Here is a 71,876-nt window from a genome sequence, read left to right on the forward strand (position 1 = left end):
GTGGCAATGACTGGTGTGCAATCAACGTTTAGTTAACTGCTTTCTTGAAATGAACTGAAGCCCAGTTCAACTTCAGCCCAGTTCAGCCCAGCCTGCTGTTGAGAGCAGGCTAGTTCAACTCTACAAGAGAAATTCATCAAAATCATACTGTGGAAAAGGCTCTTCAAGAGTCTCCAGTAGCCTAAGCCCCAAATTTTTCATGATAAAACCAAGGTCCAGAGAAGGGAAGTTACTCACCTGGAGTCACCCAGCAAGTAGGGGCAGAGGCATATCTAGAGCTGAGTCTCTACCACACCTTGGGGCTCTCATGTGCACACCTCCATGCCTTTCTACAATCCCTTCCAACATTCATACTCAAGGAATCAGGGTGGTTTGTCACAGCGAGGTTTTCTAGCCATCTCCTTGGCTCAGTTTAGCCAAACATCCCATGGCCAGCAGCCTGGTTCTCTTTTCTCCCTCCCACTCCAGCCACTCCGAATCTCCCAAGAAGGGGTCAGCTACCTCTGGAGTAGCCCAAGGAGTTGGCCAGCAGCTCTCGGCAGCAACACCGGCTGCAGGAACAGAGAGCTCAGCCCAGCCTCTGATGCAACTGGAACTGGAGGTTGGACCCCAGCTTGGATTTGGATCCCACAGTTTGATTTATTGCATCAGGTACTTGTTCTGCATGTTTTTCTGATGCTCGGGGTCACCCCAGGCTGACTGCAGTTTTCTCTTCCTTTTGTCGTGTGTGTACGTGTGTGTGTGTGTGTGTGTGAGAGAGAGACACAGAGAGAGAGAGAGAGACAGAGAGAGACAGAGAAAAAGAGAGAGGGAGGAGTATTTCTGAGCCAGATGCAGGATCAAAGTCCTTCCAGGCTGCTAAAGAATGCAAGACTACAGGATTTCACTAAGGCCTGTTCCTTCCATGCCAGTGCACATATGGCCATCTTCAGCCTCCACAGCCAGTCGCTGAGCTTCTACTGTGTGCCAGGGACTCAATCCATTTCAGCCTCACCACAGCTCCAGGCAGTAGCAGGGATTGTTCTTGTGTTAAGGATGAGGCTTGCAGAGGTTACACGATGTGCCTAAGGCTCCTGGTTAGCAATGGTGGCCCCTAGACCCAGAGTCTGGCCTTTGTTTCTGCCACACTAACCCTCTCACCCTCCCCTTTCTAGGAAGGGCCTCCTTTGTCCGGGCACCAGGCTTCAGTGATGACGAACATCTGGTCCCCACCTTCCTAGAGTTTCATTCACATTTGTCTGGTGCCATGTGCCTGCCAGCCTTGGGGATAGTTTTACTAAAACTGAGCAAACTCCAAGCTCTTTTCTTGGCCCACTTTTATGTTTTCTATTGATTCTCTGACTTCTTGAGCTTAGAGATCAGCTGTTCCAATGTCTCTCATTTAGCAGAGGAAGAAATCAAGGAGCTGGAGGTCAAGCAACATTGCAAGATCAGCTAGCTAGTCGATGACTGAGCTGGGACAGCAATCCTTGTCTCCTACCTCTCAGCTCAAGGCCTTTCTGTCCTCCTGGCTTGCCTTCCCATGACAGGCTTTCTTTCTCCATGGAAACTTATTGGACCATATCTAGTCCCTTCCCCTTTGGCTCTGGGGAGTGGTCCTCCTCATCTCAGGGTGTGTTTATATCTTTGCGATACTCTCTTGTCTCCATGGGTGGAAATTGCACACCAGATCAGTAACCAGGAAACGCAGGTTCTATTCCTGGTTTCCATGCTGCTGGCTTTCAGAGGCCTCGAGTCCTTGCCCGAGCCTTCCCTGGCATGGATGCAAGGACAGATCTGGCAGGGGACTTAGACTCACTCTGTCCAGCCCTCCCCATCTTACAGATGAGACGTTGAGGCCAGAAAGGGTAGACGTGACAAACCCAAGCATATACAGAGATTGGAGTCCCATCTAAGACTAGAAATTGCTGCCTCTGCTGCAGGTTGTGGCTGCAGTTTTGAGGAGACGTTTACTTCTTCTGGTGTGTCCCACGTGGAAGAATGAGAACCATGGGTCCTCGTGAATGGGGAGGCAGATGTTAGCTCATTTGAGGAAGCACAGCCCGATGCCTAGCGTTTTCTGAATTGTGAGAAGATCGTCTGAGAGGTAGTAAGCTCCCTGTGGCAGGAGATGGCCAAGTAGAGGCCATATAAGCCCCCCAAGGGAGTGTGGAGCAGGGATCAGATTGAAGGGGGCTCAATGACTTCAGTGCCTAACCCAAAGAGCCCATGAGCCCACCCCAGGATCCAAGACTCCCTGTCTTTCTATCTGGGAGACTGGGGGAGCAGGAAGGGGTGGGGCTTCCGTGATAGAAAAAGCCTTCTGCCTAAAGAGGTCTCATTGCTGGCTGTCAACCGAAGATTTTGTGGGATGTTTTCTGAAATGTAGGTCTGGGCCTTATAATTTAATTTTAGCCCCCGAGGGGGTGTCTACCTAGATGAAAGGCCACAGCACTTAGAGGACGTTCCAGAACCTCCTTCTGGGGAAACGAGCCCAGGAAATGGGTGGGGAGTGTCCCAGACACTCAGCTGGAACTGACGGGGCGGATGAAAGCACAGGAAATGGTCCATTGTTCAATTCTGGGCAGCAATCTGGACATGTCCAAGGCCCAGGGTCTATGGACCTCAGCATCCAGGGGTCCTTGGAGGGTGGGGTCCACGGAGGTCTCTTCCAGTAGGTGAAGCAGATCTGGATGCCTCCCGCGGCCCTGCGTCTCACTAGCTGTATCCCTGGGCAAATCACATGGCATCTGAGTGGGTTTTTGCACCCACATAATGTGCGGTGACTCCTCCCTCTCAGGTTGTAAGCACTGCCCAGGAGCAAGTAGATGGTGTTCCTAACACACAGCTGGGGGAAGAAGTGGTTTGAATCCTACACCTTGATTTACGGAGTGGAGTAGTCACTCTTCGAAGTTTCTTCCTCAGCTTGGGGCCAGCCCAGACCAAACGTGGTTTCCTCTGTGTGTGTGTGTGTGTGTGTACATGTGCCTGCATGTGCATGGGCAAGTGTGCGTGCATGTTAGTTACTTGCCTTTCACTGGCCCCAGGCTTCAGGTCCCCCTGAGGAGCCCAGGACTCCCTCTCAGACCTGCCCAACATGCCAAGATGTCCTGGGACCCAGCAAGACCAGGGCAGACAGACCCCGGTGAGTGTTAATGGGGTGTGTCTCTTGTAAGGGTGGGAGTGGGGTGGGGACATTGCCCTTGGAAAAATCATATAATGATGCAAGTCACAGAAAATAAAACAAAATTCAGTAAGCGAAAGAATTCTCTTCCTTTCAGTTTTGTCTCTGACAGATTTTCTTAAACCTTCGATACCTGGTGTTACCTTTACGTTAGAATCTGGTGTACGTTTGGATCTGATATGACACCGAATCAGCTATAAGTTACTTTATTTAACTCTCTCTAGGTCTTTCAGAGAGTACTTTCGCTTCCAGACCATCTGCCCCCAGAACGCTTTGAGAATCCCTGAGAGCCACTGCTCCAAAAGGATGATTATTCTTCGGAAGCAGGGAGACTTGGGATCTAGACGTGGTTCTCCACCAGCCCACCATTGACAACCCTCCGCACCTGGCTGGGCCTCAGTTTCCCACTTCCGTTTGGAGAACAGCAGTGCCTACCTCATCCTGCCTCGTGGGTTGGTACCAGGCTCGAGAGGGTGGAAGAGTTGTGAAATGCCAAGTCAACCCGTTCTAGCTGATTCTTACGTGAGTAAATTCCACCATGACTGGGTGCAGACTCTGCACAAGTGTCCTGCTAGGCTCTGGAACCCAGAGATAGCAGGACCTACCCTCTGCCCCCATGAGCTCACAGGCTATTCTTGTTTCTAGAAGTGGACTTCAAGTCTGTGTGCTTTCTTGTGCCCATGTGGCATAGAGTCTGCTTGCCTGTGAAGTTTTGGTGAGGGAATTCTTAACATGCTTGCCTCCCCTCCTCCCTTTCCCCCCCTCCACATGCTCGCTCTGCAGGAGAAGAAGGGGGGCCGGCTAACACCCCCTGTCCTGATAGCAGGTAGGGCCAATGAGGTTCAGAGGAGTGAGTGACTCACCAAAACTGCATAGCAAGATGGTGGCCGATGGGAGACCAGGGCTCCTGCCTGATTTTTTTCTTTTTCTTTAGCATCTTATCAAGATTTAATGTACATTTATTCTTTTTTTTTTAAATTAATTAATTAATTTATTTATGGCTGTGTTGGGTCTTCGTTTCTGTGCGAGGGCTTTCTCTAGTTGTGGCAAGCAGGGGCCACTCTTCATCGCGGTGCGTGGACCTCTCACTGTTGCGGCCTCTCTTGTTGCGGAGCACAGGCTCCAGACGCGCAGGCTCAGTAATTGTGGCTCACGAGCCCAGTTGCTTCGCGGCATGTGGGATCTTCCCAGACCAGGGCTCGAACCCGTGTCCCCTGCATTGGCAGGCAGATTCTCAACCACTGCGCCACCAGGGAAGCCCCTGTACATTTATTCTTAACACGTGGGACATATAGTATAAAGATTTCATGCTGAATAAATGATATTCATTAAGTCAAAAAAGAAAAAATGGAGAACTTTGCATTTTTTCAGCTACATTATTTGAAATACAAATATGCAGATTTTGTCACTGAGAAAAATCTCAACTCTGTTTCTTTATCGGGGGCTTCAACTGAGACTACGACTTTTTCACACCTCAATTAGAAAGAAAACACAACAATAACAAAAAGCAGAAAAACTAGACTAAAAGTTCCTTGGCTTCTGAGACAGTCAGGCCGGTTCCACATCGTGTCAAGAGAGGTGACATCTGGCAAGAGATTAAATGGCTGTGTTGCACTTTGTGCAGGTCACCAACTTGCTAATTCATGATACTGTAAAAGGGTGGCCGGGAGGGGACCAAATTGTGGGGACCCAGAGGGTGTGCGCAGCAGGAACGTCATACGTACAGATAGCAGAGTTCGTTTCTTTCCCAGCGATGAGTTGCAAAGCAGAGAGACCAGGGAAGCTCAGAGCTTGAGTGCCCAGGGCAGTCTCTGTGTCACTGGCATGGCTGGGCTGCCACTGGAATCCCATCACGTGCCAGGGATGAGGAGGAGTGAGGGAGGGCATCTTAGGGAGGGCCCTTCCCAGCCTCTGTGGACCAAGCCTGGAGGAGCCAGTGCTGGAGAGGACCTCTGTGTTATCCAAGGCCCATGCAGGTGGGAGCAGGACCAATGTGCCTGGACTGGCCTTCCTGCCCTTCATCACAGGAAGAGATGATCCTCATCCCTGGCTTCCCCCAAAGACTGTCTCCTTGAGTTCTTCCACAGAGGTCACGAACTAGTGACCTGAGGGTCTTGTGTGGGCTGCAGACAGGTTTTATTTGAATGAATTTTTTTTTCAATAATTGCAATCGCTCTCAGCATTGAAATACTGAGTGTTTTCACATCAAAAATCTGGACTTTCCTGAGAACTTGGGACATCTGACCACACTGGGCTGGGCTCCTGCACGGCCACCATCGCTGGGGCCAGTTGAGTCCCCACTGCCCTTTAGTATTATTGTTTCTTTCTTTCTTTTTTTGGCCACACGGTGCAGCATGTGGGATCTTAGTTCCCCAACCAGGGATCGAACCCACACCCCCTGCGTGGGAAGCCCAGAGTCTTAACCACTGGACCGCCAGGGAAGTCTCCCTCCCCCCCCTCCCCTCCCCCTCCCCCCACCCCCCACCCCCACCCCCCCAGAACAACTGTCCTTTAGCATATACGTCTTGGTCCCCACCCAGCCAGGCTCACTCACTTTCATCACCTCCCTGGCCCCGTGGCATGGGCACCTGTGACCCATCCCCAAGTCTGTCTGTATTTTATTGATGGGGAAGGCGGGAGACCTGGTTTAAAAGTCCTGGAAATCGTAACTCTGAGAGTACTCTCCCTCCCCCCTCCCCCCACCCCCCCCCCCCCTTTTCAAGCAGCTCCAGGCTTCACTGGCCAGAAACAGCTGGGCCAGCAGGAGAGGCATAGAGGTTGGCTTCCACCCCGCCCTCGCCATGGACTGTGCCCTCTCCCCACCCCCTACAGACATTGCAGTTTCCAGATGAAAGATTCCAGGCAGGCTGGGGCGTATTTCCCACTCAGTGTCTGGGGCATATTTTCTCCTTCAAATCACTGCAGGCTTGAGATCTCTAGCGACCCCAGGTCTTGAAGGCGGAGCTGCCTTTCCTGACAGCCGCCGCGGTGCTCAGACACCAGGCTTCCTCTGTGCCCTTTCCATATGCCCCACTCTAGCCTTTGGTCTGGGTATAGCCTGTCAACATTAAATAAGCGCTTCTTGTGGTCCGCTCATAACAATCCCTTACATCTTGGGAGCCAGGCTGTGGAGCTCTGCATATGTATAGATCTCATTTTCACACAACAGGCTGCTTAGCAGATGGGGACCCAGACCAGCCTCCAACATTTAGCTGTGAGTTAAGACGTGGGAAACTAGGTGGCTTTTAACCAGCCCGTATTGCTGTCAGTGCTCAACCTTAGGGAATTTTCACAGGGAAAAGAAAAAAAAAAAAAAAAGAAAACGACCCAAAAAACCACCACCAACAACAACACACACACATAAAACCAACAAAACCACAGTTTTCCTTGCTCCCCCAAACCAGATGGCAGATGGTATGGAACCATTAAAACACAGATTCAAACGTTTGTTTATTTAACTTTGAATGTAATATGGCTTTGTGGTCCCTTGCAAGGAAACACCAACCTTCCAACCAAAGAAATGACGGATTACAGTCAAACCTCAGGGCGGCAGTTGGAGAAGTTTCTGGGGAGGCTTTGAAAGGAGGGGCCAATTAATGGCCGGACCCCAAGCCTCGTGGCCCATTTGCCTCTCTGGGCGAAGGCCTAGGAGGTCTTCTTGAGTGCTGAGACACTTGGGTTTTGTGGTTGGTCTTTGGTCGAGATTCAGTGCAAAAGGCAGCCAGCCACATGAGGAATGTTTCTGCGTCATTTCTGAAACAGCTGTGGAAGATGTCGATCTGGGCCACCAATGCAAAAGATCATGAGAAAAAGGCCAGAGCACTTGAGCAAAGGCTCTCTCTCTTGGTGCTTTGTGGTTGTGATATCAGAGAAGGGGAGCTTTGTGATGCAATGTGGTTCCCTTTTCGCTTTGGCTTCCAAGAGACCCAGAGCTAAATTATATGCTCAGTTGAAATAACTACATTCGTTAAGATGCTTTTGGTTACAAGTGGCAGAAATCCAACCCAAACTACTTTAAATAAAAAGATAATTTATCAGGTCAAGTAAGTGCAGAGGGCTTCAGAGATGTCTGGATTCAAGGGGCTCACTCTTTCCAGGGCTCCCTTTCTAGATCTCAGATAAGCTTTCTCCAGAAGGCAGCCCCAAACTGCCTCAAACTTACATCTTTTGAGTTTAGCAACCCCAGAAGAAAGATAATCTTTTCCACCAGCTCTGGCAGCAAAGCCCTATTGGAGATTCTGAGCGGCCCTGCTTGGCTCATATGCTCATTTTTGAACCAGTCACAGTGGCCAGAGACTTGAGGTACTCTGATTGGCCAAACCCAGGCCAAGTGACCATCCTATAGGTGGGAAAAGCAGCCCCACCCTAAGCACATGGAATATATTCTATATAGGAGATGTTGGGAGGGGGAAGGGGAGCTATCCAAGCAGATGTCTACTTCAGCCTGGGATTCTGGCATAGCTTTCTGTCCCCTTCCCCTAATTCATTATATGTCGCTCTCTTTTTTAATGGTGTTACTAAATGTATGTTTTACATGGTTAGCAGTCCTAAAAATTATTGGAAGGAGAAGTAACTTATTCTGAATGAATGTAGGAATAAGTGAAAGATTGAGCATAGTCTGAACTCTAGACTTCTTGGCAAAACTGAACTGTCAAAGACTCAGAATGCCAGAGCCAGAGAGAGCTATGGAGCTCAAACTGTTCATACCACTTGGATTGCGGATGAGATCATGGAGACCCAGACAGGGGCTGCTTTGCCCAAAGCCTACTAGCAAACTATCTGCAGAGGCTGGAACCCGGAACCTGATTTCAGGCTCAGGGCTCTTCCTGTTTCCTGTCTGACTGTGGCCTCTCATCTTTCTAAGTCTCTCTCTGTCTCCCTGGGCCTGACCCCACTTTCACTCTCCAAGCCCTTGTTCTGGAGTTTTGCTATGAGTTGGCTGGCAAAAATTTCTTGCCAAGGCACTGATATATTAGAGTGAAACTGAATTTCCCCCAGACTATTTGGGACTTCCAGACCCCAAAGAATGCATCTTTAAGAATAATCTATCAGCTTGTTAATGGCTGAGTAGCAGAGCAGCTCAAATGCAGCAACTCAAAACAACACACACATTTATCATCTCACAGTTTCTATGGGTCAGGAGACCAGGCACATCTTAGCTGCGTCCTCTGCACCAGATCTCACAAGACTGCAGTCAAGGTCTTGGCTGGGTAGCATTCTCATTGGGAGGCTCAACTGGGGAAGGATCCACTTCCAAGCTTACTCAGGTTGTGGCTGAATTCATTTCCCTGTGGCTGTATGACCGAGGGGCCAGCTTTTTGCTGGCTGGGAGCTGGAGGCCATCCTAGAGCTGTCCATTCCCGGTTCCTTGCCATATGGGCTTACTAAACACGGCTACTAACTTCATCAAGCAGGCAAGGAGAATCTCTCATTGCAGTCTGTCAGTGTGGAGTTTTCTGTAAAGCAACATCATTGTGAAATTGACAGCCTATCACCCTTGCCTTACAATGTAACCAAATCATGGGGGTGATACCCCATCACCTTTACCCTGGTCTGCTGGTTTGGAGCAAGTCACAGGTTCTGCCAGGGGTGGGGGTTATTAGGGTGACATTAGGGACTTCCTCCACAATCTCTAACACCTTGGTGAATCACCCAGCATCTACCTATCTCTATGTAACAGGAAGCCCTTGTTCCATGCCAGGCAGCACACTGGTCTCTGTAAACAGCCACGTGCGGAAGATGAACCTATGAGCAGAAAATGGCCTTATAATAAGGTAAATGCCCAAGGCTGTGTGTTTGAAGGGTCTGGGAGTCTGGGAGTCACAGAGAATAGAGTATCTCCTTGGGCGGGGAGGGCAGGGCAGGAGGGTCAGAACGGGCTTTCCAAAGGAGTTGGCACTGGCACAGCCTTGATGGATGTATCGGAAATTGACAGGAAGATGAAAAGTGTGGCAGAGAAGGCCAAGACGTGGAAACAGAGGGCAAGGGGCATTTGAGGAGGTACGAGTAACCTGGTGTGACTGATGTGAACACACTGCGGTAATGGGGGCGAGGCCAAATCACTGAGGGACTTAGAAGCCAGCTTTAGAAGTGTGTCTTCCTTCTGTGGTCCCTGAGGGCCACCACGAGGCCATAAGAGGGCAGCTGGGGGTAGTGGCATGATGAGCTTGGGGCTGCAAGGAGTGATGGACCCCGAGGAACAGCCCGAGCAGGGAAGTGGCTCTGGGCAGGAGACACGCCTGGCTTGTCTGTGTTAAAAAGGAGCCCTCCGCTCTCCCCCACAAAAGCCCTGGGGGAGGCGGACCTTCTTCCAGCCGTTTCAGGCAGCCAGGCTGTCAGAATGATGAGTTCTGCAGCCTAGAAGCTGAACGAAAGAAGAAAGTCCCAACAAGCTCTGTTTCACTGCCCTTGACCTTGCAGTAGAGCTCTAAGTGCAAAATCTGTCATCTATTAATCTGTTAGAAGTTGACAAAAGGGACTTTGATCAGTGGTTGTTCCCCCCCCCCCCCCCACTTCTTAAGTTTCCTGATGACACATAATAGCCCATTTCAGCCGGAGGGCCGGAAGCACGGCCATCATTCTTTTGCTCACTTCAACCCCAGTGGCCTCCCAGCCCTGTGGCTTTCTCCCCGCCCCGATATTAATTGGCCTGTAAGTGGTTACATGTGTTCCTTTTTATGTGTCAGTTGGAGTCTGTTATTTGAACTTCACAGCTATTTGGGAACACAGGAGTGGTGCTCCGGGCCATGTCACACTGGCTCTCACCTCCGGGGGGTTTTGTCTTCTTCTATCCCCGAGGCCTTGATGCTTCCCACCCTCAACCCCATTCCCACCTCATCTCTCTCCTCTGAGTTACACCCTCTGACTTTGCAGCCCAGCTCTTGGAGCCACAAAGTTCACAGCCAGGAGAAGCCTTCAGAGGCCCACACCGTAGCATCTGGTTTTAAAGGAATTGAAGCCTGGGTGGGACGGGGGGGATGTTTTTTTAATAAAAATAACATCTGTTGAGGCTCCATTATGTACATGTTTCTTACATGTGTTCTCTCATTTCATCCTCAAAATAACTCTGGGAGTTAGGAATCATGGCCATTTTTTCAGATGGGGAAACTGAGGCTCTGGGAGACTAAGCAGAAAGAGCTCTAGGGCCAGCTTGCCTCAGACCGTGTCCTGCCCCTGACACTTACCAGCTGTGTGGTCTTGGGCCAGTGGTTTCTGTGTCTCAGATCAACATCATCAACGACGGGTCTAGCAACAGTACCTACTTCCAAGGGCTGTTGTGAGGATTAAATTGATTTTATGTTTTTAGGGGCTTAGAACAGTGCCTGGTGCACAGAAAGCGCCTGATAAATGTCAGCTGCTGCTGCTTTGTGAGGCAGTGTAGCACAGTGGTCTGGAGCTCTGATTCCAGAGTGAGACATCCTTGGTTTCGATCTCTCCTCTACCGGTTCACTGTGTGAACTTGGGTGAACTGCTCATTTTCTCAGTGACTGCACCCCAATCTACAAAGTGGGGATATTCCTGGTGGTTGGGGGGTGTGTCCCTAAATGAAATGGTTAGTTCCCCACATCATTACCTTGTAGTGAATTTCACCAAGTGACAAGCCCCATTCAACCCCACAGAGGTTTTCATCTGATCCTTAGTGACCCATTTTCAATATGTTTTTTGGACTTCAAGAAATTACAAGTAATATCAGAAAGATGAGAAGATATTGCATCCAAAAAGCCAAAATCAGAATGTAAAAAGAAACAGTGGAGGATCAGACTAAGAATTACACAGAGCTCTTGAAAATGAAAATTAACAGACCAAGAAAATGTTTTAAATAACACAACATTTGGAACACGAGGCGAACTCTCAGAAAGTAAAACAAAAGGGTAAATAGACTGAAAATAGGAAAGAAAGATAAGAAAATTGCAGGATCCATCTAGGATATTCAGCATCCAAATAATAAGAGTCCCAAAAAGAGAAAAAATGGAGAAAACACAGGGGAGGCAATATTCAAGGAAATAATACAAAACAACATTCCCAGAACTGAAATCACGAGTTTCCTTGTCTGAATCCACCACATGCTTGACACAGCAAATGATGAAAAGACCCACATCAAGGCAAATTGTTAGAAAACCAGGGATAAACGGAATATTGAAAACTTCCAGAAAGGAAAAAATGAAAAACATAAACAAGATATGTATAATGGATCAGGATACAGGATGACATTGGATTTCTCAACAACAGTCTTTGAAGGTGATTTACACCCTTGGATTCTATACCCAGCCAAACTATTAATCCAATGTGGGCTTCCCGGTAGCAGCACTGAAAACTAGAAGCAAAAAAGCAACGTCTTCAAAATTCTGAAAGTATTTGCAATGTAGAGTTCGTCCCCAGCCAAATAACACTCCAGCAGAGGCTCTAAAGACATTTCTAAAACTGGAAATTCCTCCCAGATTTGCCTCCCATTTTCCCTGTCTCATGATGCCACTGGAGGGAGTGTTCTGCTAAAATGAAGGTGGTCCACTAAGAAAGAGGCAGATGTGGGATCCACGAAGCAGGTGATCCAACAGTGGAGAAAGAGAAGGGATTCCTAGGATGATGCGGAGAGATGCCAGGATTGCTGCCATGGCCCGGGGATAGGGCTCCATCTCTCCCCGCCACCTTACTGACACTGGTGCTCTGTATCCCCTGACAGCTGACTGACCCTCGATCAAGCCCTGTCTGGCTTCCCGAGTCACCTCCCACTGCAGCTCCTGGGCCAGCCTCCTCCTGCTCCCCCCACAGAGCAATGGAGGTTTCTGGAGCCCTCTGTGCCCCACAGGAATTGAGGAAGACTCTGGTTCTGCCATCTGTGTTCTCAGTTTGAACGCCCCACCCCAGTTGCCTCATCTTTTAAACATGATAATAATAGCACCAGCGTCACGAGGTCATTGTGAGGGTGACATGAGTGAATGTTTGCTAAGCACTCAGAACGGTATCTGGCACATAGTCATGCAATATTGGTATTTGTTAAATAGAACACGTTACGTAGTGACATGAAGGTAAACTTGTACTGTAGCAGGTTAGAAAGACATAAGTTTAAACTTCAGCCGCAGCTGAGGTGGATTCTCCAGCTCCCCATTGCCCTGTATAGCTAGACATTCCCAAATGTATTATTCTAGAGGCATCTCAACTTGTGATGCCAATACAAGTGTGCCCACATCAGTTCCTGCTGAATGCGCTTTAGCAGCTCCTCATTGCTCTGAGGAAGAAGCTGGAGTCCTCTCCCCAGTCTGCCAGGCTTGCTCTGCTGTCCCCTCCAGTATCACCTTGACCCAACCCTCCCTTCCTGCCCGTCTTCCATGCCAGCAACCTCCTCCAGTCCGCCCCTCCGGAACTGTGTCCTCCTGCGTCTGGACCTTCAGGCACGCTGCTCCTTTTACCTGGGCTTCTCTTCCTGCCACCACCCCTCCTTCCTTTAGCTGGTTTCTACTCGCTCCTTGAATCTCAACTGGATCGTCATTTCTGCAAAGAAGCCTTCCCTGGACCCAAAGGTGACCTGTGACACATTCTCATGGCCCAGGATAGGTTTAATTCTTGCACTCAGCATGACATCTGCAATTCTTTGTGTCATTCGTTCCTTCACCACATACTTGTTGAGTGCCTATTATATGCCAGGCACTGTTCCTGGCCTTGATGATACAGCAATGAGCCAGATAGACGGACACCCGCACCACTGGCGGGGTGAGTGTGCTATCTAGTGATTACTGGATGTCTTCACCTTACGAAGCGTCAGCTCCATGGTTAACGCGTACCTGTCAAAAAACAGGCTTTAATAAATGTTTGCTGAGAAATAAACCACAGGAACAACGCTGCCTTCCCCAAGAGAGTGAAGACGGGGCTGAGGCCACCATCCCCCTCCTATTAAGCGTGTAAAGATCTCCTAGTAGCACTGGCAGGAAGGGAGTGGAGTTGCTGACAAGCAGTTTCTCGGGCAGTTTAGCAAGAGGATGAAAGAAGAAAAGAGAAGCCCCATCCTGGTGGAAGGTCAGCGTGGTTTCCTCAGCCATGCCCCTCCCCCAGCTTCCCCTCTTCATCCCCTGTTCATCTGGCCTTGCTGGTGGCCAGGCCAGCCTTCCAGATGAGCTGGGGCTGAAGGGGTAGCCGGTGGGGGGAGGCATTCGTGAGTGGGTAACCGTGACTAATCTGGAGAAACAGCGCTGGCCCAGCGGTTCACCCCAGGCTTGTTTGTGTCTAATTTCCCCGGGGGCAAATGGGCCCCTTATTTTCATTTTGAGGTTTAGGGTTTCCCCTAGAGCTGGTGGGGAGATGGGCCAGGATGTTTTGCATACATGCGGAAAGTCTTGGAGTTGGAAGTAAGAGATGAGGTCAAAGTGAAGGGGTGAAGGTGAGCCAGGTGGGGGGCACTCAGCTGAGCCTTCCTTGGAGGAGCTTTGGCATATTGCCCAATCTCTCAGTTGTGTCTTCCCAGGCCACTTTGCAGAAGCATTTAACAGTAACACCAAAGGAGACAGAAGGATTTAGGGGTTTTTTTTCCCCTAGGGGAAAGGTGGGGAGAGGAATAAGAATTAGGAAGCACAAGGCCCTAAACAGATGAGAATAGGCTCCATCTTTTGTACCCGAGCCAGGCATGGAGCTCGGCATAGACTGTGCATTTCACACATATTTCATATTTTCACACACAGTTCATTCCACACGTGAGCTGGAGGAACTGGGGATTTCAAAGCACATCTCCCTGGATTTGGGCCCAGCTCTCTTACCTCTGTCCCATAAATGATGGACTTCTTTTTTTTTTCAGGTGTCCACTCTGTGCTGGGCTCCAGAAGTACAGACACAAAGGAGATAATCCCTGTGCCTTTGTCCTTGAGAAAGCCACTTCACATCCCTGACCCTCATTTTGCCTAGGTGAACGTTTTCTCTGCCTGCCTCGGAGGGTCATGAGGCTTACACAGGATAGTGCTCTGCACATGACAAAGGGCTGCGGCACATGTGGTTAAATAGCAGAACCCTCTTAAACAATCGCCAACTAACCCCCTTGCCAGATTACTGGAGGCTCTCCATGCCCCTCAGCAAGCCCGGCGCCTGTGCCCAGGACACACCAAACCCTTGAAGCTAGCAGGTATTCTCCAATTTCCCCAGGCACATTGGTTCCAATAAGTTGAGTTGTATAGGCTTATCAAGAATTCTTTGTGTTTGTTCTCAACCTGTTCCTATCACTTTAATTAAATAGTTCAATTATTATTCCATAATGCAATGAAATATGAATGTGTAAAAACAGAGTTGTTTCTTCATAAGCTAAGTTGAATGCTTGGGAGAGAATCAATGCATATGATAGCTCAACAACTTCCTGGTGAATTAATTGTAAGTGATATAACTGTAAAGGTTAGAGGGGAAAAAAAACCTGTCATATTGAATCTTTGGCATTCAGTTTTATGTTCTCACTCCACCTTAAGGAAACGGAGGCTATACATTGTCCACAATACTTAGTGGGTGTGGTTTTTTTGGGAAAGATAACAAAGGGTTCAAATCAGGGAACCCAAGGGATTCCCCACTTTCTATGACCTGTTGGGCCAAGTGACCCTCATCAAGCCAGCTCTCATCAGGTTCAAGAGAGCTTGTTCTGTACCTTTAATGGCTCTCCATGAGCTGGAAGGGGGGGTGTCACGGCTGACTCAAGCTGTATCATTAGGGTGAGCCCCTCAGAGCTGGGAGAAGCTTCGTAGTCACTGGGCCCAGGCTCTTCCTGCGGTGGGCATGTCCACCACAGCCCCACTGCCAAGTGGCCGTCAGGGCTCTCTATGAATGCCACCAGGGACCCACCATCACTCAGATCAGAACCTGGCTCATTTTGAATTGTATTCTGGTAAGCATGCTTGATGCCCTTTTATCTCCACTTTGCACTCAGTGAAGAGCCCTCCTTTGCCTACAGGTGAAAAAGCTCCATTACTCACCCTCAGTTAAGAAGACAGCAGGTCCAGAAAGCAGCTAACACTCTAGTCTGAATTAGCTTCATTCATATAATCTCTAGGAATCAATTTTCCCAGCAGCAGCAGCAGGGTCGTCTTATCCCTTCTAATGATTCTTTATTCCTTCCTAGGGGCTTCCCACCTCTCCAGCCCCTTCTTCCGAAAGATCAACCCTTGACCCCATTTCTGCAGATTTCTGGCAAGAGTCTACCTGACCCCTGCTTCAAGTATATAGGGGGAAGTACTGTACTTTGGATCAAGACAGAGTCTAATCCTAAAACTTTCTACCTCTGAGAACTTAGACTATATACTTAACCTTTTCTGAAAGCTGTGGTTTTCTCATTTGTATAATGGGAAGTAAAATAGCTTATTGTGATGGTTCATTCATTTAACAATTTTTTCTAGTACCTGCATTATGCCAAGCACCATGCTGCTAGGTGCTGGGGATACAGGAGTGGGAAAACCAGAGACCTTCTGGAACAGCGAAGGGAAGGAAGCTTTGCTGGGTGACTGATGTGCTGAGACAGGGGTTGGCAAACTCTTGCTGTAAAGGGCCAGATAGTAAATATTTTAGGCTTTACTCTGCCATTTTAGCACAAAAGCCAAGCAGACACAAGCAACACATAAACAAATGGAGGTGGCTATGTTCCAACAAAACTTCGCAAAAACAGGCAGCGGGCCAGATTTGACCTGCAGTTTGCCTACTTCTGGGCTAACGTGTTAATACTTTTGGACTGGAGGCCGGTTCCAGATCACTCCAAGAAGGCGCCTTCCAAATTGTCTACTTTTGGATTCAGCCTTGAATGCAAGGAGTTCTTCTGGAGGGTCTCCAAAAGTCTTTCTCTCCCTCCACAAAAGTTTCTTGCCTTTTGCTTATGTGGAGCTGGATGTATTAGATCCCAAGCTGGCTTAATTAGCTTTTCCAACCTGCTTCCTTAATGGGGAAGTGTGAATTCAATAGCATTCAGTGGTCCCTTTTAACGAATTCAACAGGCACGACAAAGAGGCAACCGGTTCTGTGCTGCTGGGCTGGGAGGGCCCAGTCAGGTCTCCTCTCCAGACTTCAGTTTGTCTCTCTTAAATTGAGAGGGCTGGACTAGTGGTTTCCCAAACTTCAACACTCATTGAAGGATGCAGGGTGCTTGTTAAAAATGCAGATTCCTAGGCCACTACTTTGGCTCCATTGTCTCAAATTCTAGACATGGCTTGGGGACTCTGGACTATTAACACGTGTCCCAGACGACTCTGGAGGACGACACCCCAAGGAGCAGAGAACTTGGCCTCTTCTAACCCTGACATTCAGTGGCTGTCAACAGAGTTGAGGGAGCCTGTGTGCCTTCTCTGGGCTGGGCTGGGCTGTGGTGGTACAGAGAATGGTGGTGGTGAGGATCATTATCTCGTCTGCAAGGACGTGGCAGGATGTGGTTGACCTGAACTTCCTGTGAATGGGGGGAACCAGAGAACACGGGGACAGATTCGCACCCGGGCAGGAGGCTCAGCCCAGAGGCCTAGAGTGTGCTCAGTGGGTATCGGGAAACGAGAGCCTGACCCTACCTCCTCTCTCTGACCTTAGGCAGGTCATCTCACTTCTCAGAGCCTCAGTTTCATCATGCATAAAATGGGGATGCTGATGGGTCCTTGCAAGGACACCATGAGGAACAGTAACGCTTATACAACCTCTCCCTCAATTAATGGTAGAAAATTCTCTTTCAGTGGAATGAGTGTCCCCCTGAAAAGATCCAAGGCCAAGGTTAGGAGCCTGCTTCAGGGGCTGGGTTTTACTGATGACTCACTGCTTGACCATGGAGTGAGTGAGACCCTTGGCCTTACTGGGCCTCACTTTGCTTGACTGTAGAATGGGATACTAATGCACTTATGCTTCGCCACCGCCTTTCTCAGGACTCTTGAAGGCTGGAGGAGACTATAAGTTAGAAAGTAGCGGTCAGGGACTACGGCAAAAATGTCCAAGACCTTCCTTGTTAGGCAGGGACGCGTCTGACTTTCATAATGCCCTTGCCTTCCATTCGTTCTTTTTCAGACAGAGGAAGTAAAACAGCAGGATCTCTGAAAGACATCCTCATCAAATACAGCATTCTCTCTTTGACTTCTTTCCCTCTGAGTTTATCAGTTGATTAAGAAACTCACTGGATACCAACTGTGTACGAGGTGTAGGAAGGGGGATCTCTAACCATGAGAGAGTCATTATCTAGTTTGGAAGATAACGCATGTGACATAGCACTGCAATGAGGCTGCTGATGGTGATGGTGCTGGAAATGACGGGGAGAATGAAGGTGACGATGGCGCTGATCATCCTGAACCGTTGTACAGTCACAAAGCATGTTTATGACCACGATCTTATTTCGTATTCAAAACTATCCAAAAGAAACCCAATTTCAGGGATGAACAAACTGAAGTAATAACTGCTCTGAGATCAGATAAGAAGAAAATAGCTGAGTTGGATTCCAGCTTCTCTATTTTTGGCTCCACAAGTGCCATCGTCCCCGAGATATCACAACTTTTTTCCTTTCAATTGCAACAGAACATTGCAAAATGCGCATAATCATTAGACAGTAACTTGAGTAATTGCCACATGGGAAGTGAATGGGACCAGAGCTCAGAGAGCAGGCCGGTCAGGAAATGGGGCTGTAGTGATCAGAAGAGAGAGGCTTAGAGGAGAAAGGGGCAATTGAGTGCCGCCTAGGAAGCTGCACAGTATTTGGATATGCAAGTGGTGGACATGGGAGATGGGGTGGCATTCTTGGCAGGAGGAAACGTGTAAGTAAGAAAGGAAGTAAGAGAGTTCAAGGTGTATCAAGAAACGCCAGACCCTTGTCTGACCGGAAGGAGGGTATGTACAGTAGATCTGCTGGAGAAGAGGAGAACTTGGGGATGGTTTCTTCCAAAGGCCTGGAGCATTTCCCTTCATTTTGCCATAGGTGGGAGGGTCCACCCATCTTCTCTCTGACATCCTTGTTGCCTTCAACCCCAAGTCCCTTTATAATCAAATCAAGCAGTAATCAAATCAAAGGACTGTCTGCAGTCTCAGCCCGAAGACAGAGCCTGCCACTTCCGACTTTTTTCTTTTAAAAACGTCAGAGTGCTGCTGAAACAGGAACAGCATTGAGGCAACAGCAGCTCTGACTCACAAAGAGCACATCAAAGAAACAGCAGCGATAAGGGGCTGGCAGTAATTGTGTGTGTGAGCAGAGTTTTCCTGACACTCTTTGAGGCCTAGGGGCCCCTCTGGGCAGCCTCGTTGTGGAAAGAAGCATGTGGTTTTCAGAAACAGGGTGACTCACCACACAGGCAGAGTTTGGGGACAGAGATGTAGTCTTGGTCTGCTGGGACTTTCAGCCAGGAGCCCAGGCTTAGGGCTCTGGGTCGCTGCACATCTCAGGTTTCCAGTGAGCTAAGATTCATCTGTCCATCCAAACATTCAAGCATCCATGTATGCATCTATCCATCCATCCATCCATCCATCCATCCATTTAACAAATACTATGAGCACACACTTTGTGTAGGCCCTGTGCTAGGTTCAAGATGATATAGTGGTGACCAAGATAGACACAGTCCCTGCCTTCAAGAGGCTGACAGTCTAGTGAAGAAGAGAAGTATTGAAGAAATAATTACATGGGTAACTGAATCACTACTGTGATAGTGCTGTGAAAGAAAATATAGAGTACCCTGAGGGGGCACATAATAGGAGAGCTGACCTGTTCTGGGAAGCTGGTCAATGAAATCAGGGGCGGATGCTAGAAGATGGTGATACTAATAACTGTATGATCAGCCTTTTAGCAACATGTCTCCCACCATCCGGGATGGTAAGAGTGTAGAACTCACCCTTGTTCTTTCAAACCCTCTCTTTCTCCCCCCCTCCCCCTCCCTCTCCTTCTCTCTCTCTCTCTACACACACACACACACCCCATGATGAGTTAATGGAACAATCATGTATTCTTTTTTTTTTTTAATGTCTTTATTGGAGTATAATTACTTTACAGTACTGTGTTAGTTTCTGCTGTATAACAAAGTGAATCAGCTATATGCATACGTATATCCTCATATCCCCTCCCTCTTGCATCTCCCTCCCACCTTCCTTATCCCACCCCTCTAAGTGGTCACAAAGCACAGAGCTGATCTCCCTGTGCCATGCAGCTGCTTCCCACTAGCTATTTATTTTACATTTGGTAGTGTATATATGCCCATGCCACTCTCTCACTTCGTCCCAGCTTACCCTTCCCCCTCCCCATGTCCTCAAGTCCATTCTCTAAGTCTGTGTCTTTATTCCTGTCCTGCCCCTAGGTTCATCAGAACCATTTTTTTTTTAGATTCCATATATATATATATGTTAGCATACGGTATTTGTTTTTCTCTTTCTGACTTACTTCACTCTGTATGACAGACTCTAGGTCTATCCACCTCACTACCAATAACTCAATTTCCTTTCTTTTTATGGCCAAGTAATATTCCATTGTATATATGTGCCACATCTTCTTTATCCATTCATCTGTCAGTGGACACTTAGGTTGCTTCCATGTCCTGGCTATTGCAAATAGAGCTGCAATGAACATTGTGGTACATGACTCTTTTTGAATTATGGTTTTCTCAGGGTATATGCCCAGGAATGGGATTGCTGGGTTGTATGGTAGTTCTATTTTTAGTTTTTTAAGGAACCTCCATACTGTTCTCCATAGTGGCTGTACCAATTTACATTCCCATCAACAGTGCAAGAGGGTTCCCATTTCTCCACACCCTCTCCAGAATTTATCGTTTGTAGAACAATCATGTACTTTTGATTCTAATAGACTTGGGTTCAAATCCCATATTCTCAGCTTCCTATCTCTGTGGATTTGAATAAATTACTCTTTCAGATCCTCAGTGTCTTCCACTATAAGGTGGGGACAATAATGGCCTTCAAGAGCTAGTTTAGAATATATAGACTGAAATCATTTCTATCAACTTTCTAGCCTAGAGTAGACCCTCAGTAACCTTGGTCAGAGTTTAATCTGCTTTCACCTGTATGCAACTGTATGGAAATTTCACAGTAGGTTTTCTTCTCCAGAGATGGCCAGAGCACCAGTCCTTTTGTCTGAACTGGCTGGTGGAGTTCTAGAACATACCTATCTTTGATGAGAGTCTGAATTTGATGATCCCTGTTGCCCCAGCCTTTTAGAATTCTAGAAAGCCTTCATGAAAAAAGCAAAAATACAGGCTGGGAGTAATACACCCGGGCTCTAGTCCTGATTCTGCCATTGATAGCTATGGAATCTCTTTTGTCTCTGTGAGCCTCGGTTTCCCCATCTGTCCAATGATGGAGTTGGACTCAAGTCCTTCTAGCCTAACAGTCTACGATTTTGTGATTCTCCAGGAGGCGAGGTCCTGGCCAGAGCTGGAGCCTGGTCCAATCGTGGCATCAGTAGAGTTTTACGTCACATCTTGTCCTTCTCCAGGATGCCCTTTCTGCCGGCTGGCTCCCAATGCCAGAGCTGCCACCTGCCCAGGTTCCTCCAGACAGAGTGGGGAGCAGGGCCAACCAATAGCTCAGGTTATTCACACTGTGATCCTTGCACATTAATGTGCTTTCTTTCCCGAAGGGAATGTGCCTTTGGAAAGATGAACCTGGGGAGGGTAATGCTTACCTCCACCAAGTCCATCAGTAAAGGGGAACTCCAGGGCTTGGGATGGGGAAATGTATGGCTTCGTTTCATATCACACCCAAGAGGGTGTTACTTACTCTGTGTATAGGCAGGGTACCAACACTTAGGCTAAGGGGAGGAGGAGGGACCTGGGAGTCAGAGAGGGCAGAGCTGAAGGGGGCCTCCTGCCTTGTAGAGCCTCTCCCGGGGGAGAAGGAGTAGCATCTGCTGAGGTTGAGGCTTCTCTGCTTTATGGTCTGGCTTCCAGAGACCAGCCAGTGTGGACCAGGTCTAGGGGCATATTGTCCTAGACTCCCTCTCAGCTTGATTCAATTTCCTTAATAGTTATATATAAGTCTGTTCAGATTTTCTATTTCCTTGTTATTCAGTCTTGGTAGATCACGTGTTTCTGCGAATTTATTTCATCAAGGTTATTCAATTTGTTCATGTATAATTTTTGTTCATAGTACAGTCTTAGAATCATTTTTATTTCTATAGACTTGGTAGTAATGTTCCCATTTCTCATTTTAATAATTTGAGTCTTCTCTTTTTTCTTAGTCAGTCTAGCTAAAGATTTGTCAATTTTGTTGATCTTTTTGAAGAAACAACTTTTGGTTTTGTTAATTTTTTCTATTTTTCTATTCTCTACTTTTTTTATATCTGCTCTAGTCTTTATTATTTCTTTTCTTCTGCTAGCTTTGGGTTTAACTCTTTTTTTTTCTAGTTCCTTTAGTTGTAAAGTTAGGTTATTGATTTGATATCTTTTTTGTTTTTAATGTAAGTGTTTATAGCTATAAATTTCTCCCTTAGCACTCCTTTGGCTGTGTTCTATAAGTTTTGCTACGTTTTATTTTTTATTTCATTTGTCTCTAAATATTTTCTAATTTCCCTTGTGATTTCTTCTTTGATCCATTGGTTGTTTAGGAGTATGTTTTTAATTTCCACAAATTTGTGAATTTTCCAGTTTTCCTTGTTAATGATTTTTAACTTCACCTCATTGTGAAGGTACTTTGTATAATATCTATCTTTATAAACTATTGAGACAGTTTATGGCCTAACATATGGTCTATCCTGGAAAATGTCCCATGTGCACTTGAGAAGAATGTGTATTCTATTGTTGGGTAAAGTGTAAAGTCAGGTCTGGCTAGTTTAGTATATTGTTCAAGTCCTCTATTTCCTTACTTATCTTCTGTCTGGTAGTTTTACCCATTATTGAGAGTGAAGTATTGATGGCTTCAATTATTATCATAGGACTGTTTATTTCTCCCTTCACTTCTGTCAATTTTTGCTTCACATATTTTGATGGCCTATTATTAGGTGCATAAATATCTATAATTGTTATATCTTCTTAATATATTGAAACTTTTATTAATATATCCACTCCCATTCTCTTCTGTTTTCTATTTGCATGATACATTTTTCTATGCTTTCACTTTTAACCTATTTGTGTCTTTGGATATAAAGTGAGTCTTTTGTAGACAGTATATTGTTGGGTCATGTTTTCTTAAACCATTCTGCATTTTCATTGTTGAGTTTAATCCATTTACATTTAATGATATCACTAACAATGAGGCTTACTTCTGTCATTTTACTATTTGTTTTCTATATGTTTTATAGCTTTTTTGTCCCTCTTTTCCTTCATTACTGTTTATTTGGGGGTTTTTTGTAGTGAAACATTTTAATTCCCTTCTCATTTCCTTTTGTATATATGCTATACCTATTTTCTTTGTAGTTACTATGGGGATTACATTAACATCCTCAAGTTAAAATATTCCAATTTGAAATGATACTAGCTTAACTTCAATAACATACAAAAACTCTGGTCCTTTAGGACTCCATAACCACCCTTTCAGTTACTGATATTACAAAATTACATATTTATACATTGTGTATCCAAAACCAAAGTAATAGTTGTTTTTTTTTTAGAGCATTAATCTCTTAAATCATGTAGAAACCATAATATGGTTTATTCCATAATATGGAATTACGAACCAAAAGTTACAATAATAATGTTATTGTTTTTGTTTTTTTCTTTTAGCATTTTGACTGTATTGGCACAATACCTCTGGTCTCCAAAGTCCCTGATAAGAAATCTGCTAATAATCTTATTGACAATCTTTTGTGCGGAATCACTTCCCTCTTGCTGCTGAAAGTGCATCTCATGTTCAGAGAATGTTGAGAACTATAAAAATATCTAGGCCTTGCTTTCTTTCAAAGCCCTCCCTGACCTCTCCAGTCCATGGTGCAATATCCATCCTCTTGGATGTCCTGGGCCGTGATGATCAGGGTTCCTCCTCAGGGATCAACCAACTCTCCTAGAATCCTAGGCCACATCCTAGGCAACTGCAACACACAGACCAATTCCTCTGAAAAGTCAGGCAGCCATAAAGGGCTGGGAAATATTTTAAGGACCATCTCCTTAAGTCTTAAAATAGCGCCCAGCTAGAAGGAAACATATTCCATATGTGTCTAATTCACTTGTGTAACAAAATACAAAGGTTGGAGGTCTCCCCCTCCCCTTTCTTTTTATTTAAAAAATTTTTTATACCTCTTTATTGGAGTATAATTGTTTCACAATGCTGTGTTAGTTTCTGCTGTACAACAAAGTGAAACAGCCATATGCGTACATATGTCCACATATCCCCTCCCTCTTGTGTCTCCCTCCCACCCTCCCTATCCCACCCCTCTAGGTGGTCGCAAAGCACGGAGCTGATCTCCCTGTGCTATGCTGCTGCTTCCCACTAGTGATCTATTTTACATTTGGTGGTATACATATGTCCATGCTTCTCTCACTTCACCCCAGCTTCCCCCTCCCCCCCATAATTCAAAAAGAGTCATGTACCACAATGTTCATTGCAGCACTATTTACCATAGCCAGAACATGGAAGCAACCTAAGTGTCCACTGACAGATGAATGGATAAAGGAGATGTGGCACATATATACAAGGGAATATTACTCAGCCATAAAATGAAACAAAACTGAGTTATTTGTAGTGAGGTGGATGGACCTAGAGTCTATCATACAGAGTGAAGTAAGTCAGAAAGAGAAAAACAAATACCGTATGCTAACGCGTATATATGGAATCTAAAAAAATATGGTACTGATGAACCTAGTGGCAGGGCAGGAATAAAGACGCTTTCTTTTATTTTTTTATTTTATTTTTATTTATTTATGGCTGTGTTGGGTCTTCGCTTCTGTGCGAGGGTTCTCTCCAGTTGTGGCAAGCGGGGGCCACTCTTCATCGCGGTGCGCGGGCCTCTCACTATCGCGGCCTCTCTTGTTGCGGAGCACAGGCTCCAGACGCGCAGGCTCAGTAATTGTGGCTCACGGGCCCAGTTGCTCCGCGGCATGTGGGATCCTCCCAGACCAGGGCACGAACCCGTGTCCCCTGCATTGGCAGGCAGACTCTCAACCACTGCACCACCAGGGAAGCCCGACGCTTTCTTTTTAAAAGGAGTTATTTGATGTCCTGGAAACACTTTGAGGCTTTTTACTGCCCTTGTAGACCTAACAGTAAGAGTCTAAGAGGCAGAGTGTTGGTAGTTCTGGGTGAAAAACCAAAGAACCAAAAAGAATATGGTTACACGGAGGTTGGGAATCTCAGTGTTTTGGAAGTGGTTCAGGCCAGGGTTCCAGGCTAGTGTTCTGAGAGGGGGCAAGTGGTAAAGTAGAGGTCGTCTCTGTGCTGTGACTTATAGAATGCTTTGCCAGCAGCTGCCTGCCTTCCCCACGATGCCGGAAACTCCCCATTACGACTTCAGGTGAAGACCAACAAAGGGGCACCGTGCCCTCCTCCCATCAGCATGCAGTTCTGTACTAGGGAACGCGTGAAAACTACACAAGGTGGTTCTCACTCGGGCCGTTTTGTCCCCAGGGCACATTTGGCGAAGTGTGGAGACATTTCTGCTTGTCACAACTGGAGGGTGTGGTACTGCTGGCGTCTAGTGGGTAGAGGCCAGGGATACTGCTTTACAATCCACAGGGTAGCCCCCGTGACAAAGAAGTACCCAGCCCGAAACATCAGTAGTGCCGGGGTTGAGAAACCCTGGACTATGGGATAAATGGAGGAGTTGGAGCATCCCGAGAAACATTCATTTTACTCGTTGGTAAATAATTTAAAACAATATTTAATATTAAAATAAGTATACCTATTAAGATGTAGCAAAGCAGGACAGGTGTTTTTTTTTTTTTTCTTCCCCTAAAACTCTATCCTGCCTCCACCCTTCCCTCCTCTACACCCTTTTCCTGGGGCTTAAGACCCATCAAAACCTCCTCAGGAGGCTAGCCAAGCTGAGATAAAGGAGAAGGTCATTTGTAATCTATCTCACTACAGGCCTAAGGGCACACTGGATGGTGGAGCCCGGGAAGAGGGGTAGCACTGTGTATGTGAGGGGGAACAACGTGGGCTCAGAGGTGAGAGTCAGGTAAGGGGGCTGGGGGAGCTGCATGCAGGGCGAGAGCCAGCTGTGTCCTGCCAGGAGCACAGGGAATGTAAGGAGGGAGAGGTCGAGGCAAGTACCACCCAGCAGGTGAAAGCAGAGTGGTACTTGAGAGACCACGGTTAAAAAGTAATGATCTGCCCTGCAGAAAAACTAATTACTCCATAAATCACCTGGGAAAGTTGTGGGGTGTAATGGGGGGACAGGAACAGAGAGAACCATCCAGACTGAGTAGGACGAGAGGGGCTACTGGAGGAGTAGCCCTTCCTGCATCCCTGACCCCAGGTGCCCTGGGTGCAGCCTGCCTGCCTGGGCACTGGCTCCTCGGGCTGGCCTGGCTGATCAGCCTCCTTTCCCTGCTCTCAGCCTCTCCCTGCCCCTCTGCCATTCTTCTGGGTCCTCCTTGTTCAATACCACTCTCACGTTGCACTCCCCTGCTCAAGAACCACCTGTGGCTCCCTATGGCTCGTGTGTCATCACATCCAAATGCCTCTCTGTGGCTTCTGAACCCAATTATTAATTCAATGAGTCTTTATTTTTAAATCACACGTTGAAAATGTAACACATGAACATGATCAAATAACCCAACAGTATAAAAGTGTCAATATAAACAATGAATATTGCCTCTCACTCAGATGCTCAAATACCCCAGGGACACCAGAAATGTGCTCTAGATATCAGATGATATATGTACATGCTTTTTCTTACAAAAATAGGACATAATATACTTTGTTCTTCACCTTGACTTTATCCCTTATAAATATATCTTTGAGATGCCTGCCTTTTAGCACAGTATTCCGTCAGACGAAGGCACCATGGTTTATTTAATCAGACCCCTACTGAAAACGTGGCTTCTAACCTTTTGCTAAGATAAGCAATACCACAGTAAACACCCTTGTACAGCCCCTTTTGCATATGAGCAATGCACAACTACATCTGAGAACTAATTCCTAGAAGCAGAGTGGCCATATCAAAGGGCACGTGTGTTTTCCGTTCTGATAGGTGCTACAAACCACTTTGCAGGGCAGGCGGAGCCAGCTTCCCTCCAGGCTAGTCAGCCTGTGTTCTCATCAAACGTTGTGATCTTTGCCAGTCTGCTAAGTGAAAAATAGCGCTTGTTTTATTTTGCATTTCTTTGATTACGATTGAGGCTGGGTATCTTTTCATCTGTTTCAAAGTCATTCGTATTCTTTTTCCTGTGAACTGGCTGCTTTCAAGCCCTTTGACAATTCCTCTCTAAGGGTCTGGAGCAAATGTTTATCAACATCCACTTATGTGCCAGATAAGTCAGCGATGGTCTCTGCCCACCCTAAATAGTCGATCCTCGTCCTTCCTAACCCACGGTTATCCCTTAATCCCCTCTCCCCAAACCCCACCTTCCATCCTGTACTTCTGTCATCTTCCAGACACCACTGGTCCTCACCACAGCCTCCCCTGCACAAGGTAAAGGCAGGTGAGTGTGCGGAAGGGATGAGTACCTCTCATTCTGTTAATATCATCCTTCAATTTCTAAAACAGTTAATTATTAAAAAATAATGCATATCCTCATAGAACACATAGATCACATAGAGAAGTATAAGTAAGAAAATTTAAAAGTCCCATGTGATGCCAGTCACCCTGAGATAAACATCTTTAGGTTACTTCCTTCACTACTGTACTCTGCATATATGTGTCCTTCTTATAAAACTGAGATCATACTGTACATATAGTTTGTTTTGTCTTTTCCCACTTAATACTATGGTATTGAAAACTTTTAAACTATTCAAAACCCTCATTTCTATTGGTCAAAAATCTCTTTCATATGAATGTTCTAAAATTTATTTAACCGAGACCCTGTTCATGGATTTTGTTTTTCTTCTCCCTTCCTCCCCCCACCCTCCCTTTCTTCCCTCCTTCCTTCCTCTTTACACACCAGTACTGTTTATATCTCCAGTTATTTCCTTCATGTGGATTCCTAGAAGAGCATCTACTAGGTCAAGGGCTGAATATTTTTTAAAATTATATTTATTAAACTATAGTTGATTTACGATATTGTGTTAGTTTCAGATGTACAGCTTCCGATTCTTTTCCATTATAGGTTATTACAAGATATCGACTGTAGTTCCATGTGCTATACAGCAAATCCTTGTTGTTTATCTATTTTATACATAGCAGTGTGTCTCTATTAATCCCATACTCCTAATTTATCCCTCCCCCTCCCCTCAAAAGATTGAATATTTTTACGGTTCTTGATTTGCTCGATTGCTGGTTCAAAACATATTCTACCTCCTTCTAACCAGTATGTCTAGATGTTGGACAGCAAAAAAACACGACTCCCTTTCAGTGTGGATTCTTGATGTGATTTTGGTTCTGCTATTGAGGCGAACTTCTGTGAGTGCGATTCAAAGCTAAGTCATGGGTCGGGGAGAAGGCAGGAGGGGCACGAGGCACCCGTTTTGCCAGCACAGATCAGGGCAGAAGTGGCATGGTCCTGGAGCTGTGATTCATGGTGGCCATTCCTGTTCTGGAACTTTCTGATCGAGGCAGAAGCAGCAGTTCCGTTGGTAGCCAGTTCTGTCTTGTGCTTTTGAGACTCATCCCTGGAAGCCCAGCCTAGGAAGATTACTTGCGCTTCCTGGTGATTCTGCAAGCTACCTATTTTCTTTAATAAATTCCTTTCTGCTTAAACTAGCTGAGTGGATTCTGTTGTCCACGGCTAAGAACACTGACGAACAAAATCCCCGTTTGTCAAGATGTCCACCAGGAAGGTCATATCAATTTATGGTCCCACAAAGTGTGAGAGGATGTGATGCTAAGGGCATTTCAGGAAAGCCCGCTTCTCTTTTCTGGGGAATGTGGTCAGGGAAGGTGTTCTTAAAGAGATCCTGGCTGGGACGGTCAGTGCTACTGCTTCATTTTTGAGCACTTACCATGTGCCAGACATTAATCTTATCAGCCTTTCAAGACCACTATGAGGGATGTAATATTATCTCCAGTTCACAGAGGAAGAAACTGAGGCTCAGAGAGGTCACATGACTTGTCCCAGGCCACGCAGCTAATTCAAAGGGAAGATCGGACACAACCACAGATTGGCTAGACCCCAAAGCCCATGCTTGGCTCACAGCCGTGGTCTACCTTGCGTGTCCAATTCTGTTCCCAGGGTTATCCGCCTTTCACTAGAAACTCTCTTCTGCCCCTGGCGCCTCTCTGAGCTCAGGGCACGTCACAACACCACCAGTGACATCTGGTCCCTCTGCTGCTATTTGCTGGGAGCCGCTTCCATCAGTAGGGGACGGGGGCAGTCTTCTTCATCTCCAAGTCCCCTCCTAAGCCTCAGAAAGATGCTCATTGAACACCCACTGATGTTCACCAGGCACCTCCTCCAGTGTGCCTGGACGTTGTGCTCAATACTTTATTCACATCGTCTCATCCACTCTCCAAACTTCCCTGAGAGGCAGAAGTACAATCTTTGTTTCATGAGTTCAGAGAAATTAGATAATTTGGCCAAGGGCACACAGCTGGTGAGTGTTGACATCCAGCCGCAACCCAGCTCTGCTTGACTTGAGTCCAGGGTTAAAATAGGATTGTATTCCCCAAAGAGTAGGAAAAATGGCAACTGTGCGGGGGAGAAAGCCTGCAGACACCACCTCAACCCAAAGTCAACCAACACAGCCATCCCCGGCGATGAGTGGGCTGACATCTCGTGTCCTGACTAGCGGCCCTGAGAAGGACTCAGCATCTGTCCTGGGATAGCCCTGCCCCAAGTGCATGTCCTGAGTCTCATCATGAGGAGCTATCCTCAGACAATGCCAAAGGGAGGGACATTCTACAAAATAACTGGCCTGTGCGCTTTACAAATGTCAAGGTCGAGAAAGACATAGAGAGCACAGGAACTGTTCCAGACCAAAGACATCCAACAAGCAAATGCAAGGCCTGATCCTAGATTGGACCATGGACCAGAAAAAAAAATTGCTCTAAAAGACATTAGAAGAACAATTGGCAAAATTTGGACGTAGGCTGCATACTAGGTAACAGCATTACATCCCTGTTGTGTTCTGAGTTTGTTGATGTGGGTATATGAGAAATTATCCTGGTTTTTAGAAAACACCTGTTAGAGTAAAGGGGAGAGGGAATAGTCATAGCAATAGACAGTGTGATATGTATAAATAGTGATAAAGCAAAAATGGTGAAGTGCTAAATTGGCAAATCTAGGTGAAAAGTACATGCAAATTTGTGGTCCTATTCTTTCAATATGTACTTAGGTTTGAAAAATTACAAAATAAAAATTGGAAAAAATATCAAGCCTTCCTGGAGCCAATGCTTTAAGCTACGGACAGAAGAGGAAGAAAGGCAATTCCCACTTACAGAGGACCTGCCCTGTGCCGGGGACTGACTTCCATGTTTAGATTTCCACAAGGCCCCTGGGAAGTGGTGCTGCTTGTGCCCGTTTTACAGATGAGGAAACCGATGCTCAGAGACCCAAAGTAACCAGCCTAGGGCACACGGCAGTTAGTGGCCGGGCAGGCTTTCAAGTCCACAGTTGTCTGACTGCTAAACTCACGAGCTTCCCACCTACCGCTGGACAGAGAGGCAGTGCAGGAAGGGTGTGGGTGGGGATGACAACCTTGACGTCTGGTCCTAGACTGGCCCCCATGGGCCCTGAGGGCAGAGACCCCGGCCTGTGGAGGGTACTTTGGGAGGATGACCAGTGAGGGGAGAGAATGTTGGGAGGGGACCCAGGTTTCCCATGCCTGCAGCTTCGGATCACAGCCCCTGTTGTCACCCAGGCTTCTTCTGAACGGGGCCGCCAGAAGGCAAGAAGAGGGCCAGGGTCCGAGCCGGCAGGAGCTCAGAGCTGCTGGCTCTTTGGGGAGGTGACAAAGCCTGGCTGCTGGGTCTGAATCCCAGCCTCACTCTCCTTTTATGGGCAGAGCCTACTTTCTCTCACTGAGGCGTTAACTAGAAAAATGACATGACGGATAATGGCTGTTCTCAGCATCTACCCCGTCACTGTGAAGCCATCTTCTATTTCATCATCCTAACAATCCTTGGAAGCAAGTATTGCTGTTCCCATTTTACAGAGGTGGGGACTGAGGCTCAGGAAGCCTAGGTAACTTGCTCAAGGTTGCATTGCTCAGGAGAAGCAGAGTTGGGTTTCACGAGGTCTGGGTGGCCCTGAAGCCTGCCGTGGTGCTTTGGCCCTGGCTCCAGACCCCAGCAGGGGGAAAGGGCCTTTGGAAGCCAGCATGTGCCTCCTCTTATTTGGCAGTGGACAGAGCTGAGCTCTGCAGGGAGGCATGGAGACATGCCCAAGGCCCACTGCCAGGGAGCGGCCAGCCAGCCCCAGAGGCCAGGTCTCCGGGCTCCTGGTCCAGTGCTCCCTTTGGGAAGTGTAAGGTGCGTGCAGAAGCTGGGCTGTTGGACTAGGCGGGGCCGCCGTGGGCCAAGCTGTGCATTGGATGAAAGGGTTTCTGATGGCGCACTCAGCCACCTCACCTGCTTTCTCAGATCCTCCTGTACCCTCGGCTCTCTCATTGCAACCACATCCAAGCATACTCTGTCTACATGCTGCATTCTGGATGATAAGGGCCCGCTACTATGGTGACCAGTGCTCTAGTAACCCCTGCCCCTAGCCATCTGGGAGAGGGGTCTGCTAAAGAAACTGACAGAGTCAACAACTATAACACTATGTAGCATCCCTTATTTAACAGCCATCTTCAGGAGATCGTGATGCCTTACTTCCAATGAATAAAGCTCTAATGTAGAACTTCAGGCGCTATGGTAGGCTCCCAGGGAGACACGTTGAGATGGAGCCTGTAGTTTGAAAAATCACAGTATCGTAAAACCTCAAGCCACCCAGCGTAATCCCCTACCCCAACCTGAGGCTGGAATGCCCTTAAAGTATCCCCACCAGGGGTCATCTGGCTTGGTTACCTCTAGTGCCAGGGAGCTCATTACCTCATGAGTCAGACTAGTCCATCCTGAGTGACTGCTCAATAGCTTCGTTGTGTAACACCTAACGTGATCCATTTTTTTCCCCAGGGCTCCAGCTGGTCTGTCTGAGGGCGGGCGGCTGGTCAGGGTTGACTCTATTCCAGCAGGAACAGGTGTGCTTTTCTCCCCGTGACAGCATGGAATCAGTCATCCTCACACCCGAGGTCAAACATTTGTCGCCTCTCCATGGTGGCGGCAGTCAGCCTGCCTTATTTTTCCATGTCGGAAGAATCCAATTATAGCAGGACCTTTCTTGGGTTACATGTCACAGAGTTCTCTGACATCAGGTCGTATTTACGGGCTCGGTGCCGGGACTGTCCCCCACCAAGCCCCACCTTGGCTGGCCTTATTTCCCATCAGTTTCTTTTGAAAACATGGAAGTAAAGCCCCCGAGTCTCAGTTGAGTGTAATATGCGTGAATGGTGGCGACAGAGGTCTGTGACCTGGGCCCACCCTACAGTGGCATACGGCGCTGTCTGGAAGGTACTATGCTGATGAAAGAGACACCAAACCAACCAGCTAAGGTCATATCACCCAACTCAATAACTGTCTTTCCACGCTTCCTGGTGTGTGCCACACTCTATATTGGAACAAATAACACTAAATAAAATAGAATTCGGTGCATCAAGATTTGGTTTAGGCAATACGTTCTGGAATGCATGGTGTGGTATGTGAAGCAAGATATCATTGGTGTAATCAGGGGATACTTCCTCGGGGAGGTGGCCTTTGGGTAGGTTTTGAAGAATGGTTAGAAGTAGCTATGCAAAGTGAAGGAGTTCACCTGCTGTAACTAAAGGCCAACATAACAATGGCAGTTTATTTCTCCCTCATGTAACAGTAATAACTTAAGCAGTCCGGGGCTAATATGGCAGATTCATGGTTTTGAAGACCCAGTATCCATCTGTCTTATTGCTCTGCCATTTTCTATCAGCAACTTTTATCATATGGTCCACGATAGCTGCTATAGCACCTGCCATCATATCATGAGTTCAGTCTACAGAAAGAGAAAAAGTAGAAGCTGAGGAAGTGCCATCTCCATTAAGGACAGACATGACCTAGAACTTGTACACACCACTTTCCTCATATCTCATTGGCAGAATTTTGTCCATGGCCACACCTATCTCCAGCCTGGCGAATAGTCTTTAGTTCTATTCCCAAAGGCCATGGGAGAATGGATCCCTGAGGGAAACCAGCAGTCATTGCCACAAAAGAAGAGCCGAACCCAGGCAGAAGGAGATTGGCATGAACTTGGCCTGGGAGTGAGGGGATGCGTCTGTGAGGAGGAACATTTCCCCAAACGTGGAATTGTGGAACACTGGACCCTCACATTGATCTTTGAGAAAAAAATCTGTACTCCAATAAGTCTGGAAAATGATGCACATTTTATCTATCTCTACTGGGAGATCGACCAAGCACAGCAGCATATTGATGGTTCTGATAAGTCTTGCAGAATAGAATCTGATAGGCTTTTAAATCATTATTGTTTCCCAAACTTTCAGGATCAGAAAACAATCTTGTGCATCTGGCCCACCAGGCCACTCCTCCCATTCCTCTCTGATAGGGCTCCTCCAACTGGAACGAGGAGGATGGTTAATCGCCAGGGGACCCCAGGTAAGGTCGTGGATTATCTAAGTTGCTTAACATTTCTGTTGAGGTTTTAGAGAAACAATAAACAACAGCCCTTATCTTGCCCCACTTGAGTTCAGGACACATTGAGAGGTGGCTGCAGGGTCACTCAGAGGGAGATCAAAATGTCAGCTTTATTCTGGTAAGTGCTACATATGTGTACAAGGCTCAGGCTCGTGGGCAGAGGGGCTGCTCACACCCCGCCTGAATCAGCCAGACTTTCCCACCCAAGCACAGACACAACGGGCTGACTGCAGGCCCAATTCTCAGTAGCAGGACTGAGGGCGCCCTCGGTACAGGCAGGCAGACCCCCAAGAGGGAGAGTCCAGAAGGGCAGAGCCATGGGGCTCAGTTCCTTCCCAAACTCACCACTCAGGTAAGTCACCGACCCCTCCCAACACACTCCACGCCTCGGTTTCCTTACTTGTCAAGTGGGATTAATGAAACCCATACTATCTGCCTCCACGGTTGCTATGGGGATGCCACAAAGGTTGATGGGGGAATGTCTTGAAACAAGTTAAACCCAAAATTATCTTATTCGGGTATCTGTTCTCATACTTTTCTCATTGGGTTGATGTTTACGTTAAATATTCAAGGACTCATTCATTCATTCAAAGAGTACATAAGTTAGGTATAAGCTGGGAGCTGGAGAATAAAACACAGATTTTCTGCTCAAGGAGAAAGAACAAGCTGGGCTCACCTGGCCCAAGCCCTCATCTGTGGGTGAGGAAGCAGAGCTTAGAACCATCAAGGGCCTCATCCAAGAGCTGGGGCAGCTAGGCCACTTGAGCCCCCAGGCTCTCCCAACATGCCACATCCCGCCCCACCTCTGTGCCTGCCTGACACCTTGAATGTCCTCTCCTCTCGACTCCACTTACACAAATTCTATCAATTCTTTGAGATAGCTCCAGACCCATTCTGTCTGCTATACCACTGTTTATTTTAGCCTTCCCTATCTTGGCACGCACCAGACCCTTCTTATCGTCAATGCTCATCTTAGCCCTTGACTCTCTTCTCTGGTTTTACGAGGCTATGTGTCATCTCCTCCCTTAACTGCCCCATGCCCCGGTCTCAGGCGCAGGATTGGACACGTAGGAGGGATCAGGGAGGGCTTGGCGACTGACGGCCTGCTGACAGATTTAGCCAGCCGGGAAAGGTGACTGTGGACATGATCTCATTTTCCTCTTTCGTTGACATGTTCCTAATTCGGCCTTATGAGATTTTTCTGGAGTGTCAGCTGTGCTGTTTTGAGCTGGGCTGTGAAGGGCAGAATGTCCAGAGGTAGGGGATGGCATGTGGGAAGGGCTTGGCCGAGGGCAAGGGTGTCTGCAGCCTTTCCCAGCCTTCAGAGGGTCTCGGAATATTCTGGCCCACTTTGGAGTCTTAAAGGGACACGTTGAGAAAAAAAAATACTCGAGAGATTTGGGAATGTGGACCATAGGGAAAACATAATAGAAGGCCCAGGGTAAGGTGCCCCGCCCCGGGCAAATCACTTAAGACCTGTGAAGTTGGGGCTGTGAGAGGAATGCCATCCCATGATCAGTGCCGACGGGACGGGCGACCCGGAGGCCAGATTCCCCAGAAATGACTCAGCCGTGCTGGACCTTGGTCTGCGTGTGGTCTCTGATGGCCGCTACTCTGTGCCTCAGTTTCCTCATCTATTAAAAGGGGATGGAGTTGGACTCCATCTCCGGTTACAAGTTAGTCTTGGGTGTTTCATTTTTAAACTTGAATTGTTTCTCTATTTAAAAGTTGGAATATTTCACATTAAAAATTGTATTTTATAGACGTCCTTTAAAAAAAGTCAGAACGCCCAGAAATCCTGGGCCCGCAGGACGGTAGTCTGTGTGGCTGTCACCACCCCTCTCCCTGCCGTGTCCTGGCTCTCCTTTCCCTCTGACGTGACCCTGTGGCCCCAATGGCATTCGGGTTTGTCTCCAACCCTCGCCCTGACCCCATGCTTCCTGTCGATTCTTCCAGTGACAGTATCATGTGATTCTGAGTGGAGAGCGGGAAGGGCAGTGCCTAGGGGACCCGGGCTCTGTGTTCCGGCCCTGACCCTGTGCCGACCCGTCAATTGACCCCGGTGACCCACCTCCCCTCTCTGCCTTCATCTTCCTCAGCTGTTAAAAGAGGGAGTCGGTCAAATCCATCAATAAGGTCTTTTCAAGTTCTCACAATATGTGACTCTTTGAAAATGCCAAGTACCAGAGTGAAATGGAACTATGATTTAAACCTTGTGGAATTTGGCTGCCCTGCTCCCTTGCAAACTTCATGTTGTGTGTGAAGGGAGAGAGGGAGGGAAAGAAGGAATGGGGGGTGGGGTTTGGGAAAATCCTCCCTAGTGAGATGGAGCAAGTCTTTGACTCAGGCAGACCTTCTGGGCTGTGGATAAAGTTGAAAGAGGCAGCACCGTCTCCTGAAATTCCTTCCAGGTCAATTGAAGTCTTGGAATTCCCTCAACCCAACACTTTCCAGAAACCTGAGGCTCTGGGTTAAAATTGATGGTGTATATATACTACCAAATGTAAAATAGATAGCTAGTGGGAAGCAGCTGCATAGCACAGGGAGATCAGCTCGGTGCTGTGTGACCACCTAGAGGGGTGGGATTGGGAGGGTGGGAGGGAGATGCAAGAGGGAGGAGATATGGGGATATATGTTTATGTATAGCTGATTCACTTTGTTATAAAGCAGAAACTAACACACCATTGTAAAGCAATTATGCTCCAATAAAGATGTTTAAAAAAAATGAAAAAAAGTGCTTTGACAAAAAAAAAAAAAAACCGGTTATAGTAGTAACAAATGTTCAGATGAATCAGAAAATTCAAATAAGCAGAGAACAAGTTAAAATTATGAATAATCTGAGAGAGAACTCCCGTTAAGATTTGCTGCATGATCTTTTGGAGTGTTTCTATACATATATACATGTATGTAATTCTATGTATTTTTTCCCAGCCAAAATAGAACTCATAGTATACACACACAAAAAAACAAAAAAATTGATGGTGTGCAAACCAAGTATTCACAAGGGCGGACGCAGAGCCAAATTCTCTGTGCCAAGGAAACTTCCAGATGAGGCCCGGGGTCAGAGGAGAGCGTGGAGCCATGGCACTCAGCAGGAGGGGCTGCTCTGGGCTTGGAGCTATCTGTGTTCACTCCATCTCTTTCCTAACTGGCTATTACTTTATTTATCTGAGCCTCGGTTTCCTCACTTGTCAGATGGGATTGAAACAACCCCCAAATTAACCTGGGCTATCTGTCTCCTAGAGGGAAAAACATTAGAGAACAGAAGCCAAACTCTTGGAGAAGAGATGGATGGCCCACCCGTGGGCTTTTGGGGTTTCCTGGGAGTCCTCCCTGCGGTTTTCGTACCGCGCTTCTCCAGGACCACGAGGGCCTGCCTGGAGCAGTGCTGGCGGACAGGTGCCTCCCCACTGAGCAGTCCTATCAGAGGGGGCCTCCCAAGCAGCAAGAGCCCTGAAGAAGGACTTGCCATCCAGGGGGATCGTACACACCCACCACTAACCCCCCCGGTCTCCTTCACAGCATCTTCACTGCCTCTGGACACCTCAGTCCCTGCATGGCAACTGGGCAAGAGGCCTCCTGGCTGGGGGAGGACCCCGGAGGGACCTGCAGAATCCCGGCAGGACTTGGCACCAGAGCCCTGATGCAGGCAGTCCTTGTAAGCTGGCCGTCGTGAGCTACAGAAGTTTGAAGACCTGTGGAGTCACCAACACACCTGGGTTCACAGGCAGTAGTGTGAGATGTCACAGAGGGACACTGGATTTCGAGGTCTGGATCTGTCCCATCCTATCCCGGATGACGGGGTGTTGCTGGTTAACCATTTTGTTTATCCCTGAGCCTCAGTTTCTTGACCGTAAAATGGGAGAACATCCTTGCCTGGTCTCCCTCACAGCAGGGTTGTGAGAGCAAATGGAAAAAAGGCACCGTTCAGGCCTGCAGGGCAGCTGCTGCCAACAGGGGCATGGAACTGAGCAGGCCGACTTTGGAACAAGAGCAAAAGTGTGGTGGAAATGCCCTGGTAGAAGGTGGTGAGAATGGGGGAGGGAAAGAGGGCCCGCCTGATGGAAGGACACCCTGTCTCCTTCCCACAGAGGCTGCCTGGTGAGAGGGTGCGAGCTTGGACTTTGCAGCCAGGCTGGCCAGAGTTTGAATCCTGATCCTGCTGCGTAGAAGCTGTGTGGCCCTGGGCAAGCCGTCGTCCCTCTTGCAGCTCATTGCCTCTCTGTAAAATGGAGCTAGTTATTCAGACCTCACAGGGTAGTTTGGAAGATTAAAATGAGAAGGGTAGACATATGTCAAATGTCTAGTGCAGAGCCTGGCACACAGTAGATGCCTGATAAGTGTTGCTGCTAATATTTTCTGTGACTTTTTGCTGTGGCTCACTTCCTTCCACTAGGCAGCTCTGGGCAGGCCCCAGCCTGGGCCCAGCTCCTGGCCCAGCAGAGAGGATGTAAGATACTCCCTGGCTGAGGCAGGAATGATGTCAATGATGTGTCCCTCCTGGGGCTGAGCTTTGTGCTGCTGCCTCAACTTCTCACTTGGTCATGGGTGTCTGTCTTGCCTTGACCATCAGCACCAGGCATCCCCATTCCTGACCTAACGTATTCCTTCTTGACTCCTGGACCTGTTGTGGCCATTCCCTTTTCAGCCTGCCTTGACCCTGAGCGGCAGGGATTAGGATCCAAAGGCCTCGGTCTTCCAGCCTTGAAGGAATCAGAGGAGGCTTATGGGGCTGTCTGAGGCCAGTCCAAGGCTCCCTGAGGCAGCTCCTGTCTCCTACCCTCCAGCCCCTGCAGAAATGAACTCATACTTGCCTGGATAGCTGATTTCTATCCACCTGAAATTTATTCCGCAGGTGGCAGCCCAACAGACTCCTTTGAGTTCCTGTGAGTTTCTCCTACAGCATCCTGACCAAGGGTACATGTATGCTCTGAAGCCAGACTGACTGGGTTCGAGATCCCAAGACCACGGCTATCTAGCTACGTGACTTTAGGTAAGTTCCATAACCTTTGTGCATCTCATTATCCCCAGGTATAAAAATTCTTCCTCACAGGATTCTCATGCGAATTAAACGAGACAATGCAGTTCTTGGTGCATAGCAAATATTATAGTCATCATTCATTTTGCCCCATACCTCCTGAAATATCCACCTTGGATTTGTGTCCAAGTCTTCTCCCACCCACCAGCCCCACTTGGTGCTTCTTGGAGGGCATAAATCCCCCATGAACTAAGTCAACACTTGGACCTGGATTGGAAATGTCCAAGGACTGACCTAGAAAGAAAATGAGGGATGGAGAATTGAATGGTGGGATCAGCCAAGCGAGGGAATGGGCCTGGGCAGGTTGCCTCTCACCTGCCCGCCTTCACCTGGATATAGAAGGCAGAGAGGTCACCCGTTTGGATGGATTTGGACTTTATGTTGAGCTCCCTCTCTTCTGAAGCACCACTCTTTCTCCCTGCAATAAAATGGTGAACACATGCCTGGGCCAGATACGGGCAAGAAGGTGTGTCTCCTCTGACGAGGGCCTAAGCTCCAGAGTTGGGCACGGGAACTGCCCCCAGGGCTCCTTTCACCCACTTACTCCCTTCTTCCCTTTGCCCCTCATCACCAGAGCTACCATTCATGTGTCATTCTGCACCCAAGCGACTGGGTCCATCTGCTAGCGAGTCAGAGGTGAGATGGTGGTCTTCTTCTGCAGTTCTGTGCAACCACATGGCAGTGCAGGGGGGCTGGTGAGCATCCCTGGAACGGGAGGTCTGGGCAGGGGTGAGGCCATGGCAGCCAGCGTTAGGCCCACTTCCCTTCCCGGGTGAAGGCCAGAAGACCAGGCCAGGCAACTAGACTAGCCAGTCATGCGTAGGGCTGTGGTGGTACATGTGACTGTGAGGATGGGTTGGCTGGGAGAGGTGGGTCCCCACTGGGCAGGTTTTGGTCCCAGGCCTGTATTGCCCTGTGGGTGAAAGCCATCTCCTGGGGTCTACAGAGGGAGAGAGCAGTCAGTGAGCTGGAGCTTTGCTCAGGGCTTTCACAAGCCTTATTGTAGCAAACCTTCAGAACACCCAGGGATGGAGGCACTGCTTACAACCCCTTTATTCCCTGGTGTATGACTTGCCCAGTGTCACATGACCCATGAGCAGTGGGTCTGGGATTCACAGATACAAGGCTCTTCTGGTTCCAAACCCATGCTCTTTCCCAGGATCTTATAATTATCATAAAGGGTTTACCTACACCGTGTGTGCAGTGCAGGTAAAAATAGGAGATTAATTCATTTACGAATATTTTTATTACCTATTGATAGCCTGACTACTTCCAAAGAATTTTGATCCAACTTATAATATGCAGCTTACATATGCGAAATCTGAGAGAAAGAGAACATAAAATCAAGGTCTTGGTAATAGAAAGCAGAGGCAAGGGGTAGGAATTAATAAAGGCCAAGAGGTGAATCGCCACTGAGAGCCTCCAGGTGTCCAGCACCATAGAAGGTTCTGCGGGATGTGCAAAATAATTTGATACCCCTGCAAAAATAATTAACTCCTGGATGATCATAGTTCAAATAGAATGAAATAGTTAAATGAGTCAATATTCATTGACTGTTTATTTTGTGTCAGGCCTTGTTCTAAGCACTTTACTTTTTTTTAAATAAACTTTTATTTTGGAGTAATTTTCGATTTACAGAAAAGTTGCAAAGAGAGCACAGAGAGTTCCCCTACACCCATTTCCTCGGTGTAATTGTGATACATTTGTCACGACCAAGAAACTAACATTAGTATGTTAGCAGGCACATACTAGCATTAACTAAGCTACAGACTTTATTTGGATTTTCCCTGTTTTTCCACTAATGTCCTTTCCTTGTTTTAGGATAAAATCCAGGATTCCACATTGCATTTAGAAGCTTTATACTTTTTCTTTTTTGCCTCCCTCTCTTCCCTCTCCTTCCTCTCCTCCCCTCCCCTCTCCTTTCCTTTCTCACTTTCTTTTTTTTTTTTAACATCTTTATTGGCGTATAATTGTTTTACAATGGTGTGTTAGTTTCTGCTTTATAACAAAGTGAATCAGTTATACATATACATATGTTCCCATATCTCTTCCCTCTTGCATCTCCTTCCCTCCCACCCTCCCTATCCCACCCCTCTAGGTGATCACAAAGCATCGAGCTGATCTCCCTGTGCTATGCGGCTGCTTCCCAGTAGCTATCTATTTTACGTTTGGTAGTGTATATATGTCCATGCCACTCTCTCACTTTGTCACAGCTTACCCTTCCCCCTCCCATATCCTCAAGTCCATTCTCTAGTAGGTCTGTGTCTCTATTCCCATCTTACCACTAGGTTCTTCATGACCTTTTTGTTTTTTTCCCCTTAGAGTCCATATATATGTGTTAGCATACTGTATTTGTTTTTCTCTTTCTGACTTATTTCACTTTGTATGACAGACTCTAACTCCATCCACCTCACTACAAATAACTCTATTTCGTTTCTTTTTATGGCTGAGTAATATTCCATTGTATATATGTGCCACATCTTTTTTTTTTTTTAAACATCTTTATTGAAGTATAATTGCCTTACAATGGTGTGTTAGCTTCTGCTTTATAACAAAGTGAATCAGTTATACACATACAATATGTTCCCATATCTCTTCCCTCTTGCATCTCCCTCCCTCCCACCCTCCCCATCCCACCCCTCTAGGTGGTCACAAAGCACCGAGCTGATCTCCCTGTGCTATGTGGCTGCTTCCCACTAGCTATCTATTTTACATTTGGTAGTGTATATATGTCCATGACACTCTCTTACCCTGTCACATCTCACCCCACCCCCTCCCCATATCCTCAAGTCCATTCTCTAGTAGGTCTGTGTCTTTATTCCCGTCTTGCCACTAGGTTCTTCATGGCTTTTTTTTTTTTTTCCTTAGATTCCGTATATATGTGTTAGCATACTGTATTTGTTTTTGTCTTTCTGACTTACTTCACTCTGTATGACAGACTCTAACTCCATCCACCTCATTACAAATACCTCCATTTCATTTCTTTTTATGGCTGAGTAATATTCCATTGTATATATGTGCCACATCTTCTTTATCCATTCATCCGATGATGGACACTTAGGTTGCTTCCATGTCCTGGCTATTGTCAATAGAGCTGCAATGAACATTTTGGTACATGACTCTTTTTGGATTATGGGTTTCTCAGGGTATATGCCCAGGAGTGGGATGGCTGGGTCATATGGTAGTTCTATTTTTAGTTTTTTAAGGAACCTCCATACTGTTCTCCATAGTGGCTGTATCAATTTACATTCCCACCAACAGTGCAAGAGGGTTCCCTTTTCTCTACACCCTCTCCAGCAATTATTGTTTCTAGATTTTTTGATGATGGCCATTCTGACCGGTGTGAGATGATATCTCATTGCAGTTTTGATTTGCATTTCTCTAATGATTAATGATGTTGAGCATTCTTTCATGTGTTTGTTGGCAATCTGTATATCTTCTTCGGAGAAATGTCTATTTAGGTCTTCTACCCATGGGACCTAATGAAACTTAAAAGCTTTTGCACAGCAAAGGAAACCATAAACAAGACCAAAAGACAACCCTCAGAATGGGAGAAAATATTTGCAAATGAAGCAACTGACAAAGGATTCATCTCCAAAATTTACAGGCAGCTCATGCAGCTCAATAACAAAAAAACAAACACCCCAATCACTTTCAATCCTCACAGTTAAAGAGAAACCGAAGTAGGAAGAGTCATTTTCAGACGGCTCACGGCCACACTGCTGGGACGTGGCATTGCTGAGTTCAGACCCAGACAGGCAGCTCCGCTCTTGGCCTCTGTGTTGGACAGACAACACAGCACAGGGTCCTTGCTGAGGAAGGGAGGACCGGAGGGGAAAAGCAAGGTACAGTGAGGACTCGGAGATAGAGGCTTCCTGGAAAGTGCTACAGCACCTTTTTTTTTTTTACAGAGGGAAAGGGAAAAAGGCGTTGGCTCCAGGGTTCATGTCTGCACAAGATTAGGAGGGACATTCACCCCATCTCTCTCGCTGCCTCCCCCTCCACTGGCCGGGGAACGCTTTGCAGGGAAAGACCCAAAGCACAAATGGTCCTCCAGACCATTCCTCCCCTTGGGATGAAGGAGCCCTTTCCTTGGGATGGCTTCTTCCTTTTGCTATTGTTTTCATACCCTATAAGTAATACCTGTTTATGTAAAATAATCAAACAATGTAGCTAAAATATTTATCGTCCAGAAGAGTGTTTATCTCTGAACTATCATGCTATAGATCAGACTTTTTAGCAGAAATGAAATGCTACTGGATGGACTACTGTGTAAGCTGTTTTTTCCACCCAACAATATTTCATGAACATCTTTTTTATTTATTTATTTATTTATTTATGGCTGTGTTGGGTCTTCGTTTCTGTGCGAGAGTTTTCTCTAGTTGCGGCGAGCGGGGGCCACTCTTCATTGCGGTGCGCGGGCCTCTCACTATCGTGGCCTCTCTTGTTGCGGAGCACAGGCTCCAGACGCGCAGGCTCAGTAATTGTGGCTCACGGGGCCAGTTGCTCCGCGGCATGTGGGATCTTCCCAGACCAGGGCTCGAACCCGTGTGCCCTGCATTGGCAGGCAGATTCTCAACCACTGCGCCACCAGGGAAGCCCAACATCTTTTTTTACGTTAATGTATACCTTTGTATAACTTTGATTCTAAAAGAATTCCATAGATGTACCACAGTTAATTCAACCAATCCCCTCTTGATGGACAAGTGGGTCCTTTCTAATTTCAATGAGTATTCCTGAATTCAGATATTTGAGTCCATTCTTTATTATTCGGTTGAGATGGACCGCCCGCCTCCCCAAGTAGAACAGCTGAGTCCAGAGGCAAGTGCCTGCTGAGAGTTTGCCTTGCACCTGCCGTAACCCTGGGCCTCTCCACGCGAGGGTCTGCTGCTCTCGACAGGCTCCCACTACCCTCGTCCCCACAGAGTTGTACCTCTTCCTTTCTCACATGTGCCAAGGGCATATCATTGTTTCATTCTGGTTTCCTTGCTTTTAACCAAGATTGAAAATATGTTCATATGTCTCCCAGCCACCTTCTTCCTACTGGGAATGGCTTGCTCATCTAGCTGAACTTTCTGTGTTTGCTTTGCTTTCTCTTGCCTGGAAGCAGTAGTTCCTGGCTGAACTGATGGCTAAGAGTTGAGCCAGGATGTGGGCATCCTAGCTTCCAGAGATTTCTAAGGTGGAAAGAAATGAGCCAGTTGGCCTGAAAAATCTGGGCGTGCACCAGCCTCCGCTCCCTACAGGAAGCTGGGTGGGACGAGCTTTCCACCGGATGTTTTCCAGGGAGGATGGACAGCTACTTGCCTTGATAGAGAGGGCCGGGCCGAGTGATTCTGGTGGTTTCTCTGATCCCCAGATTCCATGAAAGATTGGGAATGTGGAGGCCAAACTGAGATATGGCCTGGCTTTCAGATCTGAGTTCTGACCTGCTCTGGAATCAGGGTGGGGGTGATGGTCAGAGTCGGGGGGAGGGGAGGCTACACAGGCAGAGGAGCTGCAAACTCTTCATGCTCCTGGAGCAAGCAAGCACCCGACGTGGAGCCCGACTCAGCGCTTAGCTCCACGGGTAACCGTGGCCCCGTGGCACTGTCTGCTTTCTTTTCCCCTTTCCCTGGAATTTTTCTGGCCCCAGAAATATGCCCACCAGAGCTAGAAAGGTCCTAAAAGATCTTCCAGAGTGAGGACAGGAGCCATGCAAAAAAATGACGAGTTAAAAACAAACATGAGGGGCTTCCTTGGTGGCGCAGTGGTTGAGAATCTGCCTGCCAATGCAGGGGACACGGGTTCGAGCCCTGGTCTGGGAAGATCCCACATGCCGCGGAGCAACTAGGCCCGTGAGCCACAACTACTGAGCCTGCGCGTCTGGAGCCTGTGCTCTGCAACAAGAGAGGCCGCGATAGTGAGAGGCCCGCGCACCGCGATGAGGAGTGGCCCCCGCTTGCCACAACTAGAGAAAGCCCTCGCACAGAAACGAAGACCCAACACAGCCATAAATAAATTAATTAATAAAAAAAAACAAAAACAAAAACAAAAAAAAAACAGACATGAGCACACATGATGATGACCACATTTATGCGCTTATAGAAGGTTAAATCTATTTGTGCAGGATATCTAGAAAGAAAATGAATAAAACGTTGTTTAACAAAAGACTTCCTTCCTCCCAATTATTCCACTAAAGCTCCGTTTTTTTAAAGAAGGGTGATGGGAGGGATGAGAATCTTCCGATCCACCCCACCTATTTTATAGAAGGGTAAACTGAGGCCCAGGGCAGGCACACGATTGCCACACACAGCAAGTGGTGTTTGGTCCTGAATCTCCTGCCTCCAGGGCTGGGGTCCTTTCCTGTGATGTCTGGCTCCACTCTTTATCCCTTGAAGGGCTGCTTCTTGCCTTGGGATTGAAAAAATAAATCAGAGCAAGGGCTGTGTTAGCAGATGTACAGCCAAAGGAGAAGGATTCCCTTTTTATTCTGACCTCCTTCGACAGGACACCATTTTCAACCCGATGGAAAATGGTCCTTTTTTCCTTCCTTTTCTATATATAACTTCGGGATTTTGTTTTTGAGCCTCGTGTGCCATCACTTCAAAGCTGACGACGCATATCACACAGACTAGAATCAGAGGGACAGACGGGGCTTGGGGGTGGTCATAGAGCTAGTGTCAGAGTCGGGACTTCTGGAATCTTTCCTGCTCACTAAGAAGCCTCAGAGACTTATTTTTCCTTCTTTTCTTATAAGTAGGATGCTGGCTTTCTGATATTGCTCCCTCCTCTTCTATGCGCATTCTAGAATGTTCTCTTAGGTTCTTTCTTTTCACTCTCCATGTCCTTAGAATCCTCCTAACCTCCATCATTGGATCACTTTCTCCTTTTCGGAGCACTTTCCCACTGAATGCCTCATTGGACGTCAGAGTGCTCTGTAAGGGAGATGGAGCTGGCCTAGGGGATTCCTCCTCCACAGCGACCTTGCCCCGAGATCTTAAGGGACACTCACCAAGCACATCAAGGTCAGAACTTTAAGACTTCTGACTGCAAAAATCAGAGCTCTCCCTCTCCTTCACCAGCAGGTGTGTGGAGGGCACTGGGGGGTGGTGCATTGCCAGGGGTTGGGACTGAGCCTCAGGGCTGAGCAAGCTTTCTTGGAGGATCCATCCTGGGGCCGAGCTCTGGGGGACGCGCGGGCTGGGCTGAGAGTACCAGCCAGATGGCCTCTCTGGTGTCAGCCACTCTCCACATCTCCCAGACTCTGTGATTCATCTGCTTGCTGAATGCAACCTCATTAGAACTGCTGGGATTTCCAGGCTGACAGACTTTTATTTTCCAGAGTTGTCCTGAATGTGTTACTCTGCTGAGCAAAACCCTTTCTTCATGGGCCATTTCTCTTTCTTGGCTGGTGCTGCTACTTCCCTTTGGCAGAATGAAGAAGACAGTTGTCTTTGCTGCCTGCTCGCATCCCTTTTGGCCCTATGAGCCTGCCCAGGGTCCTTACAGCGGCTCAGTTTCCCCCAGCTCCTGGTACCTTGCATCTGGCGTAAGCATCCCCCATGATACGTCTCACATCTCCGTGATACTGCAGATAAAAACGGAATTCACAAGGCTGAAACAGAGCCTGTAGGCAAGTGAAGCCAGACTGCCCAAAACTCAGGCCCAATTCAGCTCATGGAATTCCCAGCTCTCTGTATAGCCTGGGTACACTGTACCAACGGTGAGATGCCCTTCCCCTTCTCAACATGGCACCTCCCTCGTCCTTCCTGGTTCCCCTTGCCGAAAGTTTGTGTTTTTGGTTGTCTGCTCAAGAAATCAGCTCTAACATTTGCACCTCAGCTCTCCTATGTGTCTCTCGTCTTCCTCTCATAACTGTCACCTCTTTATCCTTTTTTTTTTTTTTTTTTTTCCTTGTATCCCAGGAGAGCTGGCCAAGTTCTTTCTCTGCTTTGCTGATTTGTTTTTCTGGGTCATCAAGTCTGTTTTTCATTACCTTCTTCCAAAGTGGTTTTTAATTCAGCTATTATGTTTTTGGTTACTTTATAATTCTTCCACTTTTCACCCGTCTCCCTTTTCACATTGCCTCGTTATTTCAGCTTGAAATGAAGTCTATATTCTCTCCCTAAGGCTTTCTGCTCCTCTTTTAAGCAGGTCACGCCTTCTTTTCTATTGAGCTCGCTGGGGAGGTAGATACCTGTTCCTCTTAGATCTATAGCTAGGGCAGGCAGGCTGGTGTGAAGGTTCCCAGCTCAGTCCCTGACTCCTGGTGTATCTGTGCTGTGCTGGGGTGGGATTCTGTCACCACCACCATCCCCGCTCTGGGATCTTGGACACTTGAAGCTGCTGCTGGGGTGCAGGGAACCCCAGCACACGCTGGCAGTTATGCTTCTCCCCTCTGGCCCCAGCTCCAGCTGCCGGTGAGAAAGCCATGCCCCGGAATGCATTTCTCCACCTGCTCCAGACTTCCGTTTTCTATCATTTGCCTGCCTGCTGTCTTGCCTGGCTGTGGACAGACGGTGACAAAGGAAGGGGAGTGCTACCGTGAGGAGAGGTTACAACACTCTGCTTCAAAAAATAGCTCTTAAGAGATAGAGAGGAGTAGCTGGCCCCATTTCTGGTGGGTCCGAGCCTGGGTCACTGACACAGGACCCATGAGAGAAGAGGCGTGAACGATCCTTCCACCTTTTCCCAGTGGGTCCTTCTCTGCCTGATGGAGGGCATCCTGGGTAGGCTGGGTGATATTACTGGGAGTTCTCCTAGACAGGCTTAGTGAGACGTTTCAAAGGCGAATTGGTGAGCCACTCGAGATTTTGAGCTAAATGTCTCATAGTCAACTTTTAGTGCACACTTACTCCTTAATCCCTCCCCTGCATTGACTCCTTCATCTTACAACGACAGCTGATTTTTCACTTGTTACTAATCCTCTCTTAGTCCAGGTGACCTAGGTGGGGCTCTGGAGGTGGAGCACATGACCTTGACCTCAGCTAATTGGCACTTCCCGTTCCTAGGCCATAGTGATTGGTTCAAGGGTGGGCATGTGACCGGAGGCTGGTACAATCAGAATGAGGTTCAGGACTTTTGTGGAAACTCCTGGAAAGGATGCTCAGGTTTCCCCTCTTGATCTGAGCCTGAAGGCTTGTGAGCTAAGCTGTGGCATTCCTGCAGCCTGGGAATAAAGCTGAGGACTGGAGAGGGGGGGTATCCTGGGGACAGTGGGGAGCTCCTGATCCAGCTTTGCCTGAAGCTGGCCCTACCCTTGGATCTTTTAGCGCTGAGAACCAATGAATTCTCTTTTGTGTTTAAGCTCCATTTGAGCCAGATTATCAGTCACCTGAGGTAGAATGAGTCCTCATTTACACAAATGTGACCACAGGATTAGGAAAAACAAGACCCAATGTTTACAGTATTATCTTTGGGTAGCAGGATCGTGGGTTATTCTTATTTCTCTGTTCATATATTTTATTGCATTTTCCTACATTTTTGTAGCAAGCATGTTTTGTGAATAAAGAACAAACAAACAAGGAAAACCTCCAAGAAATACTGTATTAAAACTCTGCTTCTTCAACTTGGAAAGGCAAGAGGCTAAAGGGACCGGTGCTCAGGTCCTGTGGAAGCCATGGATCACCGCCAGGACTTCCTGGAGGGCTGCGCGGTGGAGGGGGGCCTCCCACCCAGCCCTGTAGCAGACATTTGAGGAGCTCCCCTTAAAGCTGGACAAGGAAATCCTTCTCCGTGCAGTGAGAAGCAACTTAAGGCAGCTGTTCTCTCCAGAGAAGGTACAAGTTGAAAACAGAAACAGTTTCAAGAGGTTTTGAACCGTTCCTGAATGGCAGTTCTGCTGCAGAATTGGAGGGAGGGGTGGTACGTGTGGAGCTGTCTCTCTTGGGGTGGGAGTCAGGGAGGCCCCCAGACTCTCCCTCGGGGCCAAGCCAGGACCATCTGTGAGGCTGGGCCACTACACTCGACCCATCTGGTCGCCCATGGCTAGGTTTCGGCAAGGCGGGTGGCAGCACACTGCCCTCGGCCCAGCTGAGTGCCCAGGGCTCAGGAAAGCACACGTGTTTTTGCACTTGCTGCATCCTGAGTGGCGCAGAGGACGAATGAGCCGTGGAGGGTGGAAACCCCAAACCTTGAGTCACCGCTGATTGTTGCCACAGGCATAGAACTCCAGCCGCAGGCACTTAGCACCGCTTATGCCTGTGCATCCAGGAAGCTGAGCAGTGGCAGGAAAAAAATGTTAAAATGGAGTCAGGCTGGGCCAGGGAGTTCGTGTGTGTGTGTGAGAGAGACCTTTGGAAGTCATGCAGGATGTTGTCTTTCCTCAGGTGACACCTGGGATCTAGTTTTCTCAGAGTGGGTTCCATTGTGTTCTAGTTCTTGAAATGGGCAGTGAGGAAGCGTGTTTGCAGCTATATTCATTTGGGAGCTAATTTATGAATCCTATAGTCCTGTCTCGGAGAATCACAATGTACGCTAGTGTACTAAAGGCTCTGAGAGGTCCTGCGGTAAAGGAACCTGGTTGATTGAAGGATCATAGAACTCATTTTGGGGGTATCACCCACACGCTGGATGGAATGCAGTGTGAGGCCAACTGTGCAGAGGGTGACTACTCCCCAAAATGTGGACACCTAGAGCATGTTGGAGTTTTGGGTATGGATGTGTGAACCAGCCAGGTAGGCTGGGCGATTCGGCCCCAGAGCATTAAAAGCATAAGAGTGACTGTAAGATCGTGGAGTTCATCTGATTTAAATTTATTTATTTATTTATTTTTGGCTGTGTTGGGTCTTCGTTTCTGTGCGAGGGCTTTCTCTAGTTGTGGCGAGCGGGGGCCACTCTTCATCGCGGTGCGTGGGCCTCTCTCACTATAGCGGTCTCTCTTGTTGCGGAGCACAGGCTCCAGATGCGCAGGCTCAGTAGTTGTGGCTCACGGGCCTAGTTTCTCCGTGGCATGTGGGATCTTCCCAGACCAAGGCTTGAACCCGTGTCCCCTGCATTGGCAGGCAGATTCTCAACGACTGCGCCACCAGGGAAGCCCTCATCTGATTTAAACGCCTCACGTTATAGAGATGGCCACTGAGGTCCACAGAGAAGAGCTGAGTTACTCATTATTACCAGAGTTCTTGGCTATACACCATAGACGCCAATGCTGGATAACCCAAGGGGGGAAAGAGATTTGATGGGCATATTATCAGGGAGACTGCCAACCCATTGGAAGCCTGGAGAACCATGTTCAGAAAACAGGCAGGAACCCAGCAAAGACGGGCTGCTGAGCCCGTTGCCAGACCGTGCCATGGAGTTGGATTAGGCTGCTTCAGCTAGAGCCAGGATGCATTAGAAACTGACCCACAGCTCTTTGTGTCGTCCCCGGTGGGAAGAGCCAATTGGCTGAGCGCAGGCTGTGTGCCCCTCCCCAGCCGTCAGGGTCTGGGAGAACAGGTTTCTGGATGTTTTGGCTTCTGCAGCTGAAGCCTGGAGCCCGTTTCTCCCTGAGACTTGCAGAGGAAAGCAGCTCAGCCATTTGGCTGGGGGCAGAGGGAGGTTACAAACCCCATCTCTTATTTTCCAGTTCACATGATGCAGTCACGTGTACTCTTTCCTATAAATGTTTCAAATCTTGATTTAACTCACAACATGGACCTTGATGAATTTCTACCCACCATAGTAGGATCAAATTTTGAAATCATTTAAACATTCACCTGGACTGTTCTTCCTCGATGTTTCCTACCCTTTCCCTAGTCTTTACTCCCTGACCTCATGATATAGTCATCACAGCAGAAATAGAGAGGGAAACAAGTGAGTATGTAGGTTTTGAATTTCACGGCAGATATAGTTTGGGAGTCTCAAAGTGTTTCCTTTGGAGCATCTAAACCCTGAGCGTGCATGCCTTGGGAGGACGAGGGTGTGGTTAGTTAACCATTTTTTCCTATTTAACCAGATTAGATTAGTGCTTCCTTGAGCAAAAAAACGGGGCCTCAGAAGGAAAGAGTTAATGCTGCCATGGAATTCTGAGAACGGTCCTGCCACACGCGTCATGCACCCACACCCTGAAGTTGAGGGGAAAATAGGATACCAAATAGTCTGGGGGCTCTGAGAGCAGAGGGGAAAGGTGCCCTACCCCCTGAGAGAAGTTGGGGGGGCTGGAAGTTTCATAGAGAAGCCCCAGTGTTCAGTGAGGCCAGGCTGCATCGCGAGCTCCAGTGTCTCATTGGGGGTGGGGGCAGAAGGATACTTTTGCTGGTGGCCTGAGGGCCAGCAAACCTGGAGGGCCTCATGCTTGGGGTGGTGGAGATGTGATAGCAGGTGCAAGCGTGGGCCAAGAGCGGCAGAAATAAGGACACCTCACCAGCCCATGTGGGTGGCCACCAGGGACCAATGCCCTGCTCAGCGGAGGCCAGTGTGGACAGGTGACCGCCGAGAACCAGACATGGTCCCTGGGTGCTCTGATACCTGTTCCCCCCACCCCAACTGGGTGCCACCTCTGGAAGGAGAGAGGGGGGACCACGAGGTGACTGAAATAGAGGTTCTGCCAAAAGTGGAATGGGAGCCAAGGGGGAAATAAACTTTTGCCTTTTTTCCCATCTGAATTTGTGGCCTATGAAATTAATTCTGATATAATACAGCTAAAACTAATCCAGTATATTTTTTTTCAAAAAGGTTTCAAGCATCTTCCCTTCTTGAATTATTACCAAACACTATCTGACATTGGTTTTTCCTTACCCACACTCTGGGTCAAAATTTAAATGATGGACGGCGCATTGGCAGGTATTTTTTGTAAAATAGGGCTGGCACTGGTGGCCACCTCTTGGGTTCTGCTGGGGGTAGTCCTGCCCCCAGGCCGCCAGTGGCTGAGTGTCCAGGAGCAGACTGGGTCCCTCCTCTAGCCCTGCCTCCTGGGCTGAACACTCCGTGAGCCACTCTTGTTCCTGGTGGGGTGAACACAGGTGAGATGAGGCTGATGAAAGTACAGTCATCCCTCAGTATTCGTGGGGGATTGGTTCCAGGACCCCTGTGGGTACCAAAATCCATGGATGCTCAACTCCCTCATAGTTGGCTCTCTGTATCCACAGCCCTGCATCCCCAGATAGGGAGGAACGACTATACATTTACTGAACAAAAAAATCAAGTATAAGTGGAGCAGTGCAGTTCAAACCCATGTTGTTCAAGGGTCAAGTGTACATCGAAAGCCCCAAATCTCTGCCTGTGACAGAGCCTCCCCTTGGGACTCCGTTTCCTCACCTGTAACATTTGCTTTGCTGCTCACAGTGGTCCAGATCTCTGGCCTCCAGTGACTGCCACGGGCAGGCGCCTTCCCCACAGTCCTCTTTTTTTGTCTTCACGACAGCCCTGCCAGTTTACAGATTTTGGAAGCAGGTTCACAGAGAAGGGCCTTGCCAAAGGCCAGACAGTCAATTCATCGAATTTAAGACTTCATAGATGGTGGGACACACTATGATTTTATAAACAGGAAAGAAAGAAAAAGAGCTGCCAATTATAACTGCAAGGGGTCACAGCTCATAAGGCCATTCTAATGTCAGAGATGTTAAAATGTGTGAAAAGCGGGCCTCAGAACTGACAGACTGCTGAGTTGAGCAGACAAGGGTGCAGTCCCAAGCCTGAGAGATACAAAGCTCATAGTCTTTAAGTTCAGTCCAGCTGCCAAAGGCTGATGTGAGTGAGACTTGAAAGAGCCACAGGACAAAACAGGACTTCTAATCACATAACGTGCGGTGCAGACACAGGAATCATCACAGGCAGGGACATGCCAACAGCTGGAATGGAATAAATCCCTTGCTGACTCTTACAGAAGCCACCTCACTTAGATTTTCAGTGAATTGGAATTGGGGTGGGTTTGGGTGGAATTTGATCATAAGACCAAAAACTGACTCTTGCCTATGGTGTCTGATGCAATCTCATGAGCCAACTCATCCAAGAACTGCTTGGCTTGCCCCAGACCCAATTCCCTACAGGGAATAGACTCCAAATTTGTTGGAGATTTGAGGAGGCTTCCAGGTGACACGATGGACCAGAACAAAGTCCAGAAGACTGCCTGGGCTCCCCCAGGCTCTGCCTTGCCCTTAGTCTGGGGTTGCAGGAGGCTCTGGGGCCTGCCTCTCACCAGCCCCTCTCCTTGGGGGGAGCAGGTCCCGCTTCCCTGGGGCCCACTCTTAACTGGGGACACGTTCGGGTCAAACAGAGGGTCAAGTATCCATGGACCCTGGAAACTGCCTTTGCCGTGAAACCCTCCCCCAAATTAGATCTGTCCCCTAGATGGAGCCTGAGTCCCCACAGCTTGGGACACTGGGATCTAGACCTTTAATCACTCCTCGTGGTGTACCCTGTCTGGATCTGGACCCGTCCTTTCCTGGCTCCTTCGCCAACTCTGCCATCCTCCCAGATGGCCATCTGACATGAGTTACCGTTAACGCAGGCGGAGCGTGACCTGTCCCAGCACTTCAGGGACCTAATATCATCAGATGTACTCCACAATCTCTGAAGTAGGAATTATCATCCCCATTTTAAAGATGGCAAACCTGAGGCTCAGCAAAGCCAAGAAATAACACATCCAAGGCCACACAGCCCCTAAATAAGAGAGGTCTTAACCAAGAGCGGTGCCTGAGTCAGCAGGAGCGCTCAACTACTTGTTAGATGACAGAGTGAAAACTGCCTTATGATGATGATGCTAAAAATTTTGCTGCGAACTAATTGTTATTTAATTTTATTCATCTGAGCACCTGCTTTTGTGTCCAATGTGGACCTACAGAGGAAGTGGGTTCTGGGCAACCGAGGCTGTAACATACATGTGCACACACACACAATCCTCCCTTAATGACCCGCCTGCAATTGATATACTCCTAAGTAGCATTTCGTGTACTGGGGAGATTCTATTTCCACACTAGCAGCAAACTTGACCTTGGTGTCAGCTGCCAGCTGCTTATAATTCTGACAGATGCAAGCACATTTCTGGGAAGCTGTAGCCACTCAGGACCTCACAGATCAACAGGCAATGTTGGCGGCTTTGGTAAGATTGATCGACCTTCAAGAATCCCATTTACAGCCCGAATAGAGCCTCGGTTTACCACGGCCCGGGGCCCTGATGACTTCGACAGCTCCCTTCTAAATCTGTCAGCTGGGGCTGGTGGCGATATTAAAGAACACTCTATTTATACGAAGCAGCAATTAGAGGAATGCTCACCAATGGGGCACCGCTTCCAAGTAAATCCCCGGCCTTCCAAATGGTGTCACGCTCGTGGTTATTTTAATCCGCTTGGAATTTCAGGGATATTAATGTGACGGGCCATCGCGGAGGATTAGCCAGGTTTATTTCTGCTGACATTTCAGAGAGCACACTCAGGTTCCCAAGACGGCCCGCACCTCCCTCCTGACACATCCACATCGCTGGGGGGGGTGGGGGGTGGGGGATGGGGAGGGGGGCGGTGCCGGGGGAGGGAGAGGCAGCTGCAGAGAGGGGGAAGCTCCCCCGTAGGCCCCGCCTGCCCTGCTCTCTCTTTCTTCCCCTGCCATCCTCCTCCTTTTCCTGCGGCGCCTCCATTTTCTGCCCACCTCATTCTGGGCCCCTCCACTCATTTCCTCCCCGTTCTGTCCTTTTCTTGTTCTCTCCAGGAAACCAAGCTGTATCTGAGATGATCTTCTGGACAGAAGTATAAGGGGTCCCATTTGACAGTTAATGGGGCAGTGGTTATAACTGACCTAGGAATGGGATTGCCAGATAAAATGCAACATCTCACTTAAATGTGGATTTCGGATAAACACCTAAGACTTTTTTTCAGTATATGTGATATTTTGAGACATACTTATAACACTAAAAAAAAAAAAAATCCTTCATTATTTATCTGAAATTATTTCATGGAGTGCCCTGAATTTTTATTTGCTAAATCTGGCAACCCTACATGGGGAGGGTGGGTATCAAGTAGACAGACCGGTGCTGGACCAAAAAGTGTCACACCTTAATGCACGGACTGAGTTTGTCCTTCATCTCAATCACCTTGTTAGAGCCCCCAGGGCCCTGGGCATCCCATTACACAGCCTCTTACTTTCTGATGATTTTTTTCCTGCTACATTGTGGGTCTCCTGAGGGCAGAGACCAGGCCTTATTTCTCTTTAGATCCCCAGGTCCTGACATGTGTGACATTTGGAGGTGATCAATAAAGATTTATTGAATGGATGGATGAATAAAAGCATGTTTTACTCCAATAATGATGATGTCATCTCTCAAAGCATTTTGGGAACCCTTTTTCATTCAATGATGAACCCACTTAGAAGAGCAAGCCCCTGGTGCTGGTTACGAACTCTTCAGTTGCAAGATTGTAGGGAACCTCTGGGAGGATCCTGGGAGGCCCTCAGGGAGATGAGGAGTTGACTGTTACTAGCTGGTATGGAAATATTTCAATGTTTTAGCTATAAGCCTGGCTGCATTGCTGTTTACAGCAGCTGAATATTGTTGTTTACCTCTTCTGGAAACAGAAATATGATCACCCCCCCCCCCCCCCACTTCGCTCCGACAGGTGAGCAAACTGAGACACAGAGAGGTTAGGAAGTTTGTCACTGGACACACAGCTCAAGCTGCAGTGCCAGGTTTGAACTCAGGCAGCCTGGCCACAGCCTCCATGCCAGATTCCCTTTCCCAGTGATTTCTGCCCCTTTATTACGTGCTTAGCATACCTGTGCTGCCAGGCATTGTTCTAAGAACTTCCATTTTTACATGCTGTCTGTCTTGGTCTGCTCTGGCTGCTGTAACAAAACACCATAGATTCTGTGTCCTCAACAGCAGAAATGTATTGCTCAGTTTTAGAGGCTGGAAATCTAAGATTAAGGTGCCGGCTGATTCAGTTCCTGGTGAGAACTCTCTTTCTGGTTTGGGGAATGACTTCTTGCTGTGTCCTCACATGGCAGGCAGAAAGAGAGAGAGAGAGAGAGAGAGAGAGAGAGAGAGAGAGAGAGATGGTTCTCATGTATCTTCTTGTAAGGGCACTAATCCCATCACAGGGGCTTCACCCTCATGATCGCATCTAAACTTAATTATTCCCTAAAGGCCCCATCTCTGGATACCATCACAATGGGGGTTAGGGCTTCAACACATGAATTTGGGGAGGACACAAACATTCCAGAACCCAGTCCTCACAACAACTCTATGAAATGGGTACCCTGATTATTCCCACTTTACAGATAAGAAATTGAGCCAACCTGAGGTTAAGTTACTGGCCCAAGGCTATGCAACTAGCAGGAAGAGGGGTTAGGACTGAACCCCTGGCTGCAGGGTTTCTGCCCTCACCCAAACTCCTATGGGGCTTCTGAATGGGGGTCAGGACCTTATTTCTCAGTTCCCATAGAACTTATATTTGGGGATCATACGTCCTGGGCCCTTGTTTGTTCCCCCAACAGGTGCTTAGAAAGCACCTGTGCCTTGCCAGGCACCGACCATGGTTGACAGTGTGAAGGACAGAAAGGTGCATGGACCACAGTCCCTACCCTCAAGAAACTAAACCAGGGAGATGAGGCCTGTACCCCATCTGTTGCCAATTACCAGCTCTTTATTCTACCTCTGGAGGGTCCTCTCTACCTCTTCACTTCTCTACATCTTCTCCAACCACAGCTTGGCTGGGGTCAGGTGGGCCCTCATGGATCCTATCACAACAGACTACTAGCAGTGACCTGGTCTCTCTAAGCCACCTTACACCCTGTCCCCCAGATCAGCCCACGGTGGTGTCCTTGCCTTCTCAGCATCCCTCAGCATCTCTCTTATTTGTCTTTGACAATTTTCAAAGACGCCTTTTGTTTGCACGTTGTCTCTCTGGGCCCTGCCCCTTCACTGTCTACAGCGTAGAGCACAGATCAGCTGGAGCTTCTGCAGTTCCAATGGCGTGGGGCCCAGAATGCAGCAGCCCGACCCTCACCCTGTAGCAGACCTGGGAATTCTGCCGAAACCCAGGGTTCCGGGAAGCAGGGTCATAGCCAATGGCCTGAACATACAAGATGGCACCCCACAGCCTGGCCTCGAGGCCTTCCGTGGTTGGGTCCTCAACTGCGGGTTCCCTGGATTTACCCTACAAAGTCTCTGTTCCAGCCAAAACTGGCTGCTTCCTGTCTTCTGTACTGGTCTGAGGGGGCTGGGCTGGTATTTCCCAAAAGACCAGCTCTCCAATGAGGCCAAGGTCATGCCAACAGTCTTGCTGTGGAGGAGGTTTCCAAGGGCAGGTGTGGGAAAGGCCAGCCCTGCTGTGTGCCCAGCACCATGTGTACACTTCACGTGTAGTCATGGCACACCCTCACTCCCACCTCCCAGGCTGTATTGTCAAGATGGGCCTCCAGGCATTTGCATATTCAACTCTATGGTCCTCTCCACTCAAAAATCACCTCCTCCAGGAAGACTTCCAGGACACCCAGACTGACAGCTCCCCCTCCTCTGTGTTCCTGCAACATAGCCTAGATCCTTGTTTGATTAGAATTGCCTGGTGACTTGTTGGCCTCCCCCACTGGACTTCAACATCTTTCCTTTTGCTGTGTCCCCAGACACCATTCTTGGCACATGGTAGATGCTTTGTCTGTGTCTACCCAGAGCATGTCTCCAAAACCCGTGTTCTTCCTCTGCCCATTGAGGCCCCAGACAGCCTGGCAGACCAGCGAGGAGGAGCTTACTGGCTGGGACACAGGCCACCTCCATATCAAGCCAGGGCTCCCAGGGTGAGAATCGCTTGGTTTTCTGTGACTTGGCCTGTGGCTGGGATGCTGGGAACCCCGTGACAGCCCATCTGGGCCTGTGGAAATGTAAAAGTCAGAGGGTTTTATTGCTGCTTTAGGAGTCTTTGGACAGTTCCTTCTGGAAATAATTTTAGAAATCGACCGAAGCCGAGAGGTATCCAGAATTCGGCAAGGGACCGAGAGGGAGGCAGGCATGGCCTCCGTGACTAGCTGCTCCACCCAAGCGTCGGGCCAGGAGGAGGTTTATTGGGACTCTGGCTCTCCATCCCGGAGACCTGCTCATAACTGTCCCAACTTTGCTCCTTGGGCGGAGCCTCTGTTCCTCCAGAGTGGGCCAGGAGGGGGAGGTGGATACGCAGCCGTCCATATGAACCCAGCCAGGGTGTGTGTGCACAGAGGGGATGGAGGTTACTGATGGAGAAAACACCGATTCTCGCTAGCAGCCCGGGTTCAGGAACCAGACCGGCCAATTCCTCCTCGTCTGGCACTTGTGAGCAAGTCTTGACTCTCCAAGTCTTAGTTCCCTTGTCTCTAAAAGGGGAATCATAATATCAGAGGGTAACGATGCAGGTTGTAGGAGAGCGGGATTTTGGAAGTGTCTGGATAACTCAAACATACCACTGGGAGAGTTACTCAGGCTATAACGGAAGGTTTAAACAAACTCAGACCTTGGCATCAAGAATATACAGAAATATGGACTTCAGCTCTGCCTTCCAGAGACTACACCCTAACATGGTTTCACAACCCCGGGAGAATTTGGGGCATCGTGTGCTAAGCTGAGAGTGGGCAGAGAGGGGAAGCCAGGTGAGACAGAAACAGTCAGAGGCTGCTCCTTCTGATGGAGGAGAGTGGGGGCCTGGAGCTGATGCTGGAGGGAGATCCTAGACTAGGGGAAGCCGAGGGCTGAGGACCAATTTTGGGAGGTGGGACCGGGCAGCACAGAGCCTCTTAGTTGTCGGCAGGAAATTATTTTCCAGTTCTGAGAATTTTGTAGAGGGTAGGGGATGGGGAGTTGGGAAGCAGAGCCAAGGCCCCCAGTTCTACACAGGTCCTGAGAAGCGAGGCCTCAGACGGAGGGATACTTAGGTAGCCCTGAAGCCATGTCCTCTGTGTCTGTCAACCCCTGCTTCCTTGCCCAGAAATCCCCCCTGCTTTGCTGTGATCACAGAGAGCCTGTTAAATGCTGTCTTGTGTGTCTCTGTCAATATTCCCTTATTTCCATCCACTAAACGAGCACATGTTTTGGAAGGCAGAGAACACCACTCCTCTCCAAGACTTCCTCATCATCTGGCTTAATTTCCTGGTACGTGTGTGTGTATATATAATTTTTTAAAAATTTTCTCATGAGAGGGAAGGCCTATTGACTCTACTCTTAGAGCTGATGCTTCCATTCAGAAAGAGAGGGAGTTGGTCTCCCTTCTGCCCACCCTCAACCTCTGCCAAAGGCTGCATGCCAGGCTCCTGTGGAGACAGACCCACCGTGCCCAGAGCTGGGTGACGTGCCTGGTGCCCTATGCACGGGCCGAGGGCCACAAGCCCTGGTGCCCGGCCCCTCGACCTCTAGGCTGGGAGAGCTGACACCTCGTGCAGACCATTTGGCCTCTGTGCCCAGAGGAGGTGGGGATGTGTTGATCTTTATCCCTCTCCCTCCATCTCCCACTCCCCATCCTCCCCCCACATTCCCCCACCCTCACGGGAAGTGCTTACCACAGGGGTGAGCTTTGCTCTGAGTGCTGGCTGGAATAAGGGCGCCAAGCCACACGTTCAGGGGGTCCCTGGCTGCGTAGCTGGTTTCCCTTTGAAATCCTTCAGCTGGAGAATGTCCTCAATAAAACCAGACTGGGATCGGAGCACAAGTCTTCAGTAACACTTAGCTCATGAGTGAAACCAGACAGAGTATAACGCTATTGGTTCCACGTGGGGAATCTGGATTTTAAATCAATCTGAAATTTCACTTGGAGAATTTCTTCTGGGTGGAAAGTTGAGCTCCACCTTTGAGAGTGAGGTCGGGCTGGCCCACAAGGGCTAGGAATGGCAGCCATAGGAAGCCACCCATGGGTTGGAAAAAGCTCGCAGGAGCTCATAGCAAGGGGGGTGAAATCGAGTGAGAATGGAATCCAGCCAGGAAGATTGGCATAGGGCAGCAACAGACCAACTTGGGTTCAAATCCCAGCACAAATACTGAAAAGCAAGTTGTTTACTATTTCAGAGCTCAGCTGAGGAGGGGGCGGGGGGGAGGAGTAAGAAAGAAGAAAACAAAACCCACACACCCTTCTCGGACACCGCATGTGCTGTTGAAACTGACTGCATTAATTCCTGGAGGAGTGTGTAAGTGTGTGTGCGTGCATGTGTGTGATTATACCTGTGATCAGCCATTGTTCATTTGTACTGTGTCCACGGATAAAACTTCACATTAGTTAAATATCCATCGTCTCACAACCCTGCTGCAATGGGCCTCTTCACCTGCTGGGCTTCTGTTTCGCCATCTGTCCAATGTAGATAATAAAAATAGTTGCTTTCCCTCCAGAATCCACATGGTGGGAGGGAAAGAGCAGGGGTGTTGGAATCTATAGCCACAGATCAAATCTAGTGCTAACACGAACCAGCTGTGTGAACTGCTTCCCTCAGTCATCCAACAAATCTGACTTTACCTTTCTGGCTGTCAGTTCTCCCACACGTAGAATGGGTCAAAACCGTGGGCCCACACCATGGGGCTGTCACTGAAGGCACGTAAGGTAGTGGTTTTTTCCTGGCAGCCACCCAGGCAGGCACAGGTAACAGGGAAGAGCACGGACAGAGTGCAGTCTTAGAAAGAACAGGGGCAGCTTACTTCCACTTCTCTAGGGATTCACTGTCTGGGCTTGTTGGTGAAAAGGATGAACTACAGAGTCAAGAACAAGGTTCTTGCACAGCACAGGGAACATAGCCAATATTTTATAATGACTTTAAATGGAGTAGAATCTACAAAAATATTGACTCACTAATATTCTATATCAACTATACTGCAATTTTAAAAAAACAGAAAAAGCTTTAGAGCCCTACCCTCTACCTCTATGACCACTATGGGCAACTCTCCTAATTGTTCTGGGCCTCAGTTTCCCCATCAACAGAGTGGAGCCAAGCGCATCTTTGCATGCTGGGAGTGCTTAGAATGGGGCCAGGCGTGGAAGTTGCCACCATTACTATTTGATCAGACTCCACTGTGTCACCGAATCACATGTCACCGGAAATAGAGACTCAAAATAAGGGGAAAAAAGGCTGGGTCTCCTGCTTGTTTCTGATTTGGTGACAAGTGATCCAGTGAAACACGTGACACCGTCCCTTGGCACAGTTTGGGGAACACGGTGACATTTTAAATGAAGTTTGGCTACAGAGTGATTAACTGCTCGGGCAGGTCCTTCTTTCTTTCCTCCTCGAAAGCCACACAAATCTAGCCAAACAGATTACATGGTCATTATGTTGCATTGACATCCAACGCTGTTCCCATTAAATGCACTCATTAGCTTGTAAAAGTTCAATAAAACCCCTTTAGATAGCTTCTCACTCTTACCCCCCTCCCTGGGTTCCCTATCAAAAGACACCCCCAAGTTTCCGTGCAGCCGTCAGAGACCTCCACCAGATCCTCCCGAAACCATCACTTACTAGGCTGGAGTTCCTGCCGAATGGAGAAACTGTCTTCAGAAAGATATAAATAGGGCTAATTTAGATATCTTTACGGCCATGGCTCCACCAAGGGACCGAGAGACGAGATAGATTCCTGAGACTTTCTTTAAATGTGACCTCATCTCTTAGCTATCTCCTCTTTGAGAGCAAATGGATTTCAATTACTCCATGCCTGAGCGCAGGAGACATGGAATTTATGCCTGAAATTCCCCCCATTCACCAGTGATTCAGGTTTGTTTGTGCCGTCAATGAATCTTTGTGCTGGCGATGCTAATGTGCAGAGAACAGGGTTTGATTTCACATAGAAAAGCTCCCCATTCAGCGTGACTTTCCAGGTGTGCTGTAGCACAAAGGCCTTGATGTTCGGGTGATTTGTCATTGAAACCTGAAGTTGATCACACAGCTTTTGAGGTCCCTCCACCTGCCGTGTTTGTCCCCGCTCTACCTGAATGCCACATCGCTGTAGGGGCAGCGTATGGAGGTCAACACCAGAACTCTTGGGCCACTGACTAGTTGAGGTGACCTTGGGCGAGGTGCCTGACCTGCCCACAGGCTTGCTCTGGGGATGAAACGGAAGGGGACATTGCCCTGGGAACCGTGCAGTTCTACACAGATGAAAGATGTCACTATCTTATCTGCCCGCTCTGTCTACTCCTGTTCGCTTGCTTCTCTTGATGTTTTAGTCTGGATCACAGCTAATGCTCATACCAGGCAAGAACTGAGGGACTTCTAGAATGTTCTTTCTGTCCAAAGGACGACATATTAGTTTGAGTTACCTACAGTTTTTCCCAGAGGGTTGGTTTGTGCTTCATTTGCATCATGGGCTCCAGGGGTCCATGGGAGTGAACAAAAGAAAACTTCTGGCTAGGCTGGCACCCGCTGGAGGACCAGAGCCTAGGAGAGAAAGCCCCTCAATCTTCTGAGGAAGGGGGAGAGACTCCCAGATAGGCTTGAAGGATATCACCCCCAACTAAGAATTGGGTCAGTTAGATTAAAGCTCAGAATTCTGCTGGTCTCTAGGAAGAGACAAGCAAAACTCTAGTTTCTGTCATTGAAGCCCTGATTCTATCTGCTGAGCCCTTGGTAACGAGAGCTCTGTGTTTCCCTGATAAGATTTGGATAGTGATGGCGAAGGTGAGCTTCCTCTCCTTCTGGTGTAAATGATGGGAATGTGGAGAAAGCTCAGACCCTCTGAAGATGCTGGGCTGGCAGGTTCATGCTGCTGATTAGCAGGTGTGTTGACAAGCTTTCTAGAACCTATCTGCGGTGAGAAAGAGGGCTGCGAGGAAAAAAAGACTCCTAATGTTAAGAATAGCTAAGGGACTTCCCTGGTGGTGCAGTGGTTAAGAATTCGCCTGCCAATGCAGGGGACACGGGTTTGAGCCCTGGTCCAGGAAGATCCCACATGCCGCGGAGCAACTAAGCCCGTGCGCCACAACTACTGAGCCTGCACTCTAGAGCCCGTGAGCCACAACTACTGAGCCCATGTGCCACAACTACTGAGCCTGCGCTCTAGGGCCTGCGTGCCGCAACTACTGAGCTCGCGCACCTAGAGCCCGTGCTCCGCAACAAGAGAAACCACTGCAATGAGAAGCCCGTGCGCTGCAACGAAGAGTAGCCCCCGCTCGCCACAACTAGAGAAAGCCCACGTGCAGCAACAAAGACCCAATGCAGCCAAAAAAAAGCTCATAATTTAGGCATTTGAAATACGTGTGTCCATAATCTTCATATAAGCCCTGTGAACTAATTGTTTTTATCCTCACTGTGCTCAAGCTTTCAGCTCAGAGTGATGAAATGACTTTCCCAGGGTCACATAACGCAGGACAGGCAGGACCTAGAGCTGGACCTTTGCCAGGATTCTACACTGGCCATCTGATCCAGCTGGTTGTCTTTGTGGCCAGCATGGCTGCAATTTTGGCATCAAGGGACAGCCGGGTGGCAGGGCTGTGGTGTGGGGCAGGCTTCACACGAAGCCAAGGGAAAGCCCTGCCGAGCCCTCCCGGGCCTCCCACCTGGAGGCCGTGTTGAAGCAGGGCTCTCAGCCTACATCACACAGGTACAGAGACAGGTGAGCTGCAGGCAGGGGTGTGTGGACCCAGCTGGGTTCCCAGCAGCAGAGGACTGAGCCTTGTGAATACACACTCTTTCATCAGGGGGCTGAGGAGGAGGGTCAGGCTGGGAGGCCAGGAAACAATTGGTTCTGTTTGTGTGCACCTGACGCTTGGGTGGTTCAGGAAGGTGCAAATCCAGCTTTCCTGCTACCCTGACAGGGACCAAAAATTGGTCCTTAGCCCTGGACCTGGGTCACCTGGGAGGGAGGCAGAAAGGGAGAAATGGGATCAGCTTAGTGGCCACAAGACCACATGTGCATCTCGGGGCACCCATGGGCTCACTCTCCCACCGTGGGGGGCTAGAGGAAGACCTCCTCCTCCCAAAAACCTTCCACCGTTTTCTACTGTCTATGGTAGAAAGTCTGCACATAGTTTTTGAGCCAGACCCAGTTCTCACTCTACCTTTCTACTTGCAGATGCAGAAACTGAGGTCTGGAAAGTGATGTGCAAAAAGATAATGGCAAAGAGGTCCCTAGACTGGGTCTCCAGCCTCCAACGCAGGGCATTTCTCGAGCTTCTTTTTTTTTTAGAATTTTATTTATTTATTTTTATACAGCAGGTTCTTATTAGTTATCTGTTTTATACATATTAGTGTATATATGTCAATCCCAATCGCCCAATTCATCCCACCACCAGCCCCCCGCCCCGCTTTCCTCCCCTTGGTGTCATATGTTTGTTCTCTACATCTGCGTCTCTATTTCTGCCTTGCAAACCGGTTCATCGAGCTGCTTTATCCACTCCTCGGCATTGGCCTTCAGGACCCTCCCGACCAGGTCAAGTTCCCCTGGCCTGTGGGCTTCTTCAGGGACAGGGGTTGTGACAGAGTTCCCTGGTGTCGGCCTAGAACACGTGTGACAACTTGGGCTCCATAAATGCTTCCTGAATGGCTGACTCCAACTTGGGGGGTGATTTCTCTTCCCTCGGGAGCCCCCTTTTTATACACAGTTCCAGGGATATGGGTACCCTCTCTGAGGGCACATCCAGGTGGCAGGTCCCGGGTGAAGCAGGGCTGGTGGTCACTGTGGGCTTGTTGGGGGAGGGGTGGTGAGCAAGAAGCAGGGTGGAAGCACCCCAGGGCATTAAGAGCTTTCCTGCTTATTCTAGGGGCTCCTGGAGGGCAGGGCTGGTCATCCTCACACACTCCTCAAGACACAGCGCTCAAACCCTGCAGAAGCTTTACAACGACCCAGTAATGGAGTTGACTGAGGCCAGACCTCCAGGACACCAGCTCCCAGGGAGCCTGGGATTATTCCCTGGTTGTCACAGAGGAAAGTGCTGGCACTTATTTGAGTCAGATGGACCCAGGTTCAAATCCGGCCTTCTGTGCTTTCTACGTCTTTGGCCCAGGACAATCACTTGGCTTTCTGAGCCTCAGTTTCCCCATCTGTCCAACGAGGCTGAGAGGGCTGCCCTCCCAGGCCCTATGCATCCCAGCACAGACCCTGGGACCCGGTGCTTCATGGGAATAGAGCCAGGGGCCCCTGCTTGCTGCCTGGATGCAGCTCTTATAACCTTAAGGAGTCACTTAAAACTTCCCTGTGTTCCGTTTTCCAGTCTGTAAATGACGGGTTTCAATTAGAACAGTGGCTTTCAACGGTGCGGTGGGTTCAGCAGCAGACACTCTGAGACTCACAGGAGGCAGAAGCATCTACCAGCTGATGTCATTGCTGCTCTGGATGCAGAAGCAGGATTGCTCCTGGGAACTCAGTCTGCAAAACTGGGGGAGAGGGTCTTTGAGCGCCGGGCCAGCCCAAACATCCGAAATCCCTGAATCTTCTATCAGGGACAGTACAAGCCGCAGTACCTGAAGTGTCAACCAGCCTCCCTTTCTGCCTTATGTGATTATGTTGCCTTTGCCTTGGAGATCAGGTAAGGATCTTTGGGTGCAAATAATGCAAATGACTCTGGGTAACTTAAGACAAAAGGAGGTTTGGGGGGAAGGATTTGGGGGCATCCATAGAATTGAAGGAGCTGCAGAACCTCCGGACCTCAGTAGCTTTGGAGACTTCAGAAGAGGGAGTTGGTGGAACATCTCTTTGAGTGCCGCCCCCAGTGCACCTTGACTCCAAACAGCCACCAATCTCTGTGGCTTTTGTTCAGTTTCAGGTCCCCACAGAGAGAATGTGATTGGCCCAGTGGGAGTCAGGTGTCCATCCCTGGCCCAATCAACTTTAGTTGGGGCTAAAGCATGGCCACTTGTGTATCCTGAGAGGAGTCCAGAGAAGGGGAAGTCCTGGTATCATGGCAGCATAATTGATGGCTAGGACATCTTGCCTCCCCAATTATATTGCCCATTCCCGGAAGATAAAAGCTATGGCCGAAATCTATACATTTTTAAATGCCTCTCCCAGAGCAAAGCAAATTGCTCCAAGTCCAAAATAGAGGCACAGGGGCTCTAGAGACATGGTTCGGGGATGTGGGAGCATCTTTCTCTGTTTCCACAAGTGCAAAAGCCTACAACTTAAAGTATGATGTGGGCAGAGCAATTTCATCCATTTTGTAGACAGACCAGTCAAAACATATACCTCACTGGTCCTGGGAGGAGTGAGTGTGAAAGATCTGAATGTGCCTTTGAATGAGGAGGAAAGGGTGTGTGTGTGACATCTACAGAACCTCAAAACACATCCAGACAGGCACCAAAAAAGGAAATCACACTTATTTGAATGTATGCCGCTTTAAATGTCCTTTATCATTAATAATAATAAATAAATGGCTCAGGGAGTTCTAATTTTCTCTTGCTCTCAAAAATTAGCATATTTTTTTCCATTTTCCTAAATTGCTACCTTTTGGATAATGTGTATATAATTACTGAAAGCGCCCTGATTCCACCCAAACTCACTCTTTGTTAGGCTGGCTGACTTTGCCTGCCTGCTGTCAGATGCTGGTGAGATTTTTTAAAGCACTGTTATGATTGATGTAATTAAATCGAGACAAGCCTTCCATTTTGCCTTTTTTCCTCTTTCCTTTTCTTCCTCCCCTCTCCATCACAGCAGAGTTGAGAGAGAGAGAGAGAGAGAGCATTAGTTGTCTTTGATTTCTTGGAACCGCTTTACCAGAAGGTGCAGTATCTGCATTTTGCTCAAAGAACTTAATAAAACACCCAGAGCAAACTTCAGGCTGAATTGTTCTCGTCAATTACTGGTGCGGCTGGGTTTCTCCTCGTTAATTGCTGCGAGCAGGGAAGCCTTACTCAGTGCGCAGTGTACCCAAGCATGTATGGGGTTTAATGAATCATACTAACTCTGCACTCCAAGCAATTAGGTAAATCTAGCTGTTAGTTAGTGAGGCATAAAATAAATTTAATCTCTCTTCTAAAAAATCAATTATAGTGCTGTAATGTATAATTCAATTTGGGTCATGCTACATAAATTTTCTGTTTTTAGTATGTTTTTAAACTGGTTGTTATTAGATTTTGCAAGCTGTGTGTGTGTGTGTGTGTGTGTGTGTGTGTGGCATGCGTGTGTGTGGTGTGTTTGTGTGTGTGTATGTGTGTGTAGGCTGGAGGATGGGAGGAAAGGACAACTCAGAGAGTCTGGATTTATTAAGGAAACGGTATCTCACAGGGTCTCTGTTCGTTTGGTTCGATGTCTTACATGAACACCTACTGTGTGCCAAGTCTCACGGAAGTTAGAGGGAAAGTATAATAAACGTCTGCCCTCAAGGAGCTTATAGTCTAACTGATAGTGCAAAACCAAACCAAATAGGAAATGAGAAAATAAAACGTAAAGCTGGATGGAACAGACACAGGAAAGGGGTGTTGGAGAAAGAATTTGGGATTTCCAATCTAGGTATTTGGGCTCCATTTTTAACTCTGCTATTGACCAGCTGTGTGGCCCCAGGCAAGTGACCACCTGTCTGAGCCTCAGTTTCCTTATCTGTAAAGTGGGGCCTGATAGCCCCTTTCTCTCAGGGTTTTTGAGATGGATCTAGGTGATACTGGCTGGGAGCACAGTATCTTAAATCTGCTGCCAACCTGGAGAAAAGTGGCTATAAATGTCTGGCCTCCTCAGCTCCCTGCAAGCACCCAGAGGCAGGGACCATGTCTTGCCCTCTCTCTGGCATTGTTCTTGGCCCCAGCCCTGGCCTGGCAGGCAGAGAGAATGCTCCCAATGTAGAAAGTGAGGAGAGGTAGATGGTACAGATCTGGGTGGGCTGGAGAGTGGATATTTGGCGAGTTAACCAGATAGGCATCCATCCCAGGCCACTCTGCATCAGGTGCCACGCTTATCATCCTGGTCCTCAGAACAGCACAGCATGGATAGCCCTAGTTACAGGCGAGGAAGCTGATGCTCAGAGAGGTTAAGCCCCTTACCTAAGGCCACACAGTGAGAAAGCAGCAGGATAGACATTTGAACCCATTCTTTTTTCTCTTTACCCTGTCTTGTCTATCCCACATGGCTGATAGGCATAGGTAGGAAAGATGAGAGAAGGCCCAAAGGAAACTGGAACTTACACCCCAGAGCTTTGTTGAGGTCCTGAGCCTAGAAACTGTCTCCCAAGGAAGCCTCCAGAAAGCTCTCCAACCCCCCACGCCAGCTTCTGCCTCCGTCTGCCCATTTGATTCTGTTAATGGAATTCTTAGGAAAAATTACACACCATTACATTTCCCTACTAATCTCCCGGCAACAGCTATGGTACCAAACATTATTAAAATAGTTAAGGCTCCATCCCAGCTGTCTCTTTCCAATATTCTTGCTTCCAGGGGATGCTCAGCAAGGCGGTAAGCAGGCTTACCTACCGAGTGCTCCTTCATCGAGAGGCAAAGCCCAGCAATCGAACCCAGAGCTCCCAAGACAGCCCGGGGCACGTGGGCATGTGCGGCATGGGGGCAAGGGACGGAGGCGTGGGGACTGGAGAGAAATGGGCTTCTCAGCCTGGGTCCTGCCAGTCTGCTGGGAGGCTGTGGGCAGATCGCTTTCCCTCTCTGGGCCTCCGTTATCTCCAAGGCCTGCTGGGCTCCCCTCCTGCTCAGAGGCTCTCTGCGTGTGTTCTTTGTGACTCTGAGGACACACACACCACTGGCTGTGCTTGAAAATGGAGGCTCTGGCGTGCGCTCGGTGTTACTGTCTAATAAGCCACGAGTGGCTCAGTGTCGTCAGCTGAGTCACTTTGCAGAGCCTATGGGTCATTAAAAAAAACCCAGAAAACCTAAAGTAGTGCGTGTGAAGTAGCTTCCACAAAATGATTCCCATCACAAAATAAGCCTTTAATTAACAGAGTATCATACCCAGCTGAAGCACGACATTCACAGACATATACCCCGTGATGTTAATTATGAAATGAATTTGCACATGCATGATTTATGGGCCTTTGACTTTAAAGAGAAAAAAAAAAATCAGCTGCCTACTTTATTTATGCTTTCTGCCCTCTGAGAGAATTCACAAGAGATACCATGGACGGTTCCAGTGTTTCTTGGAAACTTAACGTCCATTTCAGTGCCTTTTATGCTTTGCTTACATCAATCAGCTAAATATTTACTGAATTCTCAATTGCCCAGCACAGAGCCAGAGACTGGGGATGGGGGGACGGAGGTTCAGGACGAGTCACAGTTCTGGTGCTATGTGTAGATGAACTATGTACCCTGGAGGGACCTTGCAGAATGTAGGGTCTACTTTCCTAATTTTACAGACTAGGAGGCTAGCCAGAAAGCGGACTAACTCCCCCAGAATTGCACAGTGAGTCAGGGTTGGCGCCCCAGCTCTGGCCTGATCTCCTGGCTGGGTGCTTTCATGGTCCCCCAGCCAGCGCGGGAGGAACTCTGCTAGGCCCCGGAGCAGTGAGGAAGTACTGCACCCACGGCCTCGGTGGGTAGTTGAGACATGAGTGTGCATACACACACCCGCACTCTGCAGACACCCCTGCGGAGCATAAAATGACAGGATGAGTGGACTGCAGAGTGACACCTGTTGAGGGCCCCAGGACTGCGGGAGCTCTGAAGGGGGGGTCCTCAGAGCAATCAGGAGCCCCTGGAGGAGGTGGCCCTTGGTCTGGCCCTGCGGGGAGTAGGACAGGCAGAGTGGAGGGGGCACTTCTGCAAGAAGCTGGCACCGGTTAGGAGCAGCTTGCAGGCTGGGGGAAGGTGGATTTTGCAAAGCCTTGGTCCATATGTGTTTCCTCCTCCTCCTTTTGCCCACATGCCCCATCTTCCTCTGGGCAGCTGGACCAAGCTGCCAGTGAGTGACAAAGACAGGCTCCTGGCTTTTTGAGCTTCAAAAGCTGTAAACAGTGCATTCGGAGGGGATGCTTGCTGTTTTTGATTCCCACCCAAGGGGCAACGTGGGCCTAGGAGGGGAGGCGTTGAGTCGTGAGTGGGGAGCAGAAGATAATGAGAGAGACAGGACCCCCTGTGGGCTGCCCAGCTAACCCGCTCTGCACCAAAGGGGGCTAAGGGTAGACCCCGCCCCTCAGATAGGCTTTGGGGAACTGCACCCCGCTCCCTGTTACAGCCACACATGCATCCACGGAGGACTGGGCAATGGTAGCAGAGGAATAGGTTGTCGGGGGTGGCGTGTAGACAGACAGGACCAGACATTTGGCGGCATTCCCCATCCCGGCAAGCCAGCAACACCTGCACCTCGGAGACTGCAGGCTGGTGGCCTGGCGGGGGCCTCGCGGTGTGGAGAGGGCCCAGCAGAGGGTGGTTGGCCTTTGGCTCTATACCGGCCCCCGCCACCACCACCTTCGTCATCTTAGATCAGCCCCCGGGAAGGGAGGAGTGGGGAGGGCCCGCAACACCCTGACCTGACTGAGAAAACACTGGAATGACTGAGAAGACTCAGAACTGACCAGCTAATATTTCTGCCAAAGTAGACTCGAAACTGATTTATGGGAAAATGAGTTGAGATAGTTGAGGTACAAGCACCTAAGTCTGTGGGCTCAAAGCTCCAACCCCGGTGTCTGCCTGGAGGAGGGGGAGCAGGAGAAATGGCAGGGAGGTGGTCGGCAGAGGACCTCGATGCGGAGGATGGGGGTCTCAAGTTGTCCCAATGCCTCCATTGCCTGGCCGGGCCTTCTTTCAACGTGGAAGGATGACAAGATAGAGTTCTAGACACCCCAGGGGACAGAGCCCATGGCTTCTTGCTTAGGTCTGCCACGCACTGGCTGTGTGACCTTGGGTAAGTGGCTCAGCCTCTCTGTGCTTTAGTGTCCCCATTTTAAAATAAAGAAGGTGAGCTTTTTAACCTCTAAACCATTGGTTCTCAAACTTCAGAGTACTGGACACTCATGGGGGAATTGGGTTAAAATGAAGGTTTCCAGCCATGACCCTCAGACATTTGGAAATGAGCGTCTGGATTTCCCTGGAGAACTGCTGTTCCTAGGACCCGTTGTGATGACCATTTCATCTAAGGGCTGGGTGGGCTCTAAGATCCCGTGTTTCTACACCTGGACTTACTCTCTCTCCATCGCCCCGAGCACACTGTGCCTCTGCCCCAGCCAGATTGCCTGCATGCCCCCAAGGTGTCCTCCTTTCTCAGTTCCACGCCAGTGCCTGGAATCTCTTCCAAGTTGTAAGAGTCTAAGCTTCGGGACATGCCTTCTGGTTCCACTTCTTCCTCCATGTGGGGACCTCCTCCCCACCCCTTCTGCCTCATTCTGTGAAGTCAGCTTTCCTCCCTCCCTCCCTCCCCTGAGAGCCCCTGGGTGCATGTGGCGGGGGGCGGTGCTGAGACCCTCAGAGATGCCCCACATTAGCCCTTTCCCCTCTATCTCTGGACTCAGGTGCCCCCGTGGCCCCCAGCCTTCACCAGGCTCTTCCTCCGCTCAGAATACCTTTCTGGCTTCACAAACCTTACCCTCTTTTCTGTTTTAATTCATGATTTATTTATTAACCATATTTTTCTCCTGCTTGCAAATATAAAAGAAGGCATGGTAAAAATTTTCAAACATAGCAACACAGAAAGTAGAAAACTCCTTACGCCTAGGACTCTCCTCCAAAATAAAAAAAGTAGCAATATTTTGTGACATTTCCTCCCCAGTGAGCAGTTATATGCCCTTACTTACATATGCCCTGTTACATGGAGATTTTCCACGGTCTTTTTCATAACTATCTATTATCACTGCATTGAATTAATTTATGGATGCCCCATCGATCACTTTGCAGGTATTATCTAATTTTTCATGGTTACAGACATCACTGCAAATAACATCTTTGCAAAGGTATCTCAGTGCCTTTGAATGGTTGTAGGATACATTCCTAGAAGTAGAATTGCTGGATGAAAGGGTAAAAATATTTTACATTTAGCCTATATTGCCACTTTGGTTCTGAAAATGGATATTCCCCTCGGTATCCTTGAGGGATTGAGGTTCCCGGACCCCCACAGATGCCAAAATCCGAGGATGCTCGATTCCCTCATGTAAAATGCCGTCCTGCAGTCAGTCCTCCGTATCTGTGGGTTCTGTATTCGCCGGTTTCACATCTGCGGATTCAACCAACCACAGGCTGAAATTAGTTGAATCTGTAATCGCAGAACCCATGCATAGGAAGGGCCAACTACGCCAGCTTATTTTCCCACCAACATTCTCTGAGTGGCTCTGTCTCCATGCAACACCTCCCCCCTCACCAACTCTGGGTACTGTCTTTCAAACAGATAGATGAAAGCATCTTTTTATTTTTTCCTTTTCCTTAACTATTAGCGAGATCGATCAGCTTGGGACTGTTCTTTGACATGCCACAACACGACCTTCCTTTTTAAGTAGTTTTTAAAAAGCACGTAAGGCATTTATCTGCATAGTTAAAAATGCAGTGGTGCAATAGGGCCTGAAAGGAGCGTGGGCGCCCCCAACCCCAGGCCTGAATCTGTCCTGATCTCAGATTTGGACAAACTGGCACGTGGTGCCTGTCTTTGAGGAGGCCTTGCAGCCCCAGAGCTGAGAACTTCCGCCGGGGCCAGTCTTTCCCTCCACACAGAAGCAGGATCGCAGGGCGCTGTCCTCCCTGTGGGCACACCGCTCCCGGGCCGTAACCGTGGCTAGAGCTGCATGAAGGGGTGGCGGTGGTTCCAGCTGGCGGCCCACCTGCCCACCCGCAGGGGTGTGCGAGCTGGGCTGCAGAGAGGCAGCTGGGGCTCGAGGCCCAACTTCACAGTTAACTCTCTGAGACTGTTTAAGTAGCCGTGGCTCTTGGCCTACCTACTTGTAAAAGGAAAGAGTGATGTCAACTTCGAGGGCCTCTTGTGAGGCTCAGACCAGACTGTGTACAAATAAAACTGGAGCCTTGTATAAGCTGTGAGTCCTGAAGGTTGATGCCCGAAATTCCACCTGCAGATCACATCCCTTGTGGCTTGTATACAGCTAAATGCAGACTGCCTTATGCAGGGGCCATGTTTGGTTAGTTGTTCCAGATATAATACAGTGGGGTTAGGAGCCTGAGCCTTAGGACTAAGAGCTGGATTCAGTGTAGCTAGTGGCTGTGTGAATCTGGGCAGGTTACTGAACCTCTCTGAGCCACAGTGTCCTTCTACATAAAGTGGGCATCACTACTTCATGGTTTATTGTGAGGAGTTAATGAGCTGTGCTGAAAGGCTGGTGCAGGGTGAGGGTTCAATCAACGTC

At 48.4% G+C, this 71,876-nt stretch overlaps 1 long non-coding RNA gene across 1 annotated transcript; it reads right to left on the reverse strand.

Moving 5' to 3' along the window:
* Positions 1 to 42,160: 42,160 nt before the first annotated feature.
* Positions 42,161 to 53,174, reverse strand: LOC309654362. Its single transcript, XR_014260187.1, has 2 exons — positions 53,027 to 53,174; positions 42,161 to 51,280 (listed from the first exon to the last, which is right to left on the reverse strand). It is a non-coding gene; the product is annotated as an uncharacterized lncRNA (long non-coding RNA).
* Positions 53,175 to 71,876: the final 18,702 nt, after the last annotated feature.

The sequence above is a fragment of the Balaenoptera physalus genome (genome assembly GCF_965194825.1).
Source record: "Balaenoptera physalus genome assembly, chromosome: 2".
In the NCBI taxonomy this organism is placed as follows: domain Eukaryota; kingdom Metazoa; phylum Chordata; class Mammalia; order Artiodactyla; family Balaenopteridae; genus Balaenoptera; species Balaenoptera physalus.